Source organism: Triticum aestivum, chromosome 3B, assembly GCF_018294505.1.
Source record: "Triticum aestivum cultivar Chinese Spring chromosome 3B, IWGSC CS RefSeq v2.1, whole genome shotgun sequence".
NCBI classification, from domain to species: domain Eukaryota; kingdom Viridiplantae; phylum Streptophyta; class Magnoliopsida; order Poales; family Poaceae; genus Triticum; species Triticum aestivum.
In genome coordinates this window covers 272139871-272211157 of record NC_057801.1, presented here as the reverse complement: position 1 = coordinate 272211157, position 71287 = coordinate 272139871, and the positions used below count along the sequence as shown (strand labels likewise).

Here is a 71287-nt window from a genome sequence, read left to right as displayed (position 1 = left end):
GACTGGTCAAACTGACCAAGGAGGGGGGTCCACCTGTAATAGACAAAGTTATTTAACAGGGTTTAATTTAAACTAGAAGGTTTTGTTAGTGGGGGTGGGCCCCATCTGGCGGTGACTAACTAATTAACAGTTTAAGTTTTAATTATAAAACCAGTTTAATTAAGCACGGGGCCCACATGTCATTGGCTGCAACGCTAACGAGGGTTATTTATGAAGTGGGTTAATTAAAAGGGTTGGACCCACCTGTCAGCAGGTCACTAGGTTTGTTTAGTTAATCCTAGGTTAATTTGGACGTGGGTCCCATTTGTCATTTACACATGGGTGGTAGATTAGAGGCCAGCTTAGCAGCTAATCCTGTGGGGTCCACCTGTCAGTGGCCCATGGGACGGTTCGAAGGGTCGACCAGGTCGGCGAGGCAGAACACGGTGACGCCATGTGGGAGCTCGCCGGAATCGCCCCTCTGGCTAGGAACAGGAACGTGGTTGGGCGAGTCCGACAGCATGGGAGGCACCGCGTCGGACTATGGTCCTGACAAGTCGTCGGGGAGGCCGAGAATGCTGCCTACGCTGACAGCAAGCGGCGGCCGGAGTTCGGCCCCACGACAAATGGCGCTAGGGACGGCCTAATCGAGCAAGGGGAGGGGGAACAGGCGGCGGCTCACAGAGGAGCTGTAGGGATGGCAGCGGGCTCGACGGGGATCGAAGAGGCGGTTGAGGTTGAAGAAGAGACGACGACAGCGACTTGGTGAAGCTCCTGCTCGCTGGCGTTGGCGTGGAGTCGAGGGGCAGCCTCGGCGATGTCCAGGCGGCGACGATGATCTGCGTGGCGACGTGGCTCCGGCGACGGATAGGTGCGAGGAGGTCTAGCGACGAGGTTGTTGGCAGCGACGAGGTAGGGACAGGGACAGGCGGCGTCGGTTGTTGTGGCGAGGGCGACGTCACGTTCCCGATCCAGATCGGGTCCGAGATGAGGGGGCGCGAGGGGAGAGTGGGGGATCGGGAGGAGAAGTGGGACGGTTAGGGTTTCGGTCGGGTGGACCGGGGGGTAAGTATGCTGGGGCGCGGGGTGGGCTGGCCTGGTCGCTAGGCCAACTGGGCCTTGGCCCGGGGGTAGGGGGTTCTTTGTTTTCCGTTTTATCTTTTGTTTACTTTTCCTGTTAATTAGTTTTGCTATTTTATTTACTACTCATTTTAGTTTTGTTCATTGTAAAAACAACACCTAATGTAGTATTACCAATTATACCACTGCCAATACTAGTTAGGCATTTAATTAAAATTAGTTTCTAACCTTATAGCTTGAAAAGAGATTTAATTAATTGTTCTAGTTGCTGCTTTAATTAATTTAGAGCATTTAATTATTTTATAAAAATGTGGTTTCTCCACTGTTACTACTTACAATTTATTTGACACAACCCAAACATTTTAGTTTCAGTTTTTGAAGACTTTTTTTGTTTGCTTGATTTTGAATTTGAATCTGAATCGGTTTCGAACTAACGTGAGATTAGCAACAATAATCGAGGTGAGGTGGCAATATTAGTAGATGGTTACTGTAGCTTGATTATCCAGGCGTCACACAGACTTGGCAAAAATAGAAGCAACATATCATAAGCATAAATAACAAAGTTCATCGTACCCAAAATGCCCTAACTAGAGTGATCTTCGCTAGTCAAGGAGGACGGTTTAATTACATCACAAATAAAGTTTCATCATGCATAACTCAAAGTTTCGTCATATAGAAAGTATGGACTAAACGGACATATTGTCATATATCGACAATCACAACATGTCGTGCCATCCATCCAAGTCAGGGAGATAGTCCCCGAGCATAGTGAAAGGCTTCAGGTCGAGACGCTGAGCGGCTACGCGTGTTCGGACGTCTTCCCGTGACATTTGCCCTTCCTCGTAGAACAACCCTGTTTTTTCGAGGACCTCCTTCATGATGATTTGGGCAAGTTCGCGTTGGATGTGATAGAACTCAGCTCAAAGCCGGCGATCCTTGATATCTCCTACGTTCCTTGCCCATTTCAGAATATGGGCATCCCCGGATGTAGGTGACATGCGAAGGTTCTGCTGATCCTGTTTGTACTCCAGCATGTGGTGTAGGACATAGAATCCATCACTAAGAGTATCACTCGGTTGTTGGATGTAGCAGAAGTCAGTCTTATGGCTGAAGGCGGGCCTGTCGCTCCTCTTCTTCTTATCCTTGATCTCTCCACCCTGTACGACGTAGAAAAAGATTGCACTATCGAGAACAGACTTGATGTGGGTCTAATCCTTTTTGTTCATGTTCTTTGACGAGTCCAAGGAAAGAGCGTGGGAGTATCGGGGGTAAAGGATGATGAGGATGGCGTGCCCGTGGCTGCGCAAAATAAGTACACCTCAAATTAGTTAGCCTCCACCATGCAAATGAATGATTGAAATCGAAGGAACGATATCCGCGCGGATGACTTACAGGGGATGATAAGGCACGAGAATTGTCTCCTTGTCCTTATTGGCTACCATGAAATCGATGATGTAGTCCCTCACGTATTGACGGTGCTCTATGCAGACTGCCAATAAGCCCTCATGCATGAAGTATGGGTTAGCGACACAGATATAAGGTATCTGCTCAATCCCGATGATGTAGTTCATGTACAAGGCATAAAGGCGGACAAACGTAAAATATAGCTTCTTCAAGTGAAACATGTCGAAGATGTAATCGAATCAAAGGAAGAACTTCTCCGCGGGGAATGAGTCGACGTACAACCTTTTTCGCGGCATGTTAACCACGTAGAGTGGGTATCCTGGATTTTCCGAGGCGATTAGGCTTTTCTCTCTCTGCAACACATCGTCATGAAGTCTCCTTAGATCACCGTGTATGGCCTGTACCGATGCCTCAGGTAGGATTGGTTCACCCGGGATATGGAATTTCGCCGCATTGCGGATAGGTATACGGTCTTGAACCGAAGGCTGCGGAGGCGGCTGGATCATAGCAGCAGCTTTATTGTTGCCTTTCCTCGCTCTCTTCTGATGCTTCTTTGGTGGAATAGTATGTTCAAGCTCCGGAGGCAGCAATTCAGGCACTGAATCATGACGCTCAAACCCCGAGTACTCATACTGCTAAGCCATCAATCCTCCGTCATCAATGGCGACAGTATTGAGATACTGTTGAGTGTCATCGTCATCGTCATCCTCATCATCATCTATGGCGACATCATCAGTGACTAATGGAGCCTCTTCCTTACCCAGTCCGCTATCACCCAACACGATAGGCGACGCTAATTGGGTAGGTGGGGTGCTGATGTTCATACCTTGCGGAGGTTGCATGGTCATGGGTGTGCTCCAGGCCGCCTCCACATGAAGCAGACTCTTTGGCCACAACAGGACCCACATCTTGCAATCGCCAAGCCGTCACGGGGTCTCATCGTCATCTCCCCCTAGTACCGGAGGAACCAAATTCTCGTGACCCGGTTTGACATTGGCCACGGAAACCTTGAAGACATCATGGGCGCTTGGCCGGCTATGGAACAATTGTTCCTTCGGCTTCATCATCGTCGCCTTTCCCACGTCCAACTTCTGGCCGTTGATGTCGTACAATATGGTGCATGGGGCGTCGGCCTGAAAAGACATGTCTGCGATGTGAGACATCCGAAAGACAACAAAAAAAGGAGATTATACATTTATTGAAGAGGGCCAGTGTGACAGGTACTGTGAGGGCGTCGAGCTCAGCCAAAGACGAAGCACCGCCGAGCACGTTCAAGACGGAGGACGGGTTGCTATGAGTAGGTGCGGGAGCCGGTGCTGGTACAGGTGTAGGTGCTGGTGCAACGCTAGTCGAGTTGCTCCCGAAGAAGTCAGCAAGGGGAAAGTCCGCTGCATATTTTTATGGATTTCGCCTGCTCCAACCGGTGATAGCCGGAACCAAGACTGCCAGCTCCCATTTTATGGCACCTACCGATGTTGCGACTGTCTTAGCTGAATTCTTATCAACCGCAATCTCAACCTTCTTGTCGATGCTTTCTTCAGTTAACCTCCGTCTTTCCTTTCTCTCCTCCGTGGTCTCACCGTAGTACTTCTTCCATGTGGCGCTATCTCCGACACCGTGCACGCGTCCATACAATGGCCGAGTGTCCACCAGGAGTTGTTTCAATATGTTAAACACCCGGTTGAATGGGGTGTCCCACTTGGGCCTCGCCAACGCGGCTGCAATCCTGTGCTGCTCTCTCTGCAAAAGGAACAAGGATTGTTTACAAATATGACTAAACGTGCAGTCGAATTGATTAGAAACTAAAATTACCAACAGTCTCATGAACTCCGTCATGACCGGGTCCGTCTCAAAAACCTCCTTGACTGGGTCCCAACGGTACCGGGCCCTGAGGACGTCATGCTCCTGCAGGACGGTGAAGTCCGCCAAGGGGTCTGGGATGCCTAGACTTTCGCATTCCGCGTCCTCCTTGGCCCATATGGACCTCTTCCCTGCGTAACCACGACTTTCGAGGTGGTGGCACCCCATGTTCCTCTTTTGAAGCCCCTTCATGTACTTCGACTTTTTTTGGCATCTTCGGCATCGCAAGCCGCCTTGAATATTTGAAACTGCTCTTCTGTGATTGTTGGATTATCCTTTACAATCTCATAGTAGGGTTCCTTTTTGTCGATGAGGCGTTTCACCCTTACTTTCCAGGCGGCCAACGCGTCGCTAAACTTGGTCATGGCGCATTTGTTTATCTTCTTCATTGCCGGGTCTTTCTGTGGATCGGTATATTGGATTTCATCCCGGCCCGGGAACAAGAATATATCTAGTGCAGCAGGGTTAGGAGGGAGTGCTTCATATTTGGCCTCTTCTTTAGTTTCTCATCATTGATGGTGGCGCGCTCCCGTACGATGCAACCTATTTGATTGTCATAGCAGGAGCGCGCTTCCATAGGCAGTTTTGGCTCAAAATTGTCATCGTCCACCTCCATGACCACTAGTCTAGTAGTGAGGAGATGGTTTGGGCCTCGGCATATCCTCTTCGGTTTCGCTTCTATGGCTTTGCCAGTCTCGGTGCCGGTCTGGGTCTCAACGCCAGTCTCGATTCCGGGCTCGGTGTCGGTCTCGGATGAGACGGGTGGGCCCAGCAACAACAACCATTGATCGTTGGCAAGGTTCAAATATTCTTCTGCCGCCAGGTAGACGTCGTCACAACCACCAGCACCCTGTCCTTCATCGTTGCTAGCCATGTTTCCTACGATTAAATCTAGTCAATTAATTCTAGACCTAATAAAATGAATAATGACATAAAAAAGGCCTATGTTTTGCAGGAACGTTGATTCCTTCCCGGTGCGGCAAATCCCGGGCACTCGATATGTCCTAGTTTGTAGCACAAGTCATCCCGAAATTCACGGAAAATTTCGGCATGACCTTTGCTAAAAAGTGGACAAATCGGGCACCTGAAATTTGCCGGAACGGAAATGAATCAACATTCCGGCAAAACATAGGCCACTCGGCTTCATTCCCTAGAAACAACAAAAGGCCACTTGGGCACAATCGAGGAATTTTCATATATCATGACCACTTCAATGTTTCACACTTCAAGAAAATCTACACAAATTTCAAATTATGAACCCTAGAAGTCAATTCAAATTATGTCCTACTGCCCTAGTACTTAAGAATCTACAAGTACTAACTAATTAGATGAACCATAGCTAGCTCCTTAAGCATCTACAACTACTTAAGCACCCATTGATGAACCCTAGGAATTATACAACTACTTAAGCATACATTGGGTGCAGAACAACTATATAAGTACTTAAGCAACTATATATACAACCCTATAATATATTTAGTTAACTACTTAAGCATATACAAGTTTGTCCTAAAAATAATATTTACTTAAGTACTTAGGCATATACAAATTTGTCCTAAAAATTCAATTAACTACTAATTTCATTCATTTAGGTCATTCATTTAACTTCACCTAATTAACCTAGTAAAACCCGACTTCCCTAACTAAAAACATCTAATTAACATCTACTAGTACCACTACTACCCTAACCTAATTAACCTAAGTTAATTCCTAGGGTCCTGTTATATGTTGCTGCTCTACTGCCCTAACCTAATTAACCTGAGTTAATCTAATTAACATCTACTATTACCACAGCTGCTAATTCCTTGGGTTCATAACTAAATTCACCTAAGTTAATTAACCTAGATGGAATTACTGTTTAGGCATTTTCATAAAAATTTGCCCTAGCTAATTTTCTAAAAATTTGCTAATCATTTTACCTAAATGCTAAAAAAATGCCTACTGCCCTTAACAAATCTAGGGTTCATATGAACAGCTAGGGTTCATATGAACATCAGCGTAACAACAACATATGAATTGCGCCCTAGCAGAGAGAGAGGAGGGCAGGGGAGAGGAGAAGGAGAGCCTTACGATCGGCGGTAAGGGCAGGCTCGGGCTCAGGCGGCGAAGGTCCTGGGCGGGCTCAGGCGGCGGCGGTGAGGTCGAGGGCGGCGACGGTGAGGTCGAGGGCGGCAGGGCGATTGACGGCGGTGGTGGAGGAGTTGGGGTAGAGGAGGAGAGGGGGGAAGGACTTAGCAAAATTTGGAGCCCGCGCGGCCGGGGTTAAGTCAAAATAGCAGTAGCTCGTTTTGGCAAAACGCGCTATAGCTAAGTTAGCTATAGCGCGTTCAGCCAAAACACACTATTGCTATGCCTTTCTCTTTTATTTTTTATTTTTATTTTGTTTTTCTTTACATTTTCTTTTTTTCATTTCTCCTTTTTCTATTTCTTTGATTTTTACTTTTCTACTTATTTTTCTATTTATTTTCTTTTTCATAGCAATAACGCTCTACACCAGAAACGCGCTGCTACAAAGCATTTAGCAGTAGCATGCTTTAGGAAGAACTGCTACTACTATTCCTAGCCTACCGGCAACAGTGTGGGAATTATAGTAGTAGCGCTTTTCTGTGCAGGCGCGCTACTGTTGTAACTATAGTTGTAGCGTGCTTTTGCGACAAGCGCTACTACTAAGTAGCAGTAGCGCCTAGTTTTGACTAGCGCTACTGCTATACCTATGTGTATAAGGTTTTCCCTAGCAGTGTATCCATGGCTTGCACTCATGTATTGCGTGGGGGTTGAAAAGGCTGAAGCGCGTTAAAAAGTATGGACCAATTGCTTGCTAACACCGTGGTAGTGCATGATTTATACTTTGTGTAAGAAGACGGAGCATGACAAGGCTATAAGATTTTGCATGGATAGTGTTCTTTAGCATTTTTATTTTGAAAGGCATAATTGTTTGTTGGTATGCCTGAGTATTGATGTCTTTATGTCAAATTATAGAATATTGCTGAATCATTCAGATCTAAATATTCATACCATAAAAGAAAGATTACATGATGAACATGTTAGATATCATTCCACATCAAAAATTCTATTTTTATCATTTACCTACTCGAGGACGAGCAGGAATTAAGCTTGGAGATGCTTTATACGTCTCCAATGTATCTATAGTTTTTGATTGTACCATGCTATTATAGTATCAATCTTGGGTGTTTTATATGCAATTATATATATATCATTTTTTGGGACTAACCTATTAGCCTAGTGCCAAGTGTCAGTTGCTGGTTTTTGCCTGTTTTTGGTTTCCCAGGAAATCAATACCAAATGAAGTCCAAACGCTATGAAACGTTTTGACGATTTTTTTTCTAGACAAGAGAGACACTATAAGCTTGTGGAGGAGACAAAAAGGCAAACGAGGAGACCTAGGGGGGTAGGCACGCCATGATGCCATGTGGGCCCCTCGTGGCTCCGTCTGACCTAATTCCACCTCTATAAATTCTCTAAAATCGGGAAACCAACAAAGAGCCACCCAAAATACTTTTTCCGTAGCCACAAGTTTCTGTTCTTCCGTGATCCCATCTGGAGGCCTTTACCAGTACTCTGTCGGAGGGGGAATCGATCACGAAGGGCTTCTACATCAACCTTGCTTCCCTTCTGATGATGTGTGAGTAGTTTACCACAGCCCTACGGGTCCATAGCTAGTAGCTAGATGGCTTCTTCTCTCTCTCTTATCTTCAATACAATGTTCTCCTCGATGTTCTTGGAGATCTATTCGATGTAAAATCTTCTTTTGTGGTGTGTTTGTTGGGATCCAATGAATTATGGGCTTATGATCAGATTATTCATGAATATTAATTGAGTCTTCTCTGAATTCTTTTATGCATGATTATTATAGCTTTGTATTTCTCTCTGATCTATCCGTTTGGTTTGGCCAACTAGATTGATTTATCTTGCAATGAGAGAGGTGCTTTGTAATGGGTTCAATCTTGCAGTGATCTATATCTCAGTGACAGAAGGGGACAAGACACGTATTTGTATTGTTGCCATTAAGGGGAAACGACAGGGTTTATTCATATTGATTGTGTTGGCGTTCTGGGAACGGGGGTACCCAGACTTGCCTGCCTGCGGCCTGCGGCGTGGCTCAAGGAGTGGCCCAGTACGGCCCATCTTCAGCAACATATGCTCAAGACCCTCGCGAGGGGCCAAGCCTTGCGGGGCGGACGACAGGAAACTTCCTCAGGCACAGCCTCGTCAGGCTGGCTCGCGAGGAGGCGGAGAGATCAAGGCAGGGTACCTCACGAGGTGCCCGTGACGCAAGCCATGACGACCGAAGCCAGGCGGGCGCTAGGCGGGCGCCGGCCTACGCAGGGTCCTTGTTTCCTCTTTGGTGCAAAGGGGGCAAGCGCAGGCGAGAGTATCAAGCAAAGGCAACCATTTCGGTGCAACAAGACCAAGACCAGCAGAACAGTAGGATGGAGGTCATCGTGGAGCCCAAGCCGGCGTCACAATTAGAGTCTTTGGCAGGCGAGGACCGACTTTAGCCAGGATAAGTGTACTAGATGTTCCTCTTCAAAATGGCCAATTGTTGGCGCCCTTCCCGCTCAATATTTGGGAAGAGGACCAAGGCCTCGCTCTATAAATAGGACTAGCCACTCTCAAGGAAGGAGGTCGACCAATCGAACCCTAGCCAGAACCACCAACACAAGAACCCCTCCCCTCGCGAGGCAGTTCTTTCCTTGTATTGTTCATCATCAGCCCCTGAGGCAATCCACCACACCACAAACTAGAGTAGGGTATTACACCACAATGGTGGCCCGAACTAGTATAAACCTCGTGTCCCTTGTTTTGTTCTTCATGTAGTTTAGATCCTTGCGAGGTGACGAGACGTGAGTAGGTAGGAGGTAAGATCTCCGTGCGCACCCCAGAGTTCGAACCTTGAGGGTCTGCCGGAACCCGAAATCCGACATTTGGCGCACCAGGTAGGGGTGCGCCGGAATCCTTCTCCCACCGCCTCGCGTACTGTCGCATCATCGTCATCATGTCCGGCGACCCAACGGGCAATCCTGATCCCTGGGTGGCCTGGCCCGCCCGCGTAGAGCCGCTTGCCCAGGCCGACCTCAACCCCGTGCCCCAGGCATCCCGCGGTCCGCAGGGCGCCGCGGGCCAAGGGCGACGCGGTCAGGCAGCGCCAGCTCTCACGCTGCGGCAGGTGCGGTCGGCAGCGAGGGCCTCAAGCCACGCCACGGCCACGGCGCCGTACACTCGGCGGGAGCAGGCGAACTCAAGGGACGCGCTCACGGTGGCCCGAGAGCTACTGCAATGCAGGCTGCTAGAGGGCGGCCATGACGTGCTACTGGAGCGGGTGGCAGAGCTCCTGGGCTCCGCCGCCTCGGGGGCTCACCCCTTCTCCACCCAGCCGCCACCTTAGGTCCAAGGCGGACCACACGGAGGCCCCGCACGTGCCCGCACAGCTCCGAGCGGATGCCAAGGCCACCCCAACGCCAACCTGGCCATCAACGCCGGGCTACCAACAGTGTCGCCTCCGCCTCCGACCAGCGAAGGGGGATTCACTACAGCCCACGGTCCCGGTGGGCCGCCGCGCTACCACCCCCAGGTGGGCACCTCCAGCAGGATTGCGTGGCACGCGGGGCACTACAACGAGGCATTCGGGGCGGCGGCCCCGGAAGCATATGTGCCCCACATGCTGGATCAAGGGCACGCGCAGGAGGAAGACCATGGCTCGTTCCTCGGCCCATGCTGGGGGGAAGAGATGCCAGAAGCTGAGCTCTTTCAGGAGCCCCAGGAGAGCCTCATTGACCGTGCTGGAGGCAGCGACTATCGGGTACCGCTAATTCCTCAGGAGCAGGCATACGCTAACCATGGATCACAAGAGGTACAGGTCGTCGCGGCGGATGGCTGCCCCAATCCAGTAGCTTTCTACCCCTTAGGAGGAGGGCACCGGGGGCTGCAGGAAAGAGGCCGAGATCCGGCCTCGCCCCCGCGGCGCTCGGAGCAAGGCGTCCCCAGGAGGTAGGCCCTCTGCCGGGGAGGTGCCTCAGGGCCTGCCCCCGGCAGAGGACCCGTGATTGTCGGGGGAACCGCTGGCAACCGTTCTATCCCATCGGCGGCGTCCTCGTTCTCCGGCCGTCGTCGATGGCAATAGAGTGTGGCGCAAGGCGGGGCCCTCGTCTGGCGATATGAAGCAAGGCCGGTACCTGTGAAGAAGGCCCAGTGCCTGTGAAGCTCGCCGCCCCGTGACACTCTCACGTAATAATGAGTGGGGCTGTACACGCCCCGGAGTCTCCGGAGAACTGCCCTCGGGCCTCGGGGGCTCCCGCCCACGCCCAGTGGCAGCACTTAGCTCTGCATTGGTGAGAAGACGTCGAAGACTAGACTAGGTGCCGGACGCGGCGTTTCTGCTTTTTTGCCTTTCCCTTGATTGTCGATTTTCCCTTGTTTGAATTTAAGTTGGATTTGAGCTTAAGACTTGCGTGTGTTCGGGGAAGGGGTGTTTAGTCTCGTTCGAGCAATCTCTCGTGTTCTGGCCACCGCTTTGCATCCCTCCAGCTTCAGCTGCCTCCCCTCGTGAGCCCCTTGCGAGTCGGGCCAGGCCCAGCATGCGCGCAGCTCGGACTGCCTTCACCGCGCCCTCTTAGGAGGTTCTCACTACAGGTTCAATGGGTTCATTCAGGAGGCACTCGGGACACCGCGGCCCCCCACGGACTCGTTCATGACCCACGCGGGTCGAAGGTAAACAAGACAATTGACTCATCACGAGACCAACCGCTCGGTGTAGGCATGCAGGCGACATCATGTCTACAAAAATGCTAACTGCAAGTTTTTACACGAGGGGCTCCCCCTCCCAAAATGCTCTTACAACCTTCAGGGCCAAGCCCGAGCTCTCTCTGCGCAGGGTAAAAAGTAGGAATAACGCACGGTCAATCGGATAAATCCCCCAATGCATCCTCAGGGGCACCTCCAGAGTCGCCACTGGCGTCACTGGCCTCACCATCGCCCTCTACGTCGCCGTCGTCAGCACCCGGGCCATTCACCATGCCGCCCTCATCAGCAACCACAACCACGCCGTCGTCATCGGCGGTGAAGGCCCTAACGAGGGCGTCCACGTTGTCTTCCACCCAACGCGCCAGGTCGCCCCGGATGGCCAGGGGTACCGGTGCGATGACGGCATCGAAGTCAAAGTGGGGGTCCCTGTCCTGAAGATGACTGAAGACGCGAGAAAAAGCACGTCCAAGCAGGGCACGGCTCCTCTCCTCCACCAACCTGTCGGCTCTGCCCGACCGAGTCTCTAGATGCGTCACCACATCAGTGAAGAACTGAAGGTTACCAGCATAGTTAACCTCATGAGGCTCCCCAACGGCTGCCTCGCAGATATTGCTCAAGGCCGTGTTAGCTCTTTCCCGGAGTGTGCGGAGCATAGGGCCATGCATGTGCTCCAAGGTCTGTCGCTGGCGTATCTCGTCCTTGTTCCGCCGCGCGACGGCCTCAGCCTCATCAACCCTCTGACGAAGAAGGAGCACCTCGGCGCGGGAGGAAGCCAGCTCCACCTGCGTTGCGCCAAGGGCGGCTCCGGAAGCGTCCGTGCGCCGCGTCACTTCATCCAGCTTGGCCTTAAGGGCAGCAGTCCTGCCCTCTGCTTCGACCCTGATCAGCTCCAGCCTTTCCCCATACTCGCACTCAAGGTTCGAGCGAGCCTCCGCCACCCGACGGTCAACCTCTTCTTGGGCCCGGGCTTCCCGCGCGGCGACATCATCCTCCGCCTGTGCCACCAGGCGCTCCCTCGTCTCCAACCGCTCGAGGTCAAGGGTGCGCTCAGCGGCCTCCAGCGTCAGCGCCTCCTCACGTCTCTGGAGCTCCACCTGGTCGACCGAAGCCCCCTTCATCGACGCAAGGGCCGCCTCATGCAGCTCCACCTGCTGCTCCAGGGAGCTACTCCAGGCCTGGAGCTCCCACGCCCGCTCCTATGCAGCCTTGCGCCGCTGGTCAGCCTCCCGGGCCTCCTTGACGGCCTGGGAGCAGGCCTCTCGAGAAGCCGCCAGCGACGCCTCGGCCTTCGCATTGTCGAGGTCACGCTGGTGGCGCGCAAGGGCAACGGCCACCTTCAGCTTGCGCCTCTCCTCGGCTAGGCGCGGACCCTCGGCCTCAAGGCGCACGTCCTCGCCGGCAAGCTCTACACCGAGCTGGCTCACTGCATCAGCCGCCCTCTGGAGAAACCCTTGGCGAAGGGCGCGGCGCTCCCGAGCGTGCTCGAGCACGTCTTCTGCACCGTCCTCCGCCCCTGGCGCGCATGGAGGGCCACGAACCAGCCCGCCCCCTCTAGGCAGGGGGCTGGGGGCTGGCGCCCTCGTGATGGCCGGGTGCACCCCGCTAGAAGCCTGGCCTAGAGCCGGTTCGTCCTCCAAGGAAGAACGCAAGACCGACCTCAGCGAGTCGTCGTCCACGACCAAAGGAGGAGCCCGGGGCAGGCTGGCTATGCCTCGGGAGAGCTCGCGAAGGAGGGTCACGAGGTGCATAGAATCAGGATGCTCCACAAGACGGCTCACCTCTCCAACCAACTTCACAACAAGGGCAGCACTCAAGCTCGGGACGCTTGGGGTCGGTGGAGAGGGAGAGGCCCGGGGGGATGGCTCCTCGGCCGTCTCCATGAGCTCGGCAGGAAGGACCCTGCAGGGCACTGGTCAACTGAAGCCACAGAAAAGTAAGGGACTAAGAAAGGAGAAGACTTACTCATCAATGGCGAAGTACTTCCTGCACTTCAATAGGCGGCAGGGGTAATCATCACCACCCAAGGCCTCCTTTCTCTTTCGGAGGGCCTCGAAGTCCACACAGAAGTGGCCTAGGAGCTCGGCATAAGGGTCAATTTGCGGCGAGGAAGAAGCGCCAAGGTGACCGGCATCAGGGGCATTGCCCTGGTGCACGCCGCCAGGTGCCGCCCTGTGAGGGGTGGCCGGGGCCTCGGGAGCCTCTGCCATGAAAGCTGCGGGCCGTGGTTCAACGCCTTCGGCCAACGCAGGGCAGGCCTCAGAAGCTGCCACCTCAGGAGTCCTGCGTGGCGTCATTATCCCGACGGCAGCCCCCTCAGCCCCCGGCGGCCCTTGTCTCCCTGCTCCACCACTCGAGGAAGGACCGCCGCGGGCAACCGGGAGGGCAACCACAACAATTGGGTTCTCACGAGGTCCCATGAGGCCTGCTGGGCGCAGCCCCCATTCATCGAAGCTGGGCATCTGCTTCACAAAATCAGCCCTGCCTGAGCAAAGGTACAGCAAGGCACCCCCTTGCCGAAGGCTGCCAGGGGAAGGGTCCCCAGTCAGAATCATGAGAACCTTCCTCAGCACTTCAGGCGCCAGATCTTCCTTCTGGAGCCTCATGCGGTCTTCACACCCACCGAAGGTCCACATCCGACGGGAATGACGTTGGAGAGGGGCAATGCGCCTCTGGAGGAACTCCTTCACCACCTTGGGCGCCGTCACACCTAGCGCCCTCAAGTTCCCGAAGCGACACCAGACGAAGGCGAGCTGGGGGCTCATGAGTGTCTCATGGCCCCAGCCCGAGTTGGGGACAGTGGGCAAGGTTGGCTCCGAGAGCAGGGGGTTGGGCACTCCGACATCCACGTACAACCACCGCTCTCGGAACCCAATCGCAGGCGGAGGAAGGCTAAAATCAATCCCCGAAGCTGCCGCTTCCGGTGCAGCGAGGAAGCTCACGCACCCCGAGCATTGGGTGGGGTCGCTGAGGCGCGGAGAGAAGAAATGACACAACAAGGCAACTGAAGGAGGAATGCCCACCATCGCCTCGCAAACAAAAGCGAAAACGGCAAGGAGAGCAATGGATTCGGGACCCAAATGCATCATGTGGATCTGATAATGGGAAAGTACGACATTGAAGAAATCAGAAAAGGGGGGAACTAGTCCCGCCCAAAGGGCATCGGCGAAGTACCAGACCTCGGTGACTATTCTGTCAATGGAGAAGTGAGACGCGGGCCAGACTGTCGTCCTCCCTCACTCGTTGAAGATGGTGGTGAGGGCGGAACTAACCTTGTCCAAGGCTTCCAAGTTGAGTATGATCGACTGATCGACAACAGGAGCCACCGACGACGGCGAGTGGGGCGAGGGCACAGGCTTCTTCCCTTTCTCCTTCTTCGTCGGTGCCATGGCGACAGGAAGGAGGAGGTTCGATATTGGATTGGAGGCGGAGGTTGGAGCTCAAGGGGAGGAAGAGCAGGAGGCGCGCGAGCAGCGGGAAGAGGGATGACTATGTGCAACCGCGGGTCCACCTAGCTGGGCGCAAAATAAGGAAGCATGGGGAAACAAGGACACCACATCCAATCAACCGCCACGCGACGCCCAAGGCCGCAGGCTGTTGGGGCCCGCGGCGCTTCGCACTTGCCCCTTTGCTTCTCTGCTAAGCCAAGTCCGGGCGCGCCTTGGGCCCGGGGGCTACTGTCGGCGTTCTAGGAATGGGGGTACCCAGACTTGCCTGCCTGCGGCCTGCGGCGTGGCTCAAGGAGTGGCCTAGTACGGCCCATCTTCAGCAACATATGCTCAAGACCCTCGTGAGGGGCCAAGCCTCGCGGGGCGGACGACAGGAAGCTTCCTCAGGCACAGCCTCGTCAGGCTGGCTCGCGAGGAGGTGGAGAGATCAAGGCAGGGTACCTCACGAGGTGCCCGTGACGCAAGCCATGACGACCGAAGCCAGGCGGGCGCCAGGCGGGCGCCGACCTGCGCAGGGTCCTTGTTTCCTCTTTGGTGCAAAGGGGGCAAGCGCAGGCGAGAGTATCAAGCAAAGGCAACCATTTCGGTGCAACAAGACCAAAACCAGCAGAACGACAGGATGGAGGTCATCGTGGAGCCCAAGCCGGCGTCACCATCAGAGTCTTTGGCAGGCGAGGACCGACTTTAGCCAGGATAAGTGTACTAGATGTTCCCCTTCAAAATGGCCAATTGTTGGCGCCCTTCCCACTCAATATTTGGGAAGAGGACCAAGGCCTCACTCTATAAATAGGACTAGCCACTCTCAAGGCAGGAGGTTGACCAATCGAACCCTAGCCAGAACCACCAACACAAGAACCCCTCCCCTCGCGAGGCAGTTCTTTCCTTGTATTGTTCATCATCAGCCCCTGAGGCAATCCACCACACCACAAACTAGAGTAGGGTATTACACCACAATGGTGGCCCGAACTAGTATAAACCTCGTGTCCCTTGTTTTGTTCTTCGTGTAGTTTAGATCCTTGCGAGGCAACGAGACATGAGTAGGTAGGAGGTGAGATCTCCGCACGCACCCCAGAGTTCGAACCTTGAGGGTCTGCCGGAACCCGAAATCTGACAGATTGGATTTACTTTGTCTACACCATGTCATCTTGCTTAAGGCGTTACTCCATTTCTCATGAACTTAATACTCTAGATGCATCCTAGATAGCGGGTCGATGGGTGGAGTAATAGTAGTAGGTGCAGGCAGGAGTCGGTCTATGTGTCTCTGCCATGATGCCTATATACATGATCATTGCCTTGAATATCGTCGTAACTATGCGCTTTTCTGTCAGTTTCCCAACAGTAATTTGTTTACCCACTGTATGCTTTTTGTTCAAGAGAGAAGCCTCTAGTGAAAACTATGGCCCCCGGATCTACTTTTATCATATATAAAATCCAAAAATATCTTGCTGCAATTTATTTACCATTATTTTGTGTGTTTTGTTTTATCTGTCTATCGCTATCAGATTTGATCCTTGCAAATAACCACCAAGGGGATTGACAACCCCCTTGATCGCGTTGGGTGCAAGTATTTGCTCTTTTGTGTGTAGGTGTTGTTAACAAGGTTTCGTGTGGTTCTCCTACAGGATTGGTAACCTTGGTTCTTAACTAAGGGAAATACTTATCTCTATTGTACTATATCATCCTCTCCTCTTCGAGGAAATCCCAACGCAGCTCACAAGTAGTAGGGTGCACCATCTGGTCATGTGGGGCCCACCTGCACTGCCTTATGTCGATTCGACCGCCATAAATTCCTATAAATATTGACCCCCCCCGCCATATCTTCAGAAGAATTTTATCGCCGCCGCAAGCTCCCGTTTTACTAAGATCCCATCTGGAGACCTGTTTTGGAGCTTTTCCAGAGGGGGCGCCATTGCTCGAGCCATCTTCATCAACCTTGTTGCCTCCATTATGCTGAGTGTAGTTCATTTAATACCTTAGGGTCCATAGTGGTAGCCAAATGGCTCTCTCTCTCTTTTTGGATCTTCAATACCTTGTTCTCGCGAGCCTTCTCACATGATCGGTATCAATTCGATGTAATCGGTGGTGTGTTTGTTTGGACCTGACAAATTTTCACTTTATGATAAGATTGTTCATTAAAATCAATTGAATCTTTTGAGGTCTTCTTGTTGTGTAATTAAATAGCTTTGCATGCTCTCCGATCTATCTATCTTCTTTGGCCAAGTTCGATGGGTTTTTCTTCAAAGAGAGTAGTGCTTTGTAGTGGGTTCAATATTGTCGTGATTTAACCCATTGACAATAATGGCCAAGACACATATTATACTGTTGCCACTAAGGATAAAACGACTGGGTGTTGTGATATTGATTGACTTCTTCCCATCTAGATTATGTCATCTTGCTTACTGTGATACTCCGTGTATTGCAAACTTAATACCTTGAGATGCATGCTAGATAACAGTTTTGGGGTGGAGTATAGCAGTAGATGCGGTTGAATTAACTGTCTACTTATCACAGACGTAATGCCTATATGAAATTATGCCATGAATGATCATAGTCATAAATATTGCGGTCTGGTCAATTGCCCAACTGTAATTTGTTTACCATGCCATTCGCTTGTTTTGAGAGAGATACCACTAGTAAACCTATGGCCCCATGGGTCTATTCTCTATTAGTGAATTCTTCTACATGATTTCTCCTTTTATTTGTTGTGCTACTTTGCTACTATCTATCTCTATCATTTGCTTTTAATCTTGTAACTAGCAAGACAAGGGGATTGACACCCCACTTGATGTGTTGTTACAAGTGTGTGTGTGTGTGTGTGTGTGTGTGTGTGTGCGCGTGTGTGTGTGTGTTTTGTGCGCAGGTGTTGCTCATGTTACTAGCTTGGGTGACTCCCTATTGGATTGATAACTTTGGTTCTCTAACCGAGGGAAATACTGGCTACCGTTCTGCTTCACCCTTCATTGATGTGTCAAGGAGAGGAGAATACCACACTGGTAGAGGGTGGGAGAAAAGCTAGCGACTCATACTTCCACAGTTCTATGCGTCACTAAGGAACACGCCCCGCCGCCATAGGTCACAAGAGAGACCTAGGGATAGGTTTCTTTCGTAAAGAGCCATCCTTTCTGTGAGAAAATCTCGAAAATAGATAGATTTTAGGCAAGTAAAAAACACGTAAAAACCAGAATGAGAGGAGGTGAAGGAATCAGTGAGATCGATGGGAGAGGCACATACGTGGGAGAGGAGATCGAACAAAACAACTATGCATTCCCCTTTAATAGTAGAGATGTGCGCCATCCATGCTCAAGCTATTGGTATGGTCTTGTTATTTATATTTCATTTACTTGCTATTGTTGTTTGGAAAACGCTTGGCTTCAGCTGGCGGATCGCCCGCGGGCATTCATCGTCTCGTCTGTGCAACGCGCATTCTATGTAGGGCCCACTTAGCACTAGATATAATGATTGGTTCCTTCATTTTCCTCTTCCACCTCTCTCTTCTATCCGACTAATGGATAAGGAGGCAACCCGCCCATCACTATCTCTATAATGAGTGGTTCCTTCCTTCCCTTTTCGATCTCTCTCTCACACACACAAATGGATAAGACCATGGGCAATGAGGTAGCAGGTGACCTGGGAATCAATGTCGTTGCAGCCGGGTCGGGCATGGGCACCATCGCCGGCCTCCACGACGAACGTCACCGCCACAAGGCTATTGGCCACCACGGTGTGCCCGAGGTCGGCGCACGACCGCTGCCGACCTCCTCCATGCGTCATGACCATCACCGTTCGTCTCTCTATTGCAATTGCAACGATGAAATTGCAAACGGCGACGGTGCTGCTGCGACATCATCTTTCATTGCAAAAAAGAAAATCTGCAACAACATCCATGTTGCAAAAGCCCTTCCACAACATTATCTATGTTGCAAAAAAGACGGAAAAAACCTACAACACAATCTCTGTTGCAAATGTTTTCGAAATACCAGGTTTGTTGCAATGATGAAGAGGGTGTTGTGCTGCCGGATGACACCAAATCTAACGTGTGCAGAGGTGGTGGGTCTTTTAAAAAATCCGCCGACCGATGCGCAACACGCCCCTTATCGTTCCAACTTAGTATTACATTTTTGACCGCTCCTATTATTATGTTTTTCATTTAGCCAAGAGATATTTAGAATTTATTTTAACTGGAAGAGTTTTTTAAAAGAAAATACTTTAGTCACTTTATTAAATTAAAGAATTGTTACATCGTCCATCAGCCACTTTACAATCGGTACCGGTGGTTCCTTTAGCCACTTTGCAAGTGGCGTCCAGACTGATAGCCTAGCTAACTCATGATTCGTCTCGCTAGAGCAATGGGTGAAAGAGACCGAAGTACTACCTTCACCCTGGTTTATTGCTCCCCTTAGTATTTTGTGCCAAATTTTAACAATTGATTTAATTAACAAAATATTAATGCATGTCACAAAAAAATAGTTTCAATGGTATAATTTTTTATGATGCATTACCATTTCTTTAGTTAAATCTATGATCAAATTTTGATGCAAAATACGAAGAAGACCAATAAACCAGGAGGAAGGTAGTATCAATCAATTAATCTATCTATCTACACCACCTAAAAAAGACATAACGTTCCCATTTCGTTCAACCTTCGTGCGCCTCCATCCCATGCTTAGCACATCAAAAAAAATTAGGGGAAAACCGGTCCGCTACAACCCATTCACGCACGCCTCCCCAATATTCCCTCTACACACTGGGTTTATTTCTTGAAGGTTAATCAAGTCTTTATTTTCTAGACAAAGAGAGGTACTCCCTTCGTTCGGAATTACTTGTCTTGGAAATGGATGTATCTAGAACTAAAATACATCTAGATACATCCATTTCCGAGACAAGTAATTCCGAACGGAGGGAGTAAATGGGTTGATGAAAGAGGAGAAATTACTTAACGGTAAATCAACTCAATAATACCACCTAATGTACATGAATATTGTAAAGAAGTATGTAAAGTATGCTCTAGTTGCAATGCATGGGCAATTAGCTAGTAATAATAAAATAAAATATCCATGGGGTTCTTGGTTGGACTGGAAAGAAATTGGAGGGAGCGCAAATTGCGTTGCAACTAGTAGTTAGAGGGTGCTTGGATACGTTTTAGTCTCATGACTAAAAGTAGTGGGACTAAAACTTGCTAGCCTCACCCATGCTTGGATACAAATACTAAATAGACTAAAATCGAGTTAATGAGCATTTATTATCCTCCAAACCCTCCAATCCAGAACTCGCATGTGTTAAAGGAGGGGAGTTAAATGAGGAGAGAGAGGACTAATCCACATTTTAGTAGGGTTCCCCTGACTAAATTTTTTTAGTTTCAAGACTAGTTCTAGCCTCTCTTTAGTCATGAGTGATTGGAACTTTAGCCTCTAAAAAAAACTAGTTTTAGTCAGACTAAAAATAGTCTCTTGGATCCAAGCATGGCTAAGTATCAGTTCAGCGAATTCCCAGTTCAGACTGGAGACCAAGCCTCAATCATCCCGGATTGTCTCTACCGACGTACTTAGCCGTTAACCTCCCGACGAAAAGCCCCCAAACCCAATTTGAATTTCAGATCCTGACATTGCTATGCGATCCGAATAGGCCTCCACGGCACCCACGCCGCCGTCTCCCTCCTGCCCCCCGACGCAGCCCACGCGGCGGCGCCGCCACAACCCCACCCATTGTCCACTCGACGGGCCAGGATTCCAAGTGCTCACTCGCGTCGAAACCCCAAGCCTAATCCCCAATCCGGCAATTCCCCCTCCACCTCAAAGCTCTCCCCTTACCTCACCTAAATCCTGGCAGATGGCTCCGGCGATGCCGAAGCAGCGCGCGGTGCATCTCCCCGACAACGAGGAGGTTGCGCGCCTCCTCCTGGAGAAGCACCGGTCGATGCTGGAAAAAGACATCCCAGACAACCTGAGCCTCACGCTCTCCAACGCCTACCGCAACGTCTGCGCCGCCAAGGAGCCCATCCGGACCCTCAAGGACCTGCTAAAGATCAAGTATCCATCTTTCCATTCCTCTCCGCTGTTTGTTCGGTTTTCGTTCTTGGGGGTAAAGTCGCATTAAAGCTAGGGTTTGACCGACTGCGGTTTGTCGCTTTGGTTTGTGTAGTAATGTCTCGCACTTTTGTTCCATATAAGTAGACGGAAAATCAGGTTTTTTTTCGAATGCTTTAAGACGAATGGACCGGTTTGTGATGTTGGCGTGCAGATAATTTGTTGTGTTAACATCAAAATTTTGATTTTGGTTTGATGAAAACTATTTAAGTACAGAGATCTGAGCTGTGGTGAACCGATCCCATCATCCATGAGCCCACGATAACATCAATTTTAGTTTGCATATTTCAGTTCATTCTGCGGCAAGGCATAAGTCTGTTGCAATGTTTGTGGCGAAACTGATTGTATAACCAGAGCAAACCAGCAATGCCCATTACTCTGCGCACTGTCTGTCTATCTCCTGCAGAGTAGCTCTCCTGAATCTAAGATATTCTCCACTGGGTGTTAGGTCATGGGTAGAGATACTTTGGATGCGACTTAGCTAGATAAGTTAATGGATCGGGTTCTGGGTTGCAACTCAAAATTGTATTTACTTTTAAGTTGCACTATCAGATAAGTGCTGTAACAGTATGGATCTTCACTAGTTTGGGTTCATCTGGATACTTTGCACTTTATTTCGTGAGTTGAATTGGGAGATGGACATGCCAGAACTTTTCCCTATGACGTGTCTGTTTGTGCTTGGATCGCAGAAAATTGTTCATTAATTTCGCACTATTTTAATTAGTTCAATCTTAGCCATTGCTTCTTATAGATGCTATTTTTTCTTCCTTGTAGTGAGTTAATTTTTGTAGGAAAGGTAATGTCATTTGGTTCCTCTGATTCCACTATGCTGCACTGAAACTATACATTTATTTTGTCTCTTTTATAACTTACCACTGCAATAAAGTAGCATTGCATCTTATAAGGTATTAATGTATTGATGTTCTCTTATTATTGTCAGGGGTGTTGGACCATGGGTCATCCGTCTCATAAAAGAGTCCTTTCCAGCGTCCAGCCCAGATTTATCTCCTCCAAAATGTAAAGAGAAAGGGAAAAGGGGTAACTTTTTTCATGCTTGATCTTTTAACACCCATATTTTGGCGTAGGGATGTCCAAAAGATTTTGTCTGTTGAATCTTACACATCACTGTTCATTTCTGCAGGGAAGAAAATAAAAAGACCAGAGCATAGTCCTGAACTTGTTTGCAGCAATTCTGCTTCTATGGCATCCCAAGAACTGATACAGTTGACCAGTCAAGAGCAGCTCAGTTACAGTTCTGAAGTTCAAACTACCGTACGTCTACCTTCGACCAACATTGTTTTTACAGTTTTCATGTTTCTTCCTTCCATGCCTAAAATATTATTGAAGATATTAAATGACAGTTTTTTTCTAAATGGTTAGCTACGAAGATGAATGCAATCATATGCTTTTATTGTCATATTCTCCTGGTGAAGTTTTTGAGTTTTATAGTCTTCAAACTTACTAATTCACTTTCCCATCTGTTCAATCTTACTAATTCACTTTCCCGTCTCATTGTACCACATAAAACTAAGAGTTTAATATTTAGTACGGAGCAAGGCTTTACTAACATGGTGTGTGTTGTGCAAAATTTGAAATGTTTTTTTTTTGCGAGGAGATGTTTGATATAGCATCTATCACTTACATACCCCAACCAGATTTTGCAGCCTCACCAATCACCATATTGCTAACGTTTAATAATGTGACACAATATAGAGAAGAAGTTAGTTTCAATTCAGTAGATTAGTGCTATTCTTTCTCCAACAAAATTTGAGCTGCAATCTTCCAGTACAATGGTACAATGGTATCCTTGTTTATTTTCAAATAGAACTTAATGCTATTATTTCTTTTCCGCTACCAGGGTTCTGCTGAATTCACTATGCTAGACAAGGACACTAGTGGTATGGGCAATTCTAAACTAGCTATGCCACCTCGTCTATCTAATGAAAAGTTTCTTGAAGCTTATGAAGTGGTGTTGATATTGGATGATCGTGAAATTTTTGGGTTCGTAAGATTATATCTTACTCAAGAATTAATCTATCTTGTGTTACAGATATATCTGATCTTTAAGTGGGATTATAAGCTTGTCTTACTGTATGTGTAATACTCAAAACTGTATGGCCTCTGCTGCACATTCTCCAAACTTGTTCAAACCAGTACAACATTGGAGGTTACTTAACACAATGAATGTTGCTACCTTGATGCAAGTTTCAAAGTTTTGAACAATGTGATTGGCCCCTGGTCTTTTTGGGGTGATAATTTGAGCGTTTGTAGCATATGTCTTTGTTCTCTGTTTACTTATGAGTTGGAAGATGAGCTATGTCATTCTGTTGCTTAGAATTTTTTTCTGTTAAAACAAGATAATGGTTGCCATTTGCTTAATGTTGTTCTTTTCCTGAATTTGAAGACAATTTGACTACATAGTATCTTCTGTGAATTTGAATTAAACCCTTTTCTGTTAATGTTTGTTTCATTTAGTTTCTATCCTTTATGTTCTATGCGCCATATTTCAGATACATATTCAGTTTTTAATTCAAGAAAGTAAGTCGATTATGGTTGCCCTCTGCCGTTTTATAGAAATATCAAACCACCAAAATGAATTGAACTGAGCCTTTTCTCTGGAAGTAGTTTCATTTTTGTTCCAGGACTACATAGTGACTTCCTTAATTTCCATGAATAGTTATAAGCCACTATGTTGGTTGGCTCACATGTAGTTGCGTGTCTGATTTTGCATACATTGCCATTTGCTTGAAGCTTACCCCCCGCCACACCTGCTGCACAAGAGTTTCATGTTATTCGGTCTTTCTTTTAATTGTATATCAGAATTTTGTTCTCATGATTGTTACATTTTTGTGCAGATCCCGTGGCAAAAGAGTTGTTGGTAACATACATTCGAAGTTTCATGTACCTGTAGAGGTTGGTCAGATTCAGACTTGTGTGGGCGTGCCTTACTAATAACAGTCTTCATGTTCCTAATACTAAGTTCATTTGTTCTAGTTTGGGCATTATCTTTGTCTCTTTTTACACATGTCAGATCACTAAACGTCACTGCTAAATATGATTGGCACTGAATCAGCATGTCCTTAAAGTCTAAACTGAATCCATGATGATTTGATGAGACATATTACATTATGCTGCCCTGTCAATTAGAGAACTCTAGAAAAGAAATGTTAGGGTACCTCTTTTGTTATGTGAGCACGAACGGGGCATCTGATTTCTTCTGCTAGCCCACAGCTAATGCAAAAATGCTGCTTGGATGGGTGTCTCTTATGTTAAATTTGAATTGCATGTAAAGTACCATGAACACAGGGTTGGCAGAATCAATGATTCAAACATATCATCACTTGAGCAGATGCATGTGTCAAGTCTATGCCCAAACACAGGGTTAGCATGTAAAGTACTAAGAACATAGGGTGACGAATCTGTTTGAATCAGGGTTAGCATGTAAAGTACTATGAACACAGGGTTGGAAACTCGTGTCAAGTCTCAAGAGGGCATTTTGCAGACTATGCACAAAATGTCATTTCTGTTGTGAGGAGAGGGAATATCTGATATTTTCTCATACTGCTAGATTGCTTGGCTGATATATGTAGTATCTTGCCCCACTGTCCTGATACTTGCTTCCCAGTCTTTATTTGCATGTGTTCAGTGGAATGGCACATATGGCATTATTGCCTCGTATCAAATTGGACACAATCTGCCAACCTGTCAGATTCTGCTTATATACTTTAAACATTCAATATATGCTGGGTAATAGTATAAATGTACTACTGTAACAAATTTAGCATAAAATGTTCATGAGACGTGGATCTTGTCTTCATTTCAAGCGAACTAAAAATGATGACTGAAGATTTTATGCATGGATTGAACTGTTCATGTTATCTGTGCCAGAGAGTGGTGTTGATGAATCTGTTTGAATCATGTCATCCAGATAAAACGCCTGCCTGTTGGAGATGGTATTTGGATTGCTCGTCATAGAAGATCTCATACGGAGTATGTTCTTGATTTCGTTGTTGAAAGGAAAAGTGTAACAGATTTAGTTAGCTCAATTAGAGACAGCAGGTACAAAGATCAGAAATTAAGGCTAAAGGTACCATCTGAACTAATATTAACTATTGTCATTATTATAATCTCATGTTAACTTCCCCTGTTCTTATAGTTCCAATTAGTGTCTTAAGACACTAGTTTGTTCTTGTGTAATCCCAGTCAACAATTGTAGCAACCTAAAACATTGTTTTGTCCATGAGCCAGTGACCAGGTCAAAATTTGATGTTTAAATCATTAGTTTGTCAGGCAGCATAGTTGTGGAGGCTTCTATAATGCTACAGATGGTTGAACGTAACTTGCAGTGGATGTTGAAGTACCAGCGTTGTCTAAACTATGTTTGTTTGATATGCTCTGTATTTCTATCCTGCAGTTTACATCGTTAAGAAATGCTGAATAGGACGAGTGTTTCACTTCAAGAAGTTGTGTCGTTGGCCTGTCTTGTGTGTCCAGTTGTCCACATGCTTTGCCCATAGTGACCAGATGTTTGCGTTTAGTCTAGTCTTAGGAGTAAATTTCATAAAGCACACAGATTTCGTAATAGCTAAAGAAGTTTATATTTCACATCACTGTACATACTTTGCTATAATATTTAATAAGGCCCACCACATCCATCACTTCTTGTTGATATGAGGTGGTCAGTGTAATTGACATGCAGGACCCACTAGTCAGCCGCCAAATGTTGTATTATCTGGTGAAATATCAGTCTTCTGTCAGTTTTGATAAAATAAATGTACTTTTTGAAATGAGTCAAAACAACAACAAAAACTACAAAATGTTGTGTTTAATATATGTATAATTCCAAATTGAATTATTACCAAATTAAAACTTGGGGACCTGTATGTGTACTGCAAGTTGACAGTACGTAAGGTGCTGTCGTGTAATGTTAGTGCAAATTCAATATCTTCAAACTTACATATTTTTTTAATATATATTATGAAGCTACACATTCCACAAATCCACAAGTTTTTTTGCTTCTAAACAGGCAGGCCCTACATTTTCAGTTGCACTAGAGTTTGGTCCCACATGTCCAGACTATTTCATTTAACAGGATTCAACAGATGTGTGGTTTATCAAAATGTTAAAATTATGTATAGTTCTGTGAAATGCAAACTAAAATGTGTAACTTTCTGATAGTTGTACTAAAACATATGTAGCTCATGAAATTTACCTTTGTTCATTTATACTTATTTTTTTATCCAGAATTCAATGGCATAAGTAGGCGACCCCTCTTGGGCAGTGAGACTTAAGTTTTATCCCTTGATATTTTTTCCCAGACATTGTACTCTTTGTCCATGTTTATGGTTTCACAGGAGATAGTTAGTGGGTTACTAACTTCTGCTAGCATATTTTATGTATTTGGCAACAATATCATATGATGCTTCTGTTTCTTGTATCTTGTAGAAATGTGGACTAAGGAAGCTGATATATCTGGTTGAAGGTGATCCAAACCCTTTAGGCGCATCAGAGAGCATCAAAACAGCGTATGTATACTGCTCATGTAACCTTGGTGATCAAATTATCCCTGCATAGACTTTTTTTGTATGAAACTTTTAATGCTCTCCTCCTTGATAATAATCCATCTAGTGGTCAGTTAATAAATTTGATACCTGGGGTAATCAGGTGTATACCCTTTAAACTGTTCCGTGTCTTTAAATTTCAGCTGCTTCACCACTGAGATTCTTGAAGGATTTGATGTTCAGAGAACCACTGGATATTCTGATACTGAAAGCACATACGGCCACCTGACACTCTCAATAATTGATTACTACAGCACAAATTTCTCAATCGGTGCTAACACTTGTCGAGTTTGCTTAACTTATGACGAGTTTGTGAAGAAGTGTTGTGACCCCAAGAAGTTAACTGTGAGCGACATATTCGCCCTACAACTTATGCAGGTATCCAGTCAACCTTCACCAAATAAATACTGCTAATTCATTTGGTGGCCTGATTTGGTGCAAGATTTATTCCATCATTTTCTCGGCAATTAATGCAGGTACCACAGGTGACAGAAGAAACTGCAATTGCAGTTATAGAGCTCTACCCGACTCTTGTCTCACTTGCTCGCGCGTACTCCATGCTTGTGAGTAGTCCTCCTTTCCCCTTTAAATTTAAGTCTCTTACGATGTTCATCATGGTTAGCTAGCTGTATTTTTCTAAATTAATACTTGCAACACTTTGTTGAACTCAGCATTCAGAATGCCCAGTCAAAGTGGAAGGGTACTAATATTGCTTCTAGTGCTGCTAGATGGTTTATAACATGGTGTTTCAACTAAAACTTGTTCCTGTAATGTTTATAAGGATGGCGATACCCCTGCCCAAGAGAAGATGCTGAACATGAAGAGCAAGATGGTGAACGCAGGGGCTAGCAGAAATATCTTCAAGCTTGTCTGGGTGAAGGGTGAAATATTACTGACCTAGTTACCTAAATGGGTTCCTTCCTGACTTGACTTGGTTCAACCGGCCTTTTGTCACCATCTCGATGATTTTGGCGCCACTTCTTGTGATGAAGCTCCATTGTTCCTGGAGATGTCGTCGCATAACTTGCATGTTCCGAAGGCAAATTAAGATGCTTCTTTCTGCGTGCCTTGGGGCGCTGGAAGTTTCATCACCTAAACCTCCCGATCAGGGGGGTTACCTCCGTGTTGTAGACCTGCATGCCTTGCAATGAGCTGGCTATGTGTTTCATATGTACTACTTACTAGTTATGTACTAAGTATTAAGTGTCTTGTGCTATGCATTGTCTTGTGTCATTTAAAACTCGTTTGAATGGAAGCCCCCGAGATGATGAGAACATTTGAATCTGGGATCGTCCCGTGTGTCTTGTGCATTTCAACGGAAGACCAAGAAGAACGACTCAGTGTGCTGTTTGTATAATAATAAGAAACATTGTTGTTGCTTTGAGTTGGAAACATATTCCCGTTTACATTATTGTCGGGTACAAAGATCATGCACAAAGGCTGGATACCTCGCCAAAGCTCTTGTTGATGCTTATCTATAGGGAGACAATAAATTAACCAAAATGTTAAAAAATCTGACGTGCTTGTTGAAGGAAATTGCCATCCTCACGACAGTATAAACTATCATCCTGGTTCTTTGATTTGCCATGGCAAAAAAATTGACGTCGATTTATATTGTGGTCCTTAATTAAACAGCCTGCATCCGCTCCTTGATCCCCCTTCTCACCTCCGATCCCACCAACTGTGTCGGAAGAGTACTTGATCCTCTATCCTAAAAGTTTAAAACATATTTTTATTATATTTCCTTGTATTTTTTATGGATTAAACTTTTTCTTCATCTAGTAGATCCCCTGAAACTTAATCACTCAAAAAAATTGAACACAATATTTTTGTACACAAACTCATTTGGGACACATTTAAACTAGCTCACTGCATAAGTCAATTTAGGTATCACATTAACATCATGCATAGCATAACTAAAATAGTCCATTGCCTACTGCATCTACATCGAACTATGTTAAGCATTGCGATAAAAACGCCCACGTGTCATGTGGGTATCCATTGGATATCCAGCAGAAATTATAACTATGTCCAACCCAGCTGTCCGTGGGTATTCAGATCCACGGATCCATGAGCAGAAATGCGCTCCATACCCTTGCCCAACCGGGTCAGGTATTCATGGGTATTCGGATCCATGGACAAAATCACCATCAATAATAAAGCATATAGAAACTACATACTAGATAGCCCTACTCGGCGTCGCTTAAACTAAAATATCATCGGCGCAATGACCCCACAAGAAGAACAATTATTGTTGATGTAGGGAGTATGAACCGAATTATTACAACAGCTAGCAGTGGAGGAAGAAGCTTCTTAAATTTCCTTCTCAGGGTTTGCATCTTGTTGATTTCTGCTTGCATCTTGTTGATTTGGACTTGTCTCTTGCATGCATCTATAGTACTAGTCTAGCATTTGATTTACATAAAACTTTACAAGATCGACCCATATCCATGTGTTAAGAAGTGAATCCTCTATGTGTATGTGTAAATTTTTTTAGCAACGAGGCGTATACCATTGCAAAAATAAAGGGTTTGTGTTATACCCAGCTTCTGTGGCCTCCACAAACGAAGTAGTCTCGATTGGGATTCCTAGGTGGGCGCGAGTTTTTTTAACAATGGGGCACTTGCAGTCGCAAATGAGCACGCATGCTCGTCAGATTTGGGGCAGCATCGCCACTGGCGCTGCATGATTTACCGTCAGATCCAACAAAGGCATTGCTGCAGCGTGATGATTTACCGGAGTACAAAAGCCAGGGTGGGGAGCTCATGGACGAGCCGAAATAGAGCGGTGGGGAGCTTTGGCGGTGAAGAAGGACCATTTCGACGTCTTTCGACAAATGTGGGCTCGCGTGTGGGGCTCTTTTTGCTTCCCCAACCTCATGCGGGTCAGTTTTCGGTCACGTCGGGGCTCGCCAACGACGAATTGAACATTTTGCAATGACATTGATGAATCTGACTGAATGAGGGTATCATGGTTGAGGGTAGGCGCCACGGGCAGCGGGGTGGGCCATGGGTCGACCAACGCTGAGATAGGCTACAACGACAATGGTTGTGGGCTGCATGGTCGTCTTCCTACTTATCGTGAGAGTTGTCTTTCTTGGACTAAATATAGTCTAAAGGGTGGTTTTTTAATGGATGCAAACTTATAATTTTAAGGAGCTAGACGTCTATGAGGTTTGCTAGCTAGAGGTTGATTCCCTAAATGTTTTTTAGTAAAGACAACAAAAAATATCATAGATCTGCTTTATAAGTAAAATAAAAGCCAGTCTAATGAACTGATAATTGGACTGGTAAAAGGTAAAAGTACACAGAAAACTATACTAGCCTTCTTCTCTCTCAATTGCACGCAACCTGATGAAGACTAAAAGTTGCATTGAATCACCAACAAAGGAAAGTGAAGCCTGCAAATACACTCGTCATGCTAGACTTTAAAGACCACAATAGCCACTCGTCCCTTGAGACGAAATTTAGAAAATCACTGAAGCAACATTGGTTGGAGTATCATCCCTCCACCAATTCTCAGGGTTGGAGAGATCAAACTATAACGTAGAACAACACAGAATATGTCAAAGTCACCGCATTAATAGCTAGCGAAGAGCTTTCCTTGAAAGACACACCAACTGCCACGATCTGAAGGGAACAGCCATATATGAGGACACAAACTCTCCTAGGCCTGTTCATCGACGTTGGATCAAACGTCATCGAAGACCTTATTCCAATATGACATCGCCGCCATCACCTCGTTGATGTCGAAAACAACAACAACTTCCCCTCCCCCTCAAAGCATAGGTTAACCTTTTATGGCGTGTCCATCCGGCCAAGATACAATGGAAGATTGGTGGACGATGTCTCGAAAGCTGGTGCCAGAGACTCACCGGAAGGACTATGACTCTTTGGTGGTGCCCATCTGCTGGTGCTTGTGGAAGCAAGGGAATGGTAGAGTTTTTGGTAGGAATGACAATTGTAACGAGCTCGACACTGTCTAGCTTATATTTAGGGAGCGCCAGCTGTGGGCGATGGCGCGTAGGAGTGGAGCTTTACATTTTTGTGAGTAGTCCCTTACATATCTAGGAAGAGATCGGGTGTAGGCACATCCAGGTGCTTCCTGCCGTCTGTAAACTCTTGTAAATATTTTTCACCCTTCTATAAAGCTAAGGTACGTCTTTGGCGTACTCTCGAAAAAAAAATTATGGCGTGTTTGGTAAACATTTTGGTAGGGGTAAGGAAGTTTGCACAAGGTGTTTATGGAGGGATTTTTTTAGCATCAGTACAAATACAAGCGCTCATATACACGCGCATATATTCATCCTTATGAACGCACGCACGCACACCCTACCCCTATGAGTACCTCTGAGAGACCGAGCCGGCATATTATCTTGAGATTTACGAAGTCACCGTAGACGCCTTGTCATCGACAGGAACATCTCCTCCCACTGAAAGCACATCGCCGAAAATCCTGAAATAAATCCAGAAATAATGCGAGCACCAAGATTTGAATCCTGATGGGTTGGGGATACTACTGTCCATCTAACTATCTTAATCACAGGTTGGTTCGCGTGTTTATGGAGGGATTAGGCGTGCCTTCAGAGTTGAGAGGCTCAATTGACTTGACCGGACTCGAACTCGACCAACCGCCGCGTCGAGCAGCGACTGCTCCCCATTCCGATTTGAGTCGGCTCCCATGGCGGCTCCACTGCCTCGCGCCCCCGTCTCCTCGCCCGCGACCCGCGCCGCCCTATGGCCAGCCCGCTCCAACCCTTGCACGGCCGCGCCGCCATCCTCGGGGGCCCTCGGGTGGCGGCTCAGGCAGGCTTGCCCGGTGCTCTCCATGGCTCCGCGCTCCGCCCGGTCGACGCCAGCAGCCCTCGCCGTCGATCCCAAGGTCTGTTGATTGGTTTCCCCGTGAAATCTGCTGCCCTCCTTCTTCTCACTTGGGAGGCCTTCCAAGTTAGGAACTGGGGTGGACTGGTGTGCTCCTCTGCTTTGAACATTTATCTTAGGCTTTGGCTTTGGTGGCTTATGCGAAACTTGCACAATATAGTGACATCATGAAAGTAATGGTTTATGGTTTGCCTGATGGAGATCACAAGTATGTTGATATGCACTAGCAAGCATTAAGCCAGTGGGAGGAATTCATTCATCAATTACTTTTTCATGGGATTTGGTTGCAATGCAAATCAATTCTGCGGGAATATAATCAAATGGTCCTGTTATGCCACCACATTAGTACAAATAAAACTACTTAGCAGTCCTTGCTTTCTCAGATGCATTGCCACTGTTAGCAGCTTGTAGTGTACACGGAAAGAGAACCTTTGTTTGCGATAGTATTGCCCTTAGAGAAATAGAAAAAAGCACAGCAAATATTTAACATCGGCTTGTCATCGTCGTCTGAAAATTTTAGGTTGAAGCGTTACTAGACAGTGTGAAGTGGGACGTCAAAGGGCTGGCAGTTGCTATTGCGCAAAATGTGGATACTGGAGCCATTCTTATGCAGGGATTTGCTAACAAAGAGGCCCTTGCAGCAACTATATCAACCAGAAAAGCTACATTCTATAGCCGTTCACGGTCTTCATTGTGGACTAAAGGGGAGACATCCATGAACTTCATCAATGTGCATGACATATTCTTAGACTGTGACCGTGATTCAGTAAGCATCTTCTGCTTTCTGTTATGCATCAAAACAGTCAGTCTGGCTTCAGTTGATACTAACTGGGGTATTTGTGTTTTCTTGAAAGTTAGATAATATATCTTGGTACGCCAGATGGACCTACATGCCATACAGGGGCAGAGACCTGCTACTATTCTTCAGTCTATGATGCACTACAAGGTTCAAAGGTATTTATCTTCAATGAACCTTCCTATGAATATAAATTTACTTGAAATTAAAATATTATTGTATTTCACAGTCCAATCAAGAGAGGCAGGTCGCCACAACTCTCTACTCTCTTGAAGACACGATCAGTAGGCGGAAGGAGGAGATAGTTACTGAAGGGAGTGGTAAGCCATCATGGACGAAAAAACTACTGCTTGATAACCAGCTGCTTTGCTCGAAAATACGGTAAGTGTTGCTTCGTTTAATTCTCATGCTCTATTATATATCTGTCTGTACATTTCTCATGTTCTATTATGCTCCCTCCGTTCCTAAATATAAGTCTTTGTAGATATTCCGCTATGGACTACATACGGAGCAAAATAATTGAATCTACACTCTAAAATGCATCTACATACATCCATATGTTGTCCATAATGAAATCTCTACAAAGACTTATATTTAGGAACGGAGGGAGTATATCTGTCTGCGGTCCATATTATGCTTTTAGGTGATATATTAGATAAGGCTACTCATTAGATTATTTGCAATTTTACGGTATGGTTATTGATCATTATCTGATCAGCCATATGACAGAATGCATTTGTCCGAAAATATCACCATAACAGAGTTACTCAGAGCATAGAGTTATCCATGCTCCATGCATGCACAGTTTGTTTTGTCACCTAATATGTCTTTACAAACATGTAAATTTTGGATATAATTATTATGAGCTTGTCCCATACAAGTAAATTTGGCGCAATGTATCAGCTGGAATAACTACCGCCAGAGGCTAACCTAAGAAGATATCAGTATATTTTGCGAGTACATATGAGGTGCAACAGCGCGATTTGGTATGGAGTACTGCCACGTGTATAACAGTATAAGCAACAATTTCAACATACAATTTTTCTCAAGAAAGGAAAAAACTTGCAAGAGTGTAAGACCGATAGGTGGCATATTCGACGTTATTTGGTGTCGATGTAAGGAGTTGTTTGCCGATACTTGTATCACTGTAATGATTCATCTCTCTCTTAGCATATTGATGGCATGGTGTGAAACTATTGCCTTTTTCTCTTGTTATCATTCCATGTTTGACCTTTTCCAGCTATTCTCTTGATGCCAGTATATTTCTCTCTTAACGTTGGTGCGCATTTGTTTCCGGTCTTTCAGCGAAGAAGCGGGGGAACTAATTCAAACACTGGTTGAGAACGAGGACAAATCTCGTACAGCCTCAGAGATGGCTGATTTGCTGTACCACGCAATGGTGCTTCTGAGCGTGAGGGATGTGAAGATGGAAGAGGTTCTGGAGGTCCTGAGGAAACGCTTTTCGCAGTCCGGAGTTGAGGAGAAGGCCAGCCGCAAGAAATCTTAGCATGATCGCATGTAGGTGGATGAATTCCTTGTGATTGGGCAGGGTGTAGTATGGAGTTGTCCAGCTTTCTTACAGTATCACCTGAGATTTAGTATCATTTTGCTCTCTAAGAAGACTGAACTTGTGTTGTGTTTTTTATTTTTATTTTCCCTTGCACAGTCACAGCGGCACCGTTGCTGCTTTGGCCAATAAAGTTTGTTTGCTGTGTACCCACTATATATGTGGGTGATTTTTATTTACAGTATGGACGATATGTTTTGTTGTACAATACACACACAAAAAAAAGGTTTTTCAAGAGGACCTAGTTGTAAATCTTGTTACTTGGGGTGTTCCCTGTAGTGTGCCATGACAGAGATTATGAATAGATGGAAAGTTTCTTAGAAAAAGTATATAGAATTATTAAAGCAAGAGGACTTGCTAAATTGTTGAGGTGAAGAAGTTGTACTTTGTTACAATGTTCAAGTGGGTGGTGTTGCTGATTCCTTGGTGATAGTTGGAATTTGACTAGAGCCATTGGGTCGCTGTGCGATCACCGAAAGTGAAAAATAATACAGTACTAGCACGCGCACATCTTTTCCAAGTTAGGCCGAACATGGTGTGCAGTGATTCATATGGTTCTTTCACTCTTTTGTTTCTGTTGGTTTGGAAGCGACTGACGAGGACCATGTGCAATAATTTATGGCTCGCTCTTGGGGTGTTTTTGGCTTGGAGGCCCCATCACCACCACCAGCGTGGAAGCGGCGGGCATGCCTCTCATTTTCCTTTTCCTTTTTTTTTGAAATGTCATTTTCCTTTTCCTGAGATAAAATTGTGAAACACCTACGCGACTTACACAAAACAAAACGAGTGAATCGATTGGATAGCCAAAACTAATCAACAAAGTTCTTTGTTTCGCAAAAAAAAAAAAAACTGAAACTCTGTCTCGATTAATGTGGCTATATTGACATAGTGCCAGTCGAGTGAAATATTGAACATTGCAGAGTTTTTGAGGGAACGCGTGAGAGTGAGTCCAAGGAAAGGGACACCCACCACCAAACCCTCCGCCGTGCGAGACCGACCGCCGCGGGGGGCAGGCCGAGATCGGGAAAATTCCCCCATCTCCCCCCTCCCATCCCCTCCCCTCCCATCCCCTCCGCCGCACGGCATGGATCCCGTCGCCGACGCGCCGGACCCGCCGGGCTCCGCCGCCACCGTCCTCGACACCCTCGGCGAGGAGGTGCTCGCGGTCATGTCCCCGGTCTCCATCTGCATGGCCCTCGTCGTCCTCCTCATCACGCTCCTCGCGCCGCCTTCCTCCTCCCCCTCCGCGCCGCCCCCCGTCACCGCCGCCACGCTCGTCTACCTCGAGTCCCCCTCCGACTCCCCGGCCCAGAAGCTCCTCGGCGCGCTCCTCGACGCCGCCGTCTTCGTCGCGCTCGTCGCCGTCGTCACCTTCATCCTCGTCGCGCTCTACTACTACCGCTGCACCGGCTTCCTCAAGAACTACATGCGCTTCTCCGCCTTCTTCGTCCTCTTCTCCATGGGCGGCGCCATCCCAGTCGCCCTCCTCCGCCGCCTCGACGCCCCGCTCGACGCGCCCACCGCGCTCCTCCTCCTCTTCAACGCCTCCGCCGTCGGCGTCCTCTCCGTCTTCGCCTCCGCGGTCCCCATCCTCGTCCGCCAGGGCTACATGGTCGCGCTCGCCGTCATCGTCGCCGCCTGGCTCTCCAGGCTCCCCGAGTGGACCACCTGGATCATGCTCCTCGCCCTCGCCGTCTATGACCTCGTCGCCGTGCTCGCGCCAAGGGGCCCGCTCAGGATGCTTGTGGAGCTCGCCTCCTCCAGGGACGACGAACTCCCGGCGCTCATCTACGAATCACGCCCCACGGTAGGCCCACCCGAGACTTCCTCCTCCTATGCTCCGGCAATGTGGTCCGAGGAGTCGCAGCACCCCGATTCTGCCGCCCGATCGGGCCCAAACCTGTATGACAGGGTGGGTCAGCAGGATGATTCCGGTCCTGCCATGGTAGAAATGAGGGATCTTGGCTCAGCAAGCCGTGACATGACTACCTCAAATCAAGGTGTAACAGGGCAGACATCAAATCAAGGTGGGAGCGCACAGCATGCTGTCATTCTGATCGAGCAGGGTCAGGAAGAAGAAGAGGCAGCTCCATTGGTGTCAGCGGCATCTGCCAACCCTACCGTCGCCAATGAGGAGCATACACAAATTTCTACATCAGAACCTCCCGAGGAGGAGTTTGAGATGTTTGAGTCTAGCAGGGGCATCAAGCTGGGACTTGGCGATTTTGTCTTCTACAGCGTGCTTGTGGGGAGGGCTGCCATGTATGACCTCATGACGGTCTATGCGTGCTACCTTGCCATCATCGCTGGGCTTGGCTGCACCCTCATCTTGCTGTCAATATGCAGGCACGCATTGCCTGCACTCCCGATCTCTATCATGCTGGGAGTCGTGTTCTACTTCTTGACGCGGTTGCTGATGGAGCCATTCGTTGTCGGCGCTTCGACCAATTTGGTGATGTTCTGAGTTCTGACTAATGTTCTGTTGTCGTAGTTACATGTGTGCCAAGTGAAAAAGCAATTGAGAACATCATGTGGAAGTGACTACTACTTTGTTGGTCACATCTTGTAGGTAGACTGTCATGTAGTTATGACTAGGAAATGGCATTGAGACTTTAGACTCTTATAAGTAAGGTAGCATCAGTTTTATCTGGGATCAACTAGTCCATGTCTTGTCGTATAGGTCTATCAACATGGCATGGTATTCAAGGAGAACACATTTGCATTTCAGTTTCATTTTTTATTCTTGCATTCTTCTTGTTTTTTGCTGGCGTTCTCCCTTTAGATTAGTGATAAAGTATAAATCTATCATCTGCCTGCAATTTTCTTTTATTTTCTTTTCGTGTCTGGTATTATTTCTTACATTTTACTAATAGAGAATAGAGTTAATCAAGCGAATGTATTATTTGAAAACCATTTATGGGCAATTCAGGAACGCAGCACTTGGTAATTTTGTTCTCATTTGATTCTATGACTGACCATATTCCTCCTGTCTGCATGAACTGACAAGGTGAGAATATTTGGTTTTGTTTGTCTTTTCTCCTTGTATTCAAATTCAGGAGTAGCGTTTTGAGCAGTGTTTTAAATAGCGGCGGACCTCCAAATCAACTATAGCGGAGCTATAGCATGAGACCATTTAGCGGCACCCTGCTGAAAAGGCTATAGTTTTGAGTGAGTGTCCAGATAAGAGTAACAAAATCAAGCTTTTGTTGGTTGTAGGTGCTTATTTTACTGCATTGTGCTTTTTGTTGTTTATCATGGACGCTGGAAGCCAAGCATTTAGCTGTATTTAGTTGTAGTGAGCAGAAGTGCTTGAGTCTTTTGTTTTGCCCTAGCTTGCATACATACATTCATTCATTCATTCAGTACTCTCCTCAGCGAATCTACTAGGAGTACTTGCTGTACATGTTGTTTGTCCGTCTGTCTATTGTGTGAGACGGCTGGCTCAACGTCATTTGGTTAGGGTATTTGTTTTCGTGTCATTTTGACATATAAGATATAACATGATTTGTCACGTCACAACATTTTTGTTGTACATACTCCTACAGTGTGGCCTTTGTTGAGTATCCATCCACACAGAGTTGCCCATCATCCTATCAGTGTGTGTGACTTGCGTTATGTTTCAGACCTGCTGCTTGACCCCGAGGGAGGGATGGAGGGAGGAGGCCGTGTCTGCCCGCGAGCCGAGCCCGTGCTATGTGACGGATCTACCATTCGGGCGGGCCCTGGGTCGCCGGTGGCGGAGCAGTCGCCCCTCCCTACCTATCCTTCCTCCGGCCGACAGCGGCGATTGACGGGAGTAGTCAGTCAGTCATCCCAGCGGCGGCGCTGCTTCTGTAACTATGTGGTGTAGGAGGAACAAACTTTTTTTTTAGGCAAAGGAGGAACAAAACTGGACGAAGGGGTACATTTGGGAGAGACAATGGGCTGGATTGGGTCAGTGCACCTAAGAAAAGCCAGTTAGGCCAGAATCTGCACGGTGAAAATCGAATCCCTTGCGCATATGCCGGATGTGACCCTTTTACTACCGCCAAACATCCTAGCGGTAGGATAACGGGTTGCCGCTAGGATCAACAACGGGCTATCACCTGGCCGGTTAGAGAGTATAATCCGTTTATCCCTTTCTTGTTTATTTCTGTGTTGCTTGTACTTGTGGTTTACGTAGATATGTCTAATGTATGTGTAGTACGTGCCTACATAGTTAGATATCAGTATAAGATTTATATTGTCAATGCCATGTTCAGGATTTATTTTTGAATTAGATTAATTAGAAAATTGCTAATGTACTCAACAAAGGGTGGTCCAGGACATTGAAGCTGAAGCTGGTGAGGTCGAGGGACATGAGGTTTGGAGTCCGTTAGCAGTCAATTTTTTTATCAGTGTTGTCGTATGTTTGACAAAACACATTTCGATAAGACGATAATGTAGTTATGTAAGTAGATGTAATGGGTCCTTATTTGAAATTGGCCCTAGCTCGTTGCACTTCTTGCCATGGCCTAGGATCAGCCCTGATGATGAGGCTGTAGCTGGCTCTTCCTGCTACTTGATTAAATGTTGGATGCAACGATGACGGGGGCAGTGCCATTGCAAAAAGGGCTGGACTTGCTGGAGAGGTTGTGCAAATATCATTGTTGAATTAGACTCTAGAGCTCAAGTGGGACTTGCGAGTCAGGCCCTTCTCAATGCTCAAGGTGTACATGTGCTAAGGAATGTCTCATAGACAAAAAGAAAAAACCGATGTGGCAAAGCAATTAAAGAGAAAAGAGAGCACTAGACAATGCATGAAGTAGTTTAGTTGCTAAACAATCAAAGAAAGCTCATTGAGATTAGCTAAGCACTTATGCATTGAGGAGATTAGTTGATAAGATATACTTAACATCTCTTCCAAGCATCAATGCATTGGAAGAGGCCTCTTTAGTGAACATGGGTAGGGCAGCACGCTAGGCAAGGCTGACGACAACAAACGAGAATATGGTGCCACGAGGCAGGGTTTGACGGGAACACACATCACATGTTGGATGCAACACAGAGCAAATGCAGGGAAGTAAATAAAGGAGTTGAAATGCATTGGAGAGATCATAAAAGGAGTTCAACACAGAGCAAATCAGTGGAGAGAATCACAGCCCGGCATGCAGTTCAAATGGTGACTGGAACCATCGATGAGGCACATTTTCAGGGTATTTGATTTTTTGCCACAACTTACTTCGCACATTGATAATTTGCCACTACATAGATTGTAATTGATCTTTTGCCACTCTTGGGCTTCTTTGGATCACAGGATTAGAAAACAAAGGAATTCAAAAAACACAGGAATTTGACGGGATTGTAGGTGCAAAACAGAGGATTACAAAATAGAGGAAAACTACAAGAATGGTCATTTGGATGGAACACAGGAAAAACACAGGAAAAGTGCCTCGATCCTACGCGAATCAGTGTAAAAAAGAGGTTATAGTGGATGTTGAAATTCCTATAGGATTGAGGTGTAGGAATGCATCCATAGGAATTTTGGAGGTGTGGTTCCTTTGATCCAAAGGGCTTCTTTAGGAAAAAATCCAATGGATTGGAATCCTCCAATATTCGTATGAAAATCCTTCAATCCAAAGACCCACATCCAAAGAGGCCCTTTACTTGGAACTTTAATCTTTTGCCCTATGTCAGCTGGGTCCCACATAAAATGTCCAGAATACCCCAATGCTAGATTAACCAGGAACTGGCGCGTCCAGAATACCCCAATGCTAGATTAACCAGGAACTGGCGCGTCCAGAATACCCCAATGCTAGATTAACCAGGAACTGGCGCGCACACAAGAGACGGCGGCGCTCCGGTGGCAGTCGACAGCCTTCCCCGGCAACTCCCCTTCCGCGCGCGGTATCCAGCGGCGGCTGTTGGTGGCCACGCCCACTCACGGTGTGTCGCGCATCCCCGCACCGACGCTTGACCGGGCTTGCCCGATGCGGCGTTCCGGCGCGCGCAAGGCGCCTGCCAGCGATGCGCAGCCCGACCTCCGTGTTCGACCTGGAGTGGACGCCATCTGAGGAAACTCACGTCGGAGGAAGCCCAGTACGTCCTGCTCGGCCACCGACGGCGGCGACGGCAAGAACAGCAGCGACCGTGACTGCCTGGCCGGCGGCCCGAGGACCCGATTCCCCAGGCTGGAGCTCCCATCGCAAGGCGTGTGCAACAGCTGCTGGCAGTGGCGCGTGCAACGGCGGCGGCAGTAGCCTGGTCGCGCGAACGGGAGGAGGAGAGGAGCTCGGCCACGGTGGAGAGGACGCTGGGAGCAGGTCGTGATTCCTCCAACACACGCGCTGTCAACAGCGAGCAGGGCGAGGCGGCGCTGGTTGTCCGCGGCTGAGTGGGCTGGCTTCCCCTGCTACCTGCACCACACCGCCGGGCCCAGCCCCAGCCCCAACCACGCGGCTGCCTCCCCAAACCAGCCATGACTGAGCTATGTTCATCCCGATTTGGGGAATAGGCTGGACTATGGTTGTTTCGGTCAAAAAAGGTATGTAAGGGTATACTTGTCCACTCTTTTATGCACACAATATGTTTTTCATTCATAAGTATTCTTTTTGTGTGAAAAAGTGGCAAAAGATCAAAGTGCAAACTAAAGAATCGCAAAAGATCAATTACAATATAAGCGGTGGCAAATTATTAAAGTCCAAAGTAAGTAGTGGCTTAAAATCAAATCGCCCCACCCCAAGTCACACTTCCGGTACAAGTGCTCCATCCAAGGAGAGATGATAAAAACTCAAGTACTATTCCATAGTGTTTCCGCAAGCACAAATGCTATGGCAAACTGACTTAGCCCCATATATAAACAGCTACTAGCTGCTTCATGTTCCTACCTCCAATTCATCCTTTGCATGCTATCCTGGAGCCCCCCACCAAGTGATAATCCCCTGCCGATCGCTGGTATGGACGCGCATTAGCGCTCTCAGCCAAGCTGATGCCATTAGACCACTCCCCTTCAAAGACAAGCAGCAGTATTATTACGTCTTATAAAATTGAACAGAGGGAGTAGTACATAATATACAGTAGCATTATTATTTGTACTTTTCCCACTAGACTTGGTACTGCTAGCAAATCTCAAGGATAAACCAAACAAGTAGATTTATATACATACATTCTCGACTGCAAGCGTATATATTAATACTATCGGTTATAGAGCACAGTAGTAAAATCTGATTCTCACCCATTCACAATTCACAGTAAGAGACCCGGGTAATTCCCCTAGTCAAGATAACTAGTTCCTCAGCATGGATTATACACATGTAAAAGTAGTTCTACAATTAAGTTGATATTGTTGATACTATCAACATGTTCATCATTTTTTGGGACCCCAGGAAGAATATTAGTGCACACTACACACTCTATGGCCTTAATTAGCACCGATCCTCAAGTAGTCCATGCATCAACCATGTGAGTAAATCAGATGAATACTGAACAACTAGAGAAGCCATGCTTGTGCAGAAATATGCAGTTGCAGTAGAGTTAGAAATGGTCGTGTAGAGGCATGAAACAAACGCAATGTCAATCAGAAATATCCAGATGCAGTAGAGTTAGCAATGCTCTTAGCAAGATAAGCTGGTAAATGCATCACATTCACACTAACAAATAATATCAGATCAGTAAGGCATGGAGGCAAATAAAGATGGTGGAAATGCCATGTATATGGGCAGTACGTATGATTCACGAAATGGTCGTGTAGAGACATGAAACAAACACAATATCAATCAGAAAAGAGGTATTTTTTTCTGAAGCAACTCATGCAACAATTGAGAATACTACTGTAGAAGCTAGTAATTCAGGAGGGCAAATGTTAAAACATGATGATGGGCAGCAGAGCAAAGCATTGCCTGAGGAGGAGAGCGCCCGTGGCAGCTCCCAAGCCCGAACGAAGCGGCTGGCCAAGCAGATGCTCGGGGGCGCAACAAGACCATACACCTGGCACTCCACCACCTTGCGACCACGCACGTCAACACCAAACAGGTGCTCCTTGAGGAAGAAGTAGACCACGTCGGGGTTCTTGGGGTGAATGAGCGCCAGCGTGGGGATCTTCTCCGGCAGCCCGGCCGCCTTGTAGCTCTCATCGGCCCAGATCTCGGTAAAGCTCGCCTCTTGCTCCAGCGTCCACTCCCTCGAGTCTGGATCGCCCAGCGTCCACACGCTTACCATGGGAGTGTGAGCGCCGGCGCCACGAACACGCTTACGCATGTACATGTCGACGAAACGCAGCTTGCCGCCGCTCACCCCCACGTAACGGAACTTGTCGGTGACTCCCCAACCTTCCCTGTACCTGAGCACCCTCCCCGGCGGGAAGGGAACGAAGCCCAGGACCGGCTCGTCGGCGAAGGGGTCGCAGGTGATGACGCCCCATGAGAGGTCCACCCACCAGAGCCTCCCGTGGTGCGAGACCACGCAGATGGGAGACAGCGGGCGTGGCGGGAGCGGGTAGTGGACGGGCTTCTCGACCCACTCTCCTACCTCCGTGGAGAAGCAGAGGAGCGTGGCTTCGTCGCTGCCGAAGATGGGCTGGAGCTCAGCGACCATGTAGTGGCCGCCGCCCCTGGGGGAGGCGAGAAGGCCGAGGAGGGCCTGGTGCATGATGGTGGCCTCAGGGTCGGGGAGCTGGAACGACGAGCCGTTGGTGGTGTCGAGCACGAAGTAGCGAGAGTCGGTGAGTTTCCAGGTGACTCCCTGGTGGCCGGGGCGATCGATGACCTCACGGGTCGGGGCGCAACGCAGGTTGGCCTGGAGGAGGAGAAGGCCGGAGGGGTCGGCGGCGAGGACGAAGGGGAAGTTGCGGGGCGTGGGGAGGTCCGGGAAGACGCGCGGGGAGACGGTGAGGATCGAGACGCGGGGCGGCGCCGCCAGCGCGACGGAGACGTCGCCGGCGTCCGGCAGTGCGGAGACGCGCGGGATGCTGCCTAGGATGACCCACGGCGAGGAGGACGGCGGCGCGGAGGAGGACGAGGACGGCTGCGCCATCGATCTGGGCTCGCAACGGACGAAGCGAAGGAGACTGGGAAAAGCGGAGGTGGTGTGGGTGGGATGGGTGCCGTGGTGGTGGTGGTGGTGCAGAAGAAGGCGCAGAGGGAGAGCTGACTGCTGAGCCAGCCGGCGGGGAACAGGGGAGTGGCAGCCTTTTCTAGTTTGAACGTCTCGTCTCTTCTCATCCTATTTCTTGTCGCTTTCTGAGCTTTCCACAAGATTTCTTCTTTGAGTTAATACCACTATTGGTACATAAACTTGTAGGGATGGGAACAGTTTCATACAAAAATTATAAAACCCCACAAAACTGCCCCTCCAACTTGTCTGCTATAACAAAATCATACAAAACCACCCCGAACTGCACACGTGGCACGCTAGGTAGGCTCTGTCGGGCCCGGATCGCATTTTTACAAAGAAACCCTCGTGCTTTACCAATTTCGCAGACAAGTCCATCCCTCGATAGAAAACCACCTGGTCGTTGACCCCGATGCAAACCCCTTCCAAAACCTTTCCCTTCTTTCGCCCGTCTCCTGTTCCTCCTCATCTCTGCCCTCTCCTCCTCCGAGGCGACGCCGTCGTCGGCCTCATCGGCGGCGACACAAGGCGCCATGGAGTCGCGGCGTAGGGAACCCGGCGAGTTCCCTCCTGAATACGGTAAGCACCTGCCGATTCACGCTTCCCCTGTTCCTCTGCTTCCCCTGTTCCTGCACCCGGCGCAATAGGGTTTTTGAGGCCGATCATGCCTATGTTTTGTGAAAATTGGGTCGATCTGCTCACTAGGGTTGGTTGTGTGCGTCCCCAGGGGTCGTAGGGGAAGTAGTTTCCATGAGCTTGTCTAGGGTTTGTTGATGCTGATTTGGGGAATTGGGGGGGGGTCAATCAAGGGCAATGTGAGGGGATTTGATCTAGGGTTTTGGGTACCATACAGGGAAAGGGGGGGGGGGTCCTTGAGGGGGTCTTTTGATGTGATTTTATTGTTTACATATTCAGAGATTATATGCTATTGTTGCACTGAACTGTAGATGCACTGTAAAATGTGATGAAAGGGTGGTATTTTAGTTGATATTTCAGTGTAAAAATGCTGACTTTCCCTGTTATGCAAAAGTACATGCCTTTTTTTAGATGAAAGTCAGCATTTTACCATTGATTTGTGATGAAAGGGTTGTCTTTTAGTTGATATTCAGTACATAGTTGTGTTTGAAAATCATGTACATATTCAGTTAGAGTTTGATCACTGAAACTAAGATTTAGTTGCACTGAAAATTTCATCTGTCAATTGTTGCAGTGACAAATGGAGAAGCTAGCCAGTTTTTCTCAGTGGAGTTTGAGCACAATGGGATTTTCTTGGGGGAATGCATATGTGGAGAAATGAAGTTCTCTTACATTGGGTGCAGTCATGAAGCTTTTGACTACTGTCATACAGACACATAGTCACTGGGGATGATCAAGTATTGCTTGTCAAGGATGAACTATGACCCTACAGACCCTCAAATCAAGGTGTACTGGATTTTGCCAGGGAAAGACTATGGTGAAGTCCAGAGAAAAGGAAACCTTGATATCTGACTTAAAGGAGACCTTTGATAATCTCCGGGTTTACAAGATGATGCTTAACCCGGCCAAATGTGTGTTTGGCGTTCCTGCGGGCAAGCTCTTGGGTTTTCTGGTATCCAATAGAGGCATTGAAGCTAACCCGGAGAAGATTAAGGCGATTATCTCCCTGGCTAAACCGGCGTGCATCAATGATGTTCAGCGACTGGCGGGTCACGTTGCCGCCTTAAGTCGATTCATAAGTCGGCTCGGTGAGAAAGCCCTCCCATTGTACCAGATGATGAAGAAAACCGACACTTTTGTTTGGAGTGAGGTCGCTGATGCTGCTTTTGAGGACTTAAAGAGACAATTGCCTGAGCCGCCGGTTCTTGCGGCTCCAATTGACAAAGAGCCTTTCCTGTTGTATGTGGCTGCCAATTCGCGAGCCGTCAGCGTTGCCATCATGGTGGAGCGTAAGGAAGCCGGCAAGGAGCATCCGGTTCAACGGCCGGTTTACTACATCAGTGAGGTGCTCATTGAATCCATGCAAAGGTACCCACACTGGCAAAAGCTTGTTTATGGGGTGTTCATGGCAAACCGAAAGTTGAAGCAGTATTTTCAAAGCCATCCTATAACTGCGGTAAGTTCTGCCCCTTTGGGAAACATCATTCAGAACAGGGAGGCCACAGGACGAGTCGCCAAGTGGGCTATTGAGCTTGGGCCTCATGGCTTGAAATACATGCCTCGGACAGCTATTAAGTCTCAGGCCTTGGTGGACTTCATCAATGATTGGACAGAACTGCAGGCACCTGAGGAGAAGCCGAATAACACATACTGGACTATTCACTTTGATGGGTCCAGGCAGCTAGAAGGCTCGGGGGCTGGAGTGGTGTTAACTTCCCCTCGAGGTGACAGATTTTGTTATGTACTCCGGCTTATGTTTCCATGTACTAACAATGCAGCTGAATATGAGGCATTACTCCACGGTCTCCGAATGGCTAAGGAGATGAACTTAAGCCGGGTACGATGCTTGGGCGACTCAGATTTGGTGGCTCAACAAGTGTCAGGCAAGTGGGATTCCAAAGACCCCCTCATGGCGGCTTATCGTCGTGAAGTAGATGTTGTGGCTGGTCACTTCACGGGTTATCAAGTGGAGCACATTGATCGAAGGGAGAACGAGGCGGCTGATGCTTTAAGCCGGTTGGGATCCCAACGTAAGCCGGTGTCGCCCAACACCTTTCTTGATGTGTTACATAACCCTTCTGTCAAGGTACCTATCGAGGAAGACTTAGCAGTGCCAGACCCGGAGGCACAACTGGTGGCGGCTCTTCATGTTATCCCGGATTGGACGGTGCCTTACTTGGCTTATATGACCCGGGGTGACTTACCGGAGGATGAGACATTGGCAAGACAAATCGTTAGGCGCTCCAAATCCATGACGATTGTTAACGGTGAATTACACCACCTCAGCGTCACTGGGGCATTTCAACGCTGTGTGTCACCTACAGAAGGCCAAGAAATACTTCGTGAGATCCATGAAGGAGATTGTGGCCATCATGCCGGGTCAAAATCTCTCATGGCCAAGGCTTTTCGTCATGATTTCTATTGGTTGACGGCTCATGCTGATGCAGAGGACCTGGTCAGTAAATGTGATGGGTGTCAAAAGTTCTCACGATGAGCTCATGTGCCGGCTCAAGAATTAAGGATGATCCCAATCACCTGGCCGTTTGCAGTTTGGGGGCTTGACATGGTTGTACCTTTCAAAAGATCTAAGGACAAAAAGACACATCTGCTGGTGGCAGTGGACAAGTTTACCAAGTGGGCTGAGGCAGAGCCGGTCAGTAAGTGTGATGCAGCCACGGCGGTTCAGTTCATGAAAAAGGTGATCTTTCGTTTTGGCTTTCCACATAGCATTATAACTGATAATGGCACTAATCTCTCTAAGGGTGCCATGGAAGAGTTCTGTCAAAGAGAACATATCCGGCTTGATGTTTCGGCTGTTGCTCATCCTCAATCCAATGGTCAAGCAGAGAGAGCTAATCAAGAGATCCTGAAAGGCATCAAGCCCCGGCTTTTGGTCCCTTTACAGCAGACTCCGGGTTGTTGGGTGGAGGAGTTACCCTCCATGTTATGGAGCATCAACACTATGCCTAACAGATCTACGGGATCCATACCTTTCTTCATGGTTTATGGAGCAGAGGCGGTCCTACCAAGTGACATCCGGCACGACTCACCCCGTGTGGCGGCTTACGTTGAGGCGGATAACGAAAAGGCTCGTCAAGATGCACTTGACTTGTTGGACGAGGAGCGAGACTTGGCAATAGCCCGCTCGGCGATTTACTAGCAAGACCTGCGCCGCTATCACAGCCGCTGGGTTAAGAGCAGAACCTTTCAAGAAGGTGACTTGGTGCTCCGGCTCATCCAGGATCAGTCTGATATGCACAAGTTATCCCTGCCTCGGGAAGGGCCCTTTGTGGTCAACAAGAATTTGCACAATGGGTCATATTATCTCATCGACATTCGAGAGCGCAAGGACTCATTTAAGTCGGAGGAAGAGACCCGCCGGCCGTGGAACATAGCTCATCTCCGGCCTTATTATACTTAAGTTTCGTTTTTAAAATACTTTCTATAATGTACATATTATATAAAGCAATAAAGCAGGACCTCTGTCCTTTTTCCCCATAAAGAAATGTTTCATGTTTTCTTTATCAGGTGATAGACACTGCCAACAGGGGATGGGTCATATCTGAATCCGGCTTTCCCTTTGGTCCGGCTTATGATCATATCTGAATCTAGCCTTGGTCACTTGGGGGCTTCCTGTTCAAACATGGGTCGTATTCGAACCAAAGAGAACATAGCTGTCGATACCCGCTTGATCGGCATATTGCCAAACCCACTTGGGGGCTTCCTGATAAAATTTGAATCATAGCTTAACCCCTTTGGGTCTGACGTGGATCGTATTCGAATCGGCGTCATTAAACAACTCTTATGTTCACTTGGGGGCTTCCTGTTCAAACATAGGTCGTATTCTAACCAAAGAGAACATAGCTGTCGATACCCACTTGATCGGCATCGCCAGAGCCACTGGGGGCTATATGATCGTATCCGAATCTTAGCTTAACCCCTCTGGAACGGTTCTCTGATCGTATTCGAATCAGGAGCCTGTGAACATTGCAAGTATAATTATTTTTACTATCATTGGAACCTTCTTGAAGAGATGGTTCTTGATCTTTCCGGCTTTATATTAGTTACTTCAGGTTCTAACAAGTGCCAGGTAAAAACATATATGAGCCAGAGAGGTTATCAAAAAGGGTCGGAGGTATGCTGTTATGATGATGTTTTAACTAAATCATGAACCGGCTTATACATATGATTTTTTGATCATGTCTGGGTTATCAATATTCTATAACCCGCTGGTGCAATGAATCGTCCAGGAAAGTCTTGCCTGTTTTGCGTGCAGGTTAAAACGGAGCAAGGTGAAGGATCAAGGACACACTTGATTAACATAAGCAAGATGAATTTAGTAATGACGACTTAACAAAAGCAATAAGTAACATAAGGCATAACAGACATTAAGGAGTTTTTCTATCCTATTACAAGACTCCCCGAGTCTGAATAAGTGAAGCATTGTTCTTTGCTAAGCTATAACCCGGTTGGCGGCTCATTCCTCCGGCTGGCTTGATGACTCCGAGTTATCCTTCCCCGCCTCTCCTTCGGTTGTTGTGTCCTGGAAGGTGGACGAGGCCCAGTCAATGCCGCTCAAAGCTTCAAATTCAGCTTCATCATCTATTAAACTGGCCGGGTCCACTTCAGGGGCAAAGGTATGCTTACGCGTTGGAGGGAGCAGGCTGACTTGGTCATATGGGACATTTGGGATTCTCCGGTTCTCGCTATCATAACCCGGCGAGTACTTGGTGAGATCAATATCCTCCCCAATGAGAGTCGCCAGAGGGCGTACGACTTTAACACATGCAGTGAAGTCCTGTTCGCCAAAAGCAGTACCGTCCTCCTTAAGACTTGGATATCCAAGAGAGAGGTCAGCAAGGTCAAGCTCTGGCACCCATGCTTTTTCCCGACTCAACGCAACCACGACTCCGGCTCTTGCGGATGCCCGCCTTAAGTCTTGAATGCGTTGAGGTAGCACCGACAGATGTCTCAACACGTCTTGCAGAAGCCGGGGAGAGGTATTTGATAAAGCCACAGCGGTCAACGCACGCTGTGACCCGGAGTATAGCTGCTCTACCAAGGTGTACACTGCCTTAAGTTTGACAAGCATATTTTCCTTCAGGTTGGTACTCCTGGAGCCTGCATGTTCACAGGTATAACAGTAAGCCGGAGGCAACTATTATGATAAATCTTGAAGGATTACAATATTTATGGGCGGCTTACCAAAGATAGCTGAGACCATTTAGGAGATGTGCCGCTTTAAGTCGGACAGCTCATTTGTTGCCGCGGCAAGAGATACCTCCGCTGTTTCAGCCCGGGTCACCAGTGAAGCCCTCTCATCCACCCAAGCCTTCTTTTCCGATTCAAAATTTTTCTTCAGCTTCTCTTGTTCAGAGATACTGAATTCAAACTTGGAATTGGCTTTCTGAGCTTCGAGCTCTTGGGTTTTCAACTGGCTCTTCAACTCAGCAATCTCCACCTCAAATTGACTTACGGTGGCCTGCATTTGACATCAGGTTATGGTAAGAATCTTGGTAAGATAACATTTAAGTGCCAAGTATTTTACAAGTAAAGAAACTTGGCACTTGGGAGCTAATGTATGTTTAAAGAATTTTTAGTCTATTTTACCAAGTTACACATATTAAGTCTCAAGCACTTTACAAGTAAAGGTACTTGACACTTGGGGGCTAATGTAACCCAAATTTAAAGTTTCATGTTATCTCCGGGTTAAACATATTCAATTTAAACCGGACAAAACTAATAGCTAGCAGATTCTTAAGTCTACAACATATTCTCATAAGCAATAGACTTGGGGGCTGGTACAGTAAGTAAGGTTCAGAGTGAAAGCTTAATTTTACCTCAGATTTATGCTGTATTTGCTTCACCATGTCAATTTCTAGGTCACGACTACTGTGTACTTGGTTCAGATAGCCCGAGACTATATCAGCAATACTTAGGTGAGAGTAATCAGCGATGTCTTGTTTTGACTTCCGGCGCTGGGCAAACTCTTCCTTGGCGGTGCATTGGGCAAGGGCAGTAGGCCGGCCCGGTTCAACGTATTGACTCTTCACAATTTCAACCTCCGGGTCAACCGTCTTGGCCGGGCTAGGACTTTCCGAGTCATCCGAGTTGGGAATCACGTCCTCTGCAGGCGGATCAGAAGATGGCTCCAGAATGTCAGAAGCCGGTTCAGGCGGTGGCTGATGAGCGGAGCTGTCTGGAACGGATGAGTCAAGCACCGGTTCAGTAACCACCGGGTCTTGGGACGGCTTATTCTTCTTTGCCCTCTTGCTGGGCTTTACTTGCCCACTGTCAATCAAAGTGGAAGGATAAGTATCAAAGCATAAGTATGGATAAATTCAAAGTAAGAAAGGTTATATTACCCGGGAGCCGTTTTGAAAGCCGGCATGTTCGATTGTATCGACTCATCAGAAGAAGGGGAGGTATCCTGATAGTTGGAGTCAGATGAATTGAGAGGTTGGCGAATCAAACCCATCAAGGGTAAAACAAAACGTAAGTCAGAGATAACCTCAGTCCGACGCTTCCTGGTTACATCGGGTAAGCCAGAGGAAAGCTCTGCATCCTGGTTGGCCCGAGTCTGTTGTCGATTCTCAAGCTGCTGTTGCTTCAAAAGAAATTGAGGATCTTGGTAAGCGAGAGGGTGTGAAAACCTTACTTTCCGGGTCACCCTTCGGATTCTTTGTGTTGGCAAAGGCTCTGAGTCGGAGGAAATTATAGTTACCTCTTCGCCAACTGCTTGACTGTTCCCAGTATCCTCCTGAAAGGATCAAATGTCAGTAAGATAACTGCAAAGGAGTTAAAGAAAATCAAAAAAGATTACCTCTTCTTCATCTGACGAAGAGTCGTCCAATTTAAGCATGTCAGAGGCACTGGGTTTCTTCTTTTTAGAGGTGCCCGTCCTGGCGGCTTTCCTTTCGGTCTTCTTGGCCGCACGGGCCAGTTTTGCAGCCTCATGGTCATACTTGACCCTCCAGAAATTATCATCGGCCTGTGGAAAAGACAAAGAATCATAAAAACCAGTAGGTAACATATTAAAGAGTATTTGTGAAGACAAGTAACTTACTGCAGGAGCCGGATTCTTCTTGCAGAAGGGAAGCAAACTGAAAGTATTACTGGTTACAGTGCCTTCCTTCAATAGTGATTGGACTGTAGCATCTACCACATCGTCTGGTAAGTCCTCAGGATTATGACGCATTGAGTCGTCCTTTTCGCCTGTGTAAGTACACATTAAGCCGGAGTGGCAGCTTAATGGTAGTATCCGCCAGGTGACCCAGACCCGGACCAAATCAATGCCAGTTAACCCGTTGCCTAAGAGGGCCTTGATCTTTCTGATAGTGGGGTTAAGAGGCAGGCGCTCAACAGTAGTTAACTTGTCCGGCAGAGGATGATTGGACTCAAGATGCAGGGCGCGAAAGCCGGGCAGAGGCTTCTCGTTAGCCGGAGAGGTATCTTGGCAGTAGAACCATGTCTGGTTCCAGTCTTTGGGGTGACTCGGCAGCTCAGCGTAAGGAAAAAGGCAGTCTCTCCGCCGCTGGATTGAGATGCCGCCAAGCTCAAGACTAGGCCCGTTGGCGCGTTCATTCTGCCGGTTCAAGTAAAAAAGCTCTCTGAACAGCAGCATGCTTGGTTCCTCTCCTAAGTAAACCTCGCAGAAGACTTGGAAATTGCACAGATTGGACACGGAATTGGGTCCAATGTCTTGAGGCCTCAGGTCAAAGAAATTCAGAACTTCCCTGAAATTTTTTGAGCTGGGAGGGGCAAATCCCCGGTTCATGTGGTCTGTGAAAACTACTACCTCTCCATCTTTGAGTTGAGGTATCTCTTCAGACGGGTGAGGAGCACGATAGGACATGACCTCCTTTTTTGGCAGATGGCCAGACGCTACAAACTCGGCAAGTTTGCTTTTAGTGACTATGGATGAAACCCAGTTGCAAGTCACAGGGGCCTTAGCCGCCTTAGGAGCCATAACGGCAGCGGCCTACGACAAAGTAAAAGGTTCCGGTTCAAATTTAACCCGGGAGAAGTATTCAAATTTATTCAAAATGGCGGCTTAAGCAAGGGGCCTAATGATATAAGGGTGATTGTGCAGTAAAGTTTAAGCTGCTATCAGGATCAACAGTCATTCAAGGATTTTTAAACCGGACACCTAGACAGTGGTGATAAAAGTAAGTTTTCCAGAAGAAGCTTTTCGGGTGATAGAAACAAGTTTCACGGACAACAGCCTTTATTGTGGATCAAAATATTGTTCTGAAGGAGAAAAATTTCTAGACCTAGAAGCAGGGCAGAGAAGTTCATGCATTCAAAGGAGGTCTCCAAACAAGAAAAATGAGATCTATTTCTATACAAGATCAACACAAAACAACTACCGCAACATTTCTGCAAGGTTTTTACAATCTAAACAGGCTGTGGAAGTGCAAACTAGCAAGGATCTGCATCAGGTGGTGATGAACCCGATGAACTCAGCAGAGCTTCATGATAGATCTAGGAAAGGGAAAAAGGGAACTCACGGAGGAGGATGAACCGTGGAGGCTCGCCGTCGATCTCTGATTACAGTCAGGTTGATGCAGCGGCCTGAGTTGATGAAGACGAGGGGTCGATGGAAACGGCGGCGGAGCTTGAGCGGCAGAGAAGAGAGGAAGAAGACGACTGGAAGGGTGAAAAGTGAAATACCTAAGTCGTGGTTATTTATAGGAAGAAGATAACTGAGACGACGCGGGGAACGAGGAGATAACAATTATTATCCAGCGGCCCCGATGCCTCGATTTTCGAAATAGTCAGTAAAGAAGAGATCCGTTGAAGGATTCGGTGGAATAAAAAATGAGTTAAAGGGAGGATGACGTCACGCCGGGTTAAGACGGATCCAGAAGATGAAGTCATGGCGGGTTAACAAAAACCCTCTGTATAGTCAGAAGACTGAAGATTTAATTATTTACAAACATTTTTTAGATTGACATGAACAGTTTCAAATCAATCCGGGGCCTAATGTTGGGGATATGACTATTTGTGTAAGTCGCTCAGGAGGGGCCGGGTTACGCAAATAGTATTCATCAGAGGAAGCCCAAGACCAAGCATGAAGATGGCGGTTCAATAAGGAGCTTAAGGCCCACGGGCGGCTTAAGCCCATTGTAATAAACCGCCATGATGGCATGACTTGTAACGTAAGGTAGATTTAGCTGGTCACCGAGCCGGACTCTGTTTATAAGCCGGCCGGGACTCTGTAAGCCGGTGGGCGTCGACCCGTGTATATAAGGGGATGACCTGCTGGCGACTTAGGGCAAGAAACAACTCATCGAGAACTGGGCATAGCGTGTCTCGCTCCATGGTTATCGAAACATCAATACCAACCCAACTAGACGTAGGCCTTACCTTCACCGTAAGGGGCCGAACTAGTATAAACTCTCTCGTGTCCCTTTTCCCGATTTAACCCCTTCAAGCTTCCTAGTTGCGATGGCTCCACAACTAAGTCCTTTCACAAGGACATCTGACGTGACTATTCCACGACACAAAGTGTTGTGGGCGATAATAGTCATACTGCTTACCACCAACGTCTTACTTTGATTCGGCGGTATTGTTGGATGAAGCGGCCCGGACCAACATTACATGACCGCATTCATGAGACTGGTTCTACCAACGTGCTTTGCACACAGGTGGCTGGCGGGTGTCTGTTTCTCCAACTTTAGTTGAATCGAGTTTGACTATGGCCGGTCCTTGTTGAAGGTTAAAATAGCACACTTGACGAAAAATCGTTGTGGTTTTGATGCGTAGGTAAGAACGGTTATTGCTAAATGCCCGTAGCAGCCACGTAAAACTTGCAACAACAAAGTAGAGGACGTCTAACTTGTTTTTGTAGGGCATGTTGTGATGTGATATGGTCAAGACGGGATGAGATATAAATTGTTGTATGAGATGATCATGTTTTGTATAAGTTATCGGCAACTGGCAGGAGCCTTATGGTTGTCGCTTTATTGTATGAAATGCAATCGCCATGTAATTGCTTTACTTTATCACTAAGCGGTAGCAACAGTCGTGGAAGCAATAGTTGGCGAGACGACAACGATTCTACGATGGAGATCAAGGTGTCAAGCCGGTGACGATGGAGATCATGACGTTGCTTTGGAGATGGAGATCAAAGGCACAAGATGATGATGGCCATATCATGTCACATATTTTGATTGCATGTGATGTTTATCCTTTATGCATCTTATTTTGCTTAGTACGGCGGTAGCACTATAAGATGATCCCTCACTAAATTTCAAGGTATAAGTGTTCTCCCTGAGTATGCACTTTTGCTACAGTTCGTCGTGCCGAGACACCACGTGATGATCGGGTGTGATAAGCTCTACATTTACATACAACGGGTGCAAGACAGTTTTTGCACATGCAGAATACTCGGGTTAAACTTGACGAGCCTAGCATATGCAGATATGGCCTCGGAACACTGAGACCGAAAGGTTGAACGTGAATCATATAGTAGATATGATCAACATAGAGATGTTCACCATTGAAAACTACTCCATCTCACGTTATGCTCGGACATGGTTTAGTAGATATGGATCACATGATCATTTAGATGACTAGAGGTATGTCTATCTAAGTGGGAGTTCTTTAGTAATACAATTATTTGAACTTTAATTTATCATGAACTTAGTACATGATAGTTTTTTGCATATCTATGTTGTTGTATATCTATGTCCCGTGCTACCGTTCCCTTGAATTTTAATGCGTTCCTAGAGAAAACTAAGTTGAAAGATGATGGTAGCAACTACACAGACTGGGTCCGTAACTTGAGGATTATCCTCATTGTTGCACAGAAGAATTACGTCCTGGAAGCACCGCTAGGTGCAAGGCCCGCTGCAGGAGCAACTCCCGACTTTATGAACGTCTGGGAGAGCAAAGCTGATGACTACTCGATAGTTCAGTGTGCCATGCTTTACAGCTTAGAATCGGGACTTCAAAGACGTTTTGAACGTCATGGAGCATATGAGATGTTCCAGGAGTTGAAGTTAATATTTCAAGTAAATGCCCGAGTTGAGAGATATGAAGTCTCCAATAAGTTCTATAGCTGCAAGATGGAGGAGAACAATTCTGTCAGTGAACACATACTCAGAATGTCTGGGTACCACAATCACTTGACTCAGCTGGGAGTTAATCTTCCTGATGATAGTGTCATTGAGAGAGTTCTTCAATCACTGCCACCAAGCTATGAAAGCTTCATGATGAACTATAATATGCAAGGTATGGATAAGACAATTCCCGAGCTCTTCGCGATGCTAAAGGTTGCGGAGGTAGAAATCAAGAAGGAGCATCAAGTGTTGATGGTTAACAAGACCACTAGTTTCAAGAAAAAGGGCAAAGGGAAGAAGGGGAACTTCAAGAAGAACGACAAACAAGTTGCTGCTCCCGGGAAGAAGCCCAAGTATAGACCTAAGCCTGAAACTGAGTGCTTCTATTGCAAAGGGACTGGTCACTGGAAGCGGAACTGCCCAAAGTATTTGGCGGATAAGAAAGATGGCAAAGTGAAAGGTAGATTTGATATACATGTATTGATGTGTACCTTACTAATGCTCATAGTAGCGCATGGGTATTTGATACTGGTTCTGTTGCTCATATTTGCAACTCGAAGCAGAGGCTACGGCTTAAACAAAGATTGGCTAAGGACGAGGTGACGATGCGCGTGGGAAATGGTTCCAAAGTCGATGTGATCCCCGTCGGCACGCTACCTCTACATCTACCGTCGGGATTAGTTTTAGACCTGAATAATTGTTATTTGGTGCCAGCGTTGAGCATGAACATTATATCTGGATCTTATTTGATGCGAGACAGTTATTCATTTAAATCAGAGAATAATGGTTGTTCTATTTATATGAGTGATATCTTTTATGGTCATGCACCCTTGATGAGTTGTCTATTTTTATTGAATCTCGATTGTAGTGATACACATATTCATAATATTGAAGCCAAAAGATGCAAAGTAATAATGATAGTGCAACTTATTTGTGGCACTGCCGTTTAGGTCATATTGGTGTAAAGCGCATGAAGAAACTCCATGTTGATGGGCTTTTGGAATCACTTGATGCTTGCGAACCATGTCTCATGGGAAGATGACTAAGACTCCGTTCTCCGGAACAATGGAGCGAGCAACTGACTTATTAGAAATAATACATACTGATGTATGCAGTCCAATGAGTGTTGAGGCTCGCGGCGGGTATCGTTATTTTTCAACCTTCACAGATGATTTGAGTAGATATGGGTATATCTAACATTTGAAAAGTTCAAATAATTTCAGAGTGAAGTGGAAAATCATCGTAACAAGAAAATAAAGTTTCTATGATCTGATCATGGAGGTGAATATTTGAGTTATGAGTTTGGTCTTCATTTGAAACAATGTGGAATAGTTTCACTACTCACGCCACCTGAAACACCACAGCGTAATGGTGTGTAGATATGGTGCGATCTATGATGTCTCTTACCGATTTACCACTATCGTTTTGGGGTTATGCTTTAGAGATGGCTCCATTCACGTTAAATAGGGCACCATCTAAATCCATTGAGACGACACCATATGAACTGTGGTTTGGCAAGAAACCTAAGTTGTCGTTTCTTAAAGTTTGGGGCTGCGATGCTTATGTGAAAAAGCTTCAACCTGATAAGCTCGAACCCAAATCAGAGAAATGTCTTCATAGGATACCCAAAGAAGACTGTTGGGTACACCTTCTATCACAGATCTGAAGGCAAGATATTCGTTGCTAAGAATGGATCCTTTCTAGAGAAGGAGTTCTCTCGAAAGAAGTGAGTGGGAGGAAAGTAGAACTTGATGAGGTAATTGTACCTTCTCCCGAATTGGAAAGTAGTTCATCACAGATCAGTTCTAGTGATTCCTACACCTATTAGTGAGGAAGCTAATGATGATGATCATGAAACTTCAGATCAAGTTACTACCGAACCTTGTAGGTCAACTAGAGTACGTTCCGCACCAGAGTGGTATGGTAATCTTGTTCTGGAAGTCATGTTACTAGACCATGACGAACCTACGAACTATGAGGAAGCGATGATGAGCCCAGATTCCGTGAAATGGCTTGTGGGCATGAAATCTGAGATGGGATCCATGTATGAGAACAAAGTGTGGACTTTGGTTGACTTGCCCGATGATCGGCAACACTACACAAAAATACACTTCCGTGATGATACATGTTTGTCACAGTAGGTCGCGTTTTTTGTCATGCATGTACATCCATGACGATTTTATGACAGAATCAAGATAGTCATACCTGTGCTGTCGTAGAAGTGTTCCATGACATTACCAAAATTATCATCATGGAAGTGTCCACTTCCATGATGATAAATCACGCGTCACAGAAGTGCTTTCGTCAAGGGTGACCTACACGTGGCATCCACCGTAACGGAACACCGTTAAGCTATCGGGTCGGGTTTTGGATCCGATAACCCGTTAACAGCCGTGACCAATGGGGATTTTCCACGTGTAAAATCATCATTGGCTGGAGGAAACACGTGTCGGCTCATCATTGGGACAGATGTCATCCACTCATTGGACAGAAGGTGCCTATGATACGTCAACATGTGGCACGACCCATCAAGTTTAAATGGGCCGGCCCAACTAAAGGCCCACAAGATTTTGCGGACCATAACGGGCCGGCCCAGCTAAAGGCCCATGAGATTTTGTGGACCATAATGGGCTGGCCCAGCTAAAGGCCCACAAGATTTCGTGGGCCATAATGGGCCGGCCTAGGTAAAGGCCTACAAGATTTTTGTGTGCCATAATGGGCCGGCCCAGGTAAAGGCCCACAAAATTCTTGCGGATCATAATGGGCCGACCCAGCTAAAGGCCCACGAGATTTCGCCGACACTAATGGGCCGGCCCAGCTATAGGCCCACAAGATTTTGAGGACCCTAGTAGGCCGGCCCATTAACTGACTGCCATGTTTTGGGCCAAATGCCGGGCCATATTTGATCCGGTCCATTAATGGCCTACCACGTTCCGGGCCTAATAATGGCCCATATGAGATCCGGCCCATTAAAAGCCTCCCACGTTCTGGGCCAAATCATGACCCAGATCAGGTCCGGCCCTTTAAGAGGCTTTGGCCTCAATTATGGCCCATATCAGATTCGGCCCCTTAACTGGACGCTATGCTTTTTGGCCCACTTGCTAAAGGCCCATTTAGTAATTCGGACTGATATTAGTTTCGGCCTGTTAAGGGCCCGTTTGACATTTCGGCCCTATATTAATTTCGGCCTGTTAAAAGCCCGTCATATAGTTGGGCCTAACTACGGCCCGGTTTGCATCCGACCTGCTCGCAGCCGATATCTGATTGGGCCAAACAAGGACCGAGACAATTTTGGCATGTTAAAAGCCCATGATTTGATTCGCACAATCATGGGCCGGGGTCCATTTCGGGCTGCTGCCGGCCCGTGAGCTGTTCGGCACGTTTCAGGCCCAACCTACTTCTCAGCCTCCTAAAAGCCCATTGAGTTTTCTTGTGAAAAGAGGGCCGGGGGTTACTCGGCCCATTAATGGCCCAAATCTACTAGTGGGCCAGTTTGACAGGGCCCATGATGCGGATCATACATCGTGATTGCATGACGGCCCAATTATGTACCGTAATTTTATGGTTTGGCCGGTTTACTATGAATACAGGATATATATACAGTAAAATAACTGCAGCATTGTGAATAAGAAAAAAACCTATACTATACAATAAAGAAATTACGGCATATTACATCCACTGGGCATCAAAGTTCCCCACTATGATAATAAAGCACAAGCAGACAACAGATTACATACACTGGGCATCAAAGATCGCCACCAATGCAAATAAACACGCCGACAAAATAATATACAAAACCGACAGCACTTCAATAGAGTTCAAGAAAGGTTAGCCCTGCTGGCGAGCTGCAGCGCAAGCACCTGAGCAAGATGATGAGACTGCGCTTGTTCAACACTTATATCTTCCTCACTCTGAAAGATAAACAAGCAGACATATGACAGGCTTTGCACATAAAAGTATCAGTGCTGACAATTCATCACATTTCTTACTCACGAATAAAGTGACACAGTTTAAAATTGCATTAACACAATATGGTATTGTTCAGGTCAAGACATGGCAGGAAATGACATTGTGAAGGAGTTGGCAGCTTCATGACACCACTGGATTACAGATCAAGAACTCATAAGTATCAATGGTTAGTGTGCTGTCAATTTATCCCATTTCAGATTGGCAAATAAAGAGACGATTTAAATAATAGTAGAATGATATGACATTGTTCATAGTTAAGACATTGCAGAATATGACATTGTGCTGTAGTGGGTAGGTTCACCACACCACTGGATTACGGATGAAGAACAAGAGCATACATGCAGTGCAAAAGAAGATCACTTGCTCTGTATAGTTTAATTTACATGGTATGAAGAAGGAACTTGGTTGTACAACTGAAAACTTAAATTGAGAAGGACAAACTTTTGTTTATGAACTACATAATGAACTTTAAACATGCAATTTGATGCAACACCAAAAATAAGCAGCTGTTGCAGTCATGCCTAACCAAATATACACAACAAAGCTTGAAGGCTCGATAAGGACAAACTTACATTACTGGTGAAGACATGCTCTATAAAGCCCTTTGTCCATGCTGATGGGGGGGGGGGGGCAATTCAAGAAGTTTACCACAGAATCTTCTTCATAAGCATTGCCTTTATTCTACATTTTGTTAAGAGTAAATATAGATGTGATAATATACAAAAAATGGAGAATATTTAAGATAAGATGAAGAGTGATGATACATAACCAAGTAGCTATTAATGTATGTGCAGCGATACAGGCAAAAGGCATAGCCAAGAGCAATGCACAGCTAAACTTCTTCAGTACCAGCCTTATGGTAAGAGTAAATATAGATCTGATGTGTAGAAAATGGAGGGCAAAGGAAAATAAGCTGCAGAGTGATGGTACATGAACAACTACCTGTCAATATAAGTACAGTGATAAAGGACAACATGTACTTACAAGAACAATGCAGAGCTAAAAAATTCATTGGCATTGGATATGTTCTACACTAATGTAACCATTCATACAGATCAGATAATCTGGAGCGAACAATTGATAAGCAAGCTATCATGCATACTGTTGTCACATAATGAACCAGGTATGTATGAAAGTACAGTGATACAGGACAACAGGTACTAACAAGAGCAAAGCAGCGGGCAACATATTTGCGATATTTTGTTGTTCTTTTCAAACCGGAATTCTTCTTCGAGCAGATTTCCTGCAAAAAAGATCCGTAAGGAACATGCGGAAAAGTAGAAGTTCAAATTGTCATGTGATTTCATAGACAGTACCTCATTCTAGGAATGAGACCAGTGCATAACAAGGTTTTTCCATTCAATGTCTTCTAAATTTAGCACATGAGACTTCACCGGAAATTCATTTATAGACTTGCCATCAAAGTGTGATTTCCTCAGGTAACACCGATACTGCTGCAATGCTTCCTTGAAAAGCACAAGCAAGCTTTGCTCGTCATGACTATCCAGATTGACCCTCGCCTAGTTACAACAATGTAATGTAAATCATTGATGTGTTCGATCAGCAGAAAACAGGAAAATAATAACCATGAATAATAGCACTTACACGTAAGTTGGACAGGAAGATGTGAAAATGGTGTTTGTCCTCACTATAATCTTCCCATGATGGGAATATATGCACGTAGTCCCTAACAACATTGAAAGCATTGTCTTTTAAACTGGGAATAAATGGAATGGGGTTCCAATCTGCAGGAATTGGCCGTCTCTGTAGTTGGGATAGGTCTTTGGCCGGTGGACTTGCTGTACTTTTTGCTGGAGTGGGATTTTTCTGTGGTACGGCTGGTGCTATGGCAAATGAATCGGTATACCTTTTGCTGGAGTGCAGGTCCTGTGTGGTGGGGCTAGTGGTGTGGCCATTGAAGTATGGGTACAGTCTGTTGGAGTCGGTCCTATGTTTTGTGTCATTGGTTGTACAATCAATATAAGTGGGGCGCTGTCTGATTTCTCCGGCACCACCACGTTTTTCAAGGACTTTGCTGTGCTCCTTCAGGTTCGGCAATCACCCTCTTCCTTTTTGATGTCTGATGCACAAGAACATCATTTGAGTGAAAAAACATGGTATGATGACAGATGGAATATGTATTGATAATGGATGGACATGGCATCTCGAGTTATATGATGAGTAAACTAAGTAGATGGCGGTGCAACAAAGTAGAAGAAATGCAAGACAACATATGCAAGAGACGCGCAATCAATAAAACCTTGCCAAATTAGAACAGGCACCTTGATGGGTGAACAGGACAGGCCATCTGCCTTTGACTCCTCGAGGTTAGAATAGTCATTAGGATGATATTCTGAACAAGAATCAACATGTGGGGAGCGTATGAGTTTCATTGCTTCCAGAATGGCACTCAATGCCTTTTTGCCAATTTTGTAAGTCATTGCAGTGTTCCACAATATTCTTATGATGCGCGGATTCTAATATTCACTATAATTGCGTATAATATCTGAGAACCATGAAAACATAAATAGTTGTGAGATTATCTTTGTAATGCAGATGATATTCTAACATAGGGGCGCCCCTGTAAACACTTGTGTGCTATCACTGGATTCTGATGAGAGCTCATGCGTGCTGTAATATGGTGCATGCATTTATATAATCTGGCACAAGTACACAAAAAATAGGCTCCAGAAGTAAGGATAGCTGGCAGATGATAGGTTCATAATATACTGTATAGAGAGTTTATTGCCAAACCATGATAACAAGAGCACACAACAACTAGGCAGATCATAGTGTACATAACAGGGGTACACCATAACCACGATATATAAATAGGGAAAGTGGAACTGGCTTGAAAATACGGTGTTGCATTGCCGCTAGTAATTGAAAGCCTATCGATCACGTACAGACCAGCTCTATCAGCTGTTGACTGCAGATGTCCCTGCGCCCCTTCCTGACAAGGAACATACTGTACGTACTAAATACAGAATAAACAAAGAGGAACATGTTAAAGAACAGAAGAGGAAGCATATTCTTGAGGTTCCGCTTCATTGCATACAATGTTGGTTGCCCACTCATGATGAATCACATCGCCTAAAGAAATGCAATTCCACGTTGTCTCTCTATATGTTGCAATTTTGAACAAGAGTCATTAGGATCATATTCTGAACAAGAATCAACAGGTGGGGAGCATATGAGTTTCATTGCATCCAGAATGGCACTCAATGCCTTGGTGACAATTTTGTAAGTCAGTGCAGTGTTTAGCTTCAAGAGTGGACTGCTGCTAGTGCGACACAAAGCAGCTACACAGATCATAGTGTAGATATAACGGGAAAACCTTAAGCATCAGAGTAAAATCAGCAAAGTGGAACTTGCTGGAATATATGTGCTAGTTTGCCGGTACGGCTAGAAAGGCTTCGGACACCATCTCTCTTCAAGTGAAGGTGCGGTACTGTTAATATCAGTGTTACTCTCAAAGGCGACACAGCTCCCCGCATTTCCTTGCTGTTCTTATAGGATTCAAGTGGGCAGGTGACTACAAATCCTATTCCTATGTTTACAAGACCCTACGAATCAAAGAGGCTCAAAGTGTCCATCACAACCGACCGTATATACCTCTACACTACAAATGTCCCTGCTCATCTTCAGTACAAGGAACATACTGTACTACTATCATACTCCCTCCGTTCGAAAATATAAGTCTTGGTAGAGATTTCCACTATGGATCACATACAGATGTATCCAAATACATTTTAGAGTGTAGATTCACACATTTTGCTCCATATGTAGTCCATGGTGGAATCAATACAAAGACTTGTATTTAGGAACGGAGAGAGTACATATTAAAGAAGAACGAAAGTGGAACATGGTAAAGAAGAGCAAGCAGATTTTGAATAATAAAATGTTGGTTGCGCAGTGCCCACACATGATGAACCAGAGTGCATTAAGAATGCAACTCCCAGCTGTCTCTCGACCATTTTAGGCGGTTGGATGAAGATCCTACGTCTCCTAACCCATCTTCTTCCTCGTCTCTAATTCTTCCCGTACAGAACACCGCACGGGCTGCCGGCCGGACCACCGGCCCCCGCCGCCTGTGTTCCCCCGCCACCCCCACTCCCACCCTACCCCAACCCCCACCCGCATCGAGTTTTCTTTGTTCAGTGAGGCCCCACAACCACCCGACCCCCTTCGTTTGCACCGGCGAACTCCGGCGAGCTCTGAAAAATCGACTGACCCAATTTTGAAATTTAGTCTACTGTGATTTAACTAGTGTGGAATATAAAAGGGGAAAACCATAAGCATTGGGAGTATAGTGTTGAGCGTGCCATGGCGGATCTGAAGGTGCAAACCGGACAAAGGCAACTTCGCAACCAAGACAAGAAATCAGAGTAAAGCAGTGGCGATCTATTTTCTTGCTGCGATTAATAAGTTGAGCAGATACGAAAGAGTACCGCCTCTGGTGCGGCGCCGTGTACGCATCTGCTGAGAATTTGACGGTGCTGCGGTAGCGATGGCTGTCGGCGGTATGGAAGCAGATCTAGGAGGGTAGACGGTGGCGGTGGGGCGCGATGGACGAGACGGTCGTAGGAGCGACGCTGGCAAGGTGGACGACGGCGGGGATGAAGCGAGAGGACGGGATGCAAGGATCCCGGTCCGAAGCTGTGGATGAGAGAGGTCGATCTCTTGTAATGGACGGTGGCATCGGGATATCAGCTCCGGCATGGTGGAGGAGGACGGCGGTTGATGGGGTGGCAGACGGAGGAGGGTGGGGTGGAGAGGGTGTTTTGGCGCCCACGGAGTACGAATGGGGAAAAGGGAGGTAGCGAGGAAGGGGGGAACCATGTATTCAGGGCGCGCTTGTCTCAAATGCGAGGAAATTTACAAACTTAGCCCCCATTTAAAATTTCTACTACATCACAACAATATTAGTCGGTTGGGGATAGGACGGTAATCTCGCATACACCGAATATTTGCCGACGAGAGTTTGTTTTTGGCGCCCATCGTGTATGAATATGAATGGGGGAGGGAGTCAATTTTGGCCGAGGACACACTGTGTTTTGGCACCCACCGTGTATGAATCCGGGTGAGAGGCGGTTACGTCACATTTGGGTGAAATTACAAACCTACCCCTATCGAAACCTATAGAAATCCAGCAGATAGGCTTTGCGTGGCAGGGATAGGGAGTAGTAATTTCCATCTCGCAGATTTTGGTTTCGGGCGGTTACTGCGACTTTCCCCGCTTTGTTCAAATTTTGCAGAGTGCACGTTTACCGTGCCAACTCAATTCAAATCCCATTTGTATTCTATTTTTTCGGGCGGGATCCATTTTCAATTGGAATTACATTCTATATTGTCACGCCCAATATGCGATACTATCCTAAAGAGACTCGAAGGTCCCACCAAGGATAGAACCGCATATTGAAACGCTTTTGCAAGGTGGATATCATTACATCAACATTACATAACAGATGGGGATACATACAAGAGGCATATAATGCCACACGAATACAACATCATCTTACATAAGAGCACCATCCAACTACGGATGAAACACAAACAGAAACTCAAATGACATCCACCCTGCTAGCCCAGGCTGCCGACCTGGAACCTATCCCCTGATCGAAGAAGAAGCAGAAGAAGAACTCCAAAACAAGTAACATCGCTCTCGCGTCATGATCATCGCATAACCTGTACATGCAACTGTTGTTGTAGTAATCTGTGAGCCACGAGGACTCAGCAATCCCATTACCATGGGTAACAAGACTAGCAAAGCTTAAAGGGAAAGGAAGGGGTAAAGTGGTGAGGTTGCAGCAGCGACTAAGCATATATGGTGGCTAACATACGTAAATAAGAGCGAGAAGAGAAGCAAAGGAACGGTCGTGAAGCTAGCAATGATCAAGAGGCGATCATGAACTCCTACTTACGTCAAACATAACCCAAAACCGTGTTCATTTCCCGGACTCCGCCGAAAAGAGACCATCACGGCTACACACGCGGTTGATGCATTTTAATTCGTATCTGGTGTCAAGTTATCTACAACCGGACATTAAAAAATTCCCATCTGCCACATAACCGCAGGCATGACTTTCGAAAGTTTATACCCTGCAGGGGTGTCCCAACTTAGCCCATGATAAGCTCTCGCGATCAATGAAGGATATACCTTCTCCTAGGAAGACCCGATCAGTCTCGGAATCCCGGTTTACAAGACATTTCGACAATGGTAAAACAAGACCAGCAAAGCCGCCCGATGTGCCGACAAATCCCAATAGGAGCTGCACATATCTCGTTCTCAGGGCACACCAGATGAGCAAGACGTCGGGTTGGCATACCCTGGTTGCCCAGGGGGCGCCAGACATCGCTCAGGTTGGACCAACACTCGGAGGAGCACTGGCCCGGGGGGGGGGGGGTAAATAAAGATGACCCTCGGGCTCCGGAAACCCAAGGGAAAAAGGGCTAGGTGAGGCAAATGGTAAAACCAAGGTTGGGCCTTGCTGGAGGAGTTTTATTCAAAGCGAACTGTCAAGGGGGTCCGATAAATCACCCAACTGCGTAAGGAACGCAAAATCCAGGAACATAACACCCGTATGATGGAAACTAGGGCGGCAAGAGTGGAACAAAACACCTGGCATAAGGCCGAGTCTTCCACCCTTTACCAAGTATATATATGCATTAATTAAATAAGAGATATTGTGATATCCCAACATAATCCTGTCCACCATGGAGCAATCTTCAACTTCACCTGCAACTAACAACGCTATAAGAGGGGCTGAGCAAAGCGGTAACATAGCCAAGCAACGGTTCGCTAGGAAGGGTGAAAAAGGTTAGAGGCTGACATGGCAAATTGGGAGGCTTGAAGAGCAAAAGATAGGTAGCGCAGCATAGCGATAGAACGAAGCAACTAGCATAGCAATGATAGTAGTGAGATCCAGGGTAGCGGTCATCTTGCCTGAAATCCTGCAAGGAAGAAGAACGAGTCCATGAAGAAGATGAACGGATGAAGCTGAACCAAGCGTAGACGAACGAATCCTCACGACCGCAACGAAACAGGAACTATCGAGAAGAAGCACACAACATGGTAAACACACCACACATAGACAAGACATGATGCACAACAAGCATGATGCATGACAAAGCTATATGAGGCTACTCATGGCAAGAGATGATGCGAACAAGAGCAACACATCAACGCAAGTTTAAATGAGGCCGGAAACAACGTATAACAATTCCGGTAAGTCCTCATATGCAAGTTTTGAAATTGGTCCAGATCTGAATAAACCTTATGTTCAAGTTGTTAAACAGCAAGTTAAGATGCAGCAAGATGATCTACACGAGATTCTAGTCAAGTTACATATAAAGTTCATTGAATTTGGAGCTACGGCCTAGAAGATATGAGCAAAACAAGTTAAACATGGCATTGATGCAAAAGGCACTCAAACATCAAGCAAACACTTCAAAACAAGGATGCAACATGATAATATGAAACTACATGCAATTCTAAGCAAGTTTCATATAGAGCACACTCAAAACGGAGCAACGGTTCAACACACACTCTATACAAGTTTAAAGGACAAGCTGTCCAAAGCAGCATCTAGGCATCTAGCAAGCATCAAAACAACATGCTACAGTACCCCAATATGAAAACAAAAGGCATGGACATGATGTACAGGTAATGCATGACAAAACATGAACACTGAGCTATCTCCAGAAATCACTAGAACATGCTCAAAAGGACATGGCAAGATTGCAAATAATAACAGTTTACAGACTTGGCAGAAATAACATCAGGTTGCAATGTTTAGAGCTATCAAACAACATGTTACAGGAACTTAACATGGCAAACAAAGGCATGGCATGAATATACTAATCTCATATAACAAAAGTCCCTTACTGACCATGAGCCAAAAGGGCACAAAAAATATGATGGCACCCATGTAAACATGGCAAATGATATGACAGATTCAGACATGGCAGGAACAACGATAAGTAGGCATGTTGGTGAGCTTGAACCACTCACCACATAGCAATACATGACATGGCAAGGCAACCAACAGTAAGAAGGCATATTTATGAAGCTAAACATGGCAAGAGAAAGTTCATAGGGTGCATGGATCACTAGCAACGCTCATGGCAACACTGAACTTAATGTTAACAGGCTGACAGCAACATTATTTAGCAACTTTGGAGCATGATAACAACAAGCTACAGCAGGCCATAAATGCAACCAGGGGCATGGATGGATAGAGCATGACATGTATAACAAAACATCCTTAGTGAACAACTCCAGATTATGCATAGAATGACTTGTAGAAGAAGGATTACATAGCAACATGATATAGCAGATTCAGAGTAGCAAAACAGTAACAGCAATTACCCTACTTGTTGTTCAAACAGGTTCAGACATGGCAATGATGGCGAATAACTGGCAGACACCTTGTGAAGTAGGGTAATTGCTGTTACTGTTTTGCTAGTCTGAATCTGCTATATCATGTTGCTATGTAAACCTGCTGCTACAAGTCATTCTATGCATAATCTGGAGTTGTTCACTAAGGATGTTTTGTTATACATGTCATGCTCTATCTATCCATGCCCCTGGTTGCATTTATGGCCTGCTGTAGCTTGTTGTTATCATGCTCCAAAGTTGCTAAATAATGTTGCTGTCAGCCTGTTAACATTAAGTTCTGTTTTGCCATGAGCGTTGCTAGTGGTCCATGCACCCTATGAACTTTCTCTTGCCATGTTTAGCTTAATAAATATGCCTTCTTACTGTTGGTTGCCTTTCCATGCCATGTATTGCTCTGTGGTAAGTGTTTCAAGCTCACCAACATGCCTACTTATCGTTGTTCCTGCCATGTCTGAATCTGTCATATCATTTGCCATGTTTACATGGGTGCCATCATATTTTCTGTGCCCTTTTGGCTCATGGTCAGTAAGAGACTTTTTTATATGAGATTAGTAGATTCACTACATGCCTTTGTTTGCCATGTTAAGTTCCTGTAACATGTTGTTTGATAGCTCTAAACATTGCAACCTGATGTTATTTCTGCCAAGTCTGTAAACTGTTATTATTTGCAATCTTGCCATGTCCTTTTGAGCATGTTCTAGTGATTTATGGAGATAGCTCAGTGTTCATGTTTTGTCATGCATTACCTGTACATCATGTCCATGCCTTTTGTTTTCATATTGGGATACTGTAGCATGTTGTTTTGATGCTTGCTAGATGCCTAGTTGCTGTTTTGGACAGCTTGTCCTTTAAACTTGTATAGTGTATGTGTTGAACCGTTGCTCCGTTTTGAGTGTGCTCTATATGAAACTTGCTTAGAATTGCATGTAGTTTCATATTATCATGTTGCATCCTTGTTTTGAGGTGTTTTCTTGATGTTTGAGTGCCTTTTGTATCAATGCCATGTTTAACTTGTTTTGCTCATATCTTCTAGGCCGTAGCTCCAAATTCAATGAACTTTATATGTAACTTGACTAGAATCTCGTGCAGATCATCTTGGTGCATCTTAACTTGCTGTTTAAAAACTTGAACATAAGGTTTATTCAGATCTGGACCAATTTCGAAACTTGCATATGAGGACTTACCGGAATTGTTATACGTTGTTTCCGGCCTCATTTAAACTTGCGTTGATGTGCTGCTCTTGTTTGCATCATCTCTTGCCATGAGTAGCCTCATATAGCTTTGTCATGCATCATTGCTTGTTGTGCATCATGTCTTGTCTATGTGTGGTGTGTTTACCATGTTGTGTGCTTCTTCTCGATAGTTCCTGTTTCGTTACGGTCGTGAGGATTCGTTCGTCTATGCTTGGTTCGGCTTCATCCGTTCATCTTCTTCATGGACTCGTTCTTCTTCCTTGCGGGATTTCAGGCAAGATGACCGCTACCCTGGATCTCACTACTATCATTGCTATGCTAGTTCCTTCATTCTATCGCTATGCTGCGCTACCTATCTTTTGCTCTTCAAGCCTCCCAATTTGCCATGTCAGCCTCTAACCTTTTTCACCCTTCCTAGCGAACCGTTGCTTGGCTATGTTACCGCTTTGCTTAGCCCCTCTTATAGCATTGTTAGTTGCAGGTGAAGTTGAAGATTGCTCCATGGTGGACAGGATTATGTTGGGATATCACAATATCTCTTATTTAATTAATGCATCTATATACTTGGTAGAGGGTGGAAGACTCGGCCTTATGCCTGGTGTTTTGTTCCACTCTTGCCGCCCTAGTTTCCGTCATACCGGTGTTATGTTCCCGGATTTTGCGTTCCTTACGCGGTTGGCTGATTTATGGGACCCCCTTGACAGTTCGCTTTGAATAAAACTCCTCCAGCAAGGCCCAACCTTGGTTTTACCATTTGCCTCACCTAGCCCTTTTTCCCTTGGGTTTCCGGAGCCCGAGGGTCATCTTTATTTACCCCCCGGGCCAGTGCTCCTCCGAGTGTTGGTCCAACCTGAGCGATGTCCAGCGCCCCTGGGCAACCAGGGTATGCCAACCCGACGTCTTGCTCATCTGGTGTGCCCTGAGAACGAGATATGTGCAACTCCTATCGGGATTTGTCGGCACATCGGGTGGCTTTGCTGGTCTTGTTTTACCATTGTCGAAATGTCTTGTAAACCGGGATTCCGAGACTGATCGGGTCTTCTTGGGAGAAGGTATATCCTTCGTTGATCGCGAGAGCCTATCATGGGCTAAGTTGGGACACCCCTGCAGGGTATAAACTTTCGAAATCCGTGCCCGCGGTTATGTGGCAGATGGGAATTTTTTAATGTCCGGTTGTAGATAACTTGACACCAGATACGAATTAAAACGCATCAACTGCGAGTGTAGCCGTGATGGTCTCTTTTCGGTGGAGTCCGGGAAGTGAACACGGTTTTTGGGTTATGTTTGACATAAGTAGGAGTTCAGGATCACCTCTTGATCATTGCTAGCTTCACGACCGTTCCTTTGCTTCTCTTCTCGCTCTTATTTACGTATGTTAGCCACCATATATGCTTAGTCGCTGCTGCAACCTCACCACTTTACCCCTTCCTTTCCCTTTAAGCTTTGCTAGTCTTGTTACCCATGGTAATGGGATTGCTGAGTCCTCGTGGCTCACAGATTACTACAACAACAGTTGCAGGTACAGGTTATGCGATGATCATGACGCGAGAGCGATGTTACTTGTTTTGGAATTCTTCTTCTGCTTCTTCAATCAGGGGATAGGTTCCAGGTCGGCAGCCTGGGCTAGCAGGGTGGATGTCGTTTGAGTTTCTGTTTGTGTTTCATCTGTAGTCGGATGGTGCTCTTATGTAAGATGATGTTGTATTCGTGTGGCATTGTATGCCTCTTGTATGTATCTCCATCTGTTATGTAATGTTGATGTAATGATATCCACCTTGCAAAAGCGTTTCAATATGCGGTTCTATCCTTGGTGGGACCTTCGAGTCTCTTTAGGATAGTATCGCATATTGGGCGTGACATATATACATCATTTTTTATATATATACTTTCAAAAGCACAACACCATTTATACATAAATATGGTTTACAAATGGCATGATCTCAGATTCATAAGGTTGTATCCATCAATTTGGATTTTCAAATATTTGAAACCACTTTATGTTGAAATCCAATGTATGCATTCCTCGCTAACTGTCTCCAATTAATGTGTGTTTCATGCAGTTTTTTTAATTGCATATAAAGCATGCATTGTTTGTAATCTCGTTTAGACATTAATTGCATATAAGCCATGCATTGTTTGTAACTAAAGAATCTATGGATCACCAATATTGATAAACTATATAACATTACACGTGTGCCCAAATTCAAATGAATATGCATGTTTGATACACCAATTTGCGTTATGATATTATCGATGTCGTGATCTCCAGTTTAAATATTTGAATCCCCTTTAATCCGGATATTTGTGTCATATAGCTATCACTCATGCGTATATAGGACTATCTCTCTGGACCTATACGCGTTCATCGTCTCTCAGGTATCTCTCGTGCTACCTGTATGTCGACAATGATCTTTTATCTTCGTAACACACTGACGGTACTCTCTCCCTCGGCCTTCATCACTCTATCTCTCTCTAAGTATATCTCGCTCCCTGCTATGTGTCTCTAACTATGATTCTTCATGTGGAATCTCTTTCCCTCACGCAAATACAAAACTTTGTCTCCCGGGGTCTCATTTCTCTCTAATATTCCCATGTGTGCCACTCGCACACCCCTCATACAGAGATGTCTTTCGCTCCTTAGATATGAGAACCTACGACTCTTCCTCTTAAATATCTCTTTCTCACACACAAACACAAACTCTGTCTCCCAGGGTCTCATATTTCTCCATTGTTCTCTTGTATGTCGCTCACACACACTCTCTCTCCCTAGAGATATCTTGCGTTCCTTCATATATCTCTCTAGCTATCACTCTCGTTGTGAAATATCTTTCTCTCTCGCAGACACAAAACTCCGTCTCTCGGGATCTCATTTCTCTCTGATATCTGTTTGTATGTGACTCACATGCACCCTCTCTCTATCTCTCTCACACCCACACACATAACTCAGCCTTTAGATCCACTCGACTCCTATCTCTAATGCACACTAGCTAGCATCTTTATCTTTCAATTTTTCTGTTTCTCCATCAACCTTCTTTCTCGCCCTCATTCTTGATTCCTATCACGCACACTACATATGTTTCTCTCTACATGCAGTCAAGTGCCCTCTCACACACATATATAACTTCACCCTCTGAACCACCCGGCGGTCATCTCCAACACCCAAACTAGCGGATGTCCCTCTAGCTAGCATCTCCATCTCTGTATCTATTTGTAGTTTCTCCGTCAATATTTATTTCTCGCACAGAGTCTTGCTTCCTATCACCCACACTATATATGTCTCTCCATACATATACATTTATAGGTTGATCTCTTTTGCACAATCATTGTGCCTCACTCCCTCTGCTCACCATAGATGCATGCTCCAGCCCACGCCACTATCTCTTAAAGACAAAAACACATGCTCAATTGTCGGGCCTTCTTCCATGCATTCTCAGATGCATGCATATTGTCATACCGATCCGTCTCTCCCATGTCGTTGATCTTATGACTTATGTCTTCTTTCTTTTATCTCGATCATGCGCGCGCACACACACACACA

At 46.4% G+C, this 71287-nt stretch overlaps 4 protein-coding genes across 5 annotated transcripts; 3 read left to right on the top strand and 1 right to left on the bottom strand.

The window, feature by feature from the left end:
* The first annotated feature begins 20055 nt into the window (after positions 1-20055).
* LOC123069693 (crossover junction endonuclease MUS81) lies at positions 20056-27457 on the top strand. 2 transcript variants are annotated; one of them, XM_044492623.1, is made up of 10 exons: positions 20056-20557; positions 21555-21631; positions 21756-21886; positions 22473-22615; positions 23470-23527; positions 24543-24701; positions 26060-26139; positions 26319-26553; positions 26652-26738; positions 26957-27457. In XM_044492623.1, exons 1-10 carry the CDS (start codon positions 20358-20360, stop codon positions 27074-27076), a joined length of 1290 nt encoding a protein of 429 aa, XP_044348558.1. In that variant the 5' UTR covers positions 20056-20357; the 3' UTR covers positions 27077-27457. The 2 variants fall into 2 exon arrangements, with proteins under 2 accessions (XP_044348558.1, XP_044348557.1); XM_044492622.1 differs by having other exon boundaries at positions 20057-20557; positions 21555-21652.
* A 3300-nt stretch (positions 27458-30757) lies between these two features.
* Positions 30758-33574, top strand: LOC123069691 (histidine biosynthesis bifunctional protein hisIE, chloroplastic). The gene is made up of 5 exons (XM_044492621.1): positions 30758-31056; positions 31576-31821; positions 31914-32009; positions 32081-32232; positions 33157-33574. Exons 1-5 carry the CDS (start codon positions 30856-30858, stop codon positions 33356-33358), a joined length of 897 nt encoding a protein of 298 aa, XP_044348556.1. The 5' UTR covers positions 30758-30855; the 3' UTR covers positions 33359-33574.
* Positions 33575-34360: 786 nt separating this feature from the next.
* Positions 34361-36178, top strand: LOC123069689 (presenilin-like protein At1g08700). Its single transcript, XM_044492619.1, has one exon. The coding sequence runs from the start codon at positions 34503-34505 to the stop codon at positions 35880-35882; it is 1380 nt and encodes a 459-aa protein (XP_044348554.1). The 5' UTR covers positions 34361-34502; the 3' UTR covers positions 35883-36178.
* Positions 36179-40042: 3864 nt separating this feature from the next.
* LOC123069690 (uncharacterized) lies at positions 40043-42555 on the bottom strand. Its single transcript, XM_044492620.1, has 2 exons — positions 41275-42555; positions 40043-40383 (listed from the first exon to the last, which is right to left on the bottom strand). The coding sequence occupies exons 1-2, from the start codon at positions 42404-42406 to the stop codon at positions 40271-40273; spliced, it is 1245 nt and encodes a 414-aa protein (XP_044348555.1). The 5' UTR covers positions 42407-42555; the 3' UTR covers positions 40043-40270.
* Positions 42556-71287: the final 28732 nt, after the last annotated feature.

Coding starts and splice junctions, on each gene's coding strand:
- LOC123069691 (XM_044492621.1), top strand. CDS start 30,856: ATGGCGGCTCCACTGCCTCGCGCCCCCGTCTCCTCGCCCGCGACCCGC. Junction 32,010..32,080: donor ATGCACTACAAGGTTCAAAG/GTATTTATCTTC, acceptor TGTATTTCACAG/TCCAATCAAGAGAGGCAGGT. Junction 32,233..33,156: donor CTGCTTTGCTCGAAAATACG/GTAAGTGTTGCT, acceptor CCGGTCTTTCAG/CGAAGAAGCGGGGGAACTAA.
- LOC123069689 (XM_044492619.1), top strand. CDS start 34,503: ATGGATCCCGTCGCCGACGCGCCGGACCCGCCGGGCTCCGCCGCCACC.
- LOC123069693 (XM_044492622.1), top strand. CDS start 20,358: ATGGCTCCGGCGATGCCGAAGCAGCGCGCGGTGCATCTCCCCGACAAC. Junction 21,887..22,472: donor GTTCTGAAGTTCAAACTACC/GTACGTCTACCT, acceptor TTCCGCTACCAG/GGTTCTGCTGAATTCACTAT. Junction 22,616..23,469: donor GATGATCGTGAAATTTTTGG/GTTCGTAAGATT, acceptor ATTTTTGTGCAG/ATCCCGTGGCAAAAGAGTTG.
- LOC123069690 (XM_044492620.1), bottom strand. CDS start 42,406: ATGGCGCAGCCGTCCTCGTCCTCCTCCGCGCCGCCGTCCTCCTCGCCG. Junction 40,384..41,274: donor ACGGGCGCTCTCCTCCTCAG/GCAATGCTTTGC, acceptor TTGTCTTTGAAG/GGGAGTGGTCTAATGGCATC.